This window comes from Mus musculus, chromosome 10, assembly GCF_000001635.26.
Source record: "Mus musculus strain C57BL/6J chromosome 10, GRCm38.p6 C57BL/6J".
In the NCBI taxonomy this organism is placed as follows: Eukaryota; Metazoa; Chordata; class Mammalia; order Rodentia; family Muridae; genus Mus; species Mus musculus.
The window spans coordinates 21,118,283-21,190,371 of NC_000076.6; the positions used below are offsets into that span (position 1 = coordinate 21,118,283).

The 72,089-nt window shown below is 43.2% G+C and overlaps 1 protein-coding gene and 2 long non-coding RNA genes across 4 annotated transcripts; 1 reads left to right on the plus strand and 2 right to left on the minus strand.

Moving 5' to 3' along the window:
* Window positions 1-6,647: 6,647 nt before the first annotated feature.
* Window positions 6,648-42,702, minus strand: Myb (myeloblastosis oncogene). Of its 2 annotated transcripts, NM_001198914.1 has the most exons (16): window positions 42,414-42,702; window positions 38,058-38,175; window positions 36,402-36,473; window positions 34,610-34,702; window positions 34,154-34,374; window positions 32,024-32,258; window positions 30,496-30,576; window positions 30,050-30,154; window positions 27,904-28,158; window positions 26,687-27,043; window positions 24,680-24,810; window positions 23,690-23,804; window positions 23,477-23,602; window positions 22,285-22,395; window positions 21,011-21,118; window positions 6,648-8,007 (listed from the first exon to the last, which is right to left on the minus strand). In NM_001198914.1, exons 1-16 carry the CDS (start codon window positions 42,434-42,436, stop codon window positions 7,891-7,893), a joined length of 2,268 nt encoding a protein of 755 aa, NP_001185843.1. In that variant the 5' UTR covers window positions 42,437-42,702; the 3' UTR covers window positions 6,648-7,890. The 2 variants fall into 2 exon arrangements, with proteins under 2 accessions (NP_001185843.1, NP_034978.3); NM_010848.3 differs by lacking the exon at window positions 26,687-27,043.
* A 15,197-nt stretch (window positions 42,703-57,899) lies between these two features.
* On the minus strand, window positions 57,900-67,644 carry Gm40608. Its single transcript, XR_871482.2, has 4 exons — window positions 67,583-67,644; window positions 59,595-59,865; window positions 59,332-59,427; window positions 57,900-58,823 (listed from the first exon to the last, which is right to left on the minus strand). It is a non-coding gene; the product is annotated as a predicted gene, 40608 (long non-coding RNA).
* Window positions 67,645-68,661: 1,017 nt separating this feature from the next.
* Gm33619 (predicted gene, 33619) lies at window positions 68,662-70,336 on the plus strand. Its single transcript, NR_152786.1, has 2 exons — window positions 68,662-68,858; window positions 69,936-70,336. It is a non-coding gene; the product is annotated as a predicted gene, 33619 (long non-coding RNA).
* The last annotated feature ends 1,753 nt before the right edge of the window (window positions 70,337-72,089 follow it).

A 72,089-nucleotide genomic window follows, 5' to 3' on the forward strand; every position in this document is an offset into this window, starting at 1 on the left:
GAAAAGTCAAATTCAAAGGAAGGATGCCAATAAAAGCATCAGCTACCCTCAGTTTCAAGATGACTTAGGCAGGATGGATGCAGGCATTGCCCATCCGCTCTTAGAAAGGATTGGCAAGAATGCAACTCCTGTCTGCTGGCCTAGAAAAGGTTCCTTTATTAATTAATGTTCCAACTCTGAGTCATGGTTTGAGCCCCGCCCTCTTTTTATTAAGAGGAAGAAAAAAGAAACTTCTGGGGCTTCCTTCTCAGTAGTGATAAAGATCAAATACCACCAAGGAGAGGAATCAAGGACTTACCAGATGTAGGATGACAGAAACCAGCCCTGTGACTCTGTCAGTGAGTCAGGTGTCCAGGATAAAAGTTGAAGTGCACTGTATAGGGATAGCAAGAGCAGGCAGTTCAAGCCCAGGGAGATGGAGGAGGAATGGACAAGACAGGAGTAGGTCCAAACGGAAGTAGGACCCTTAAAGACTGTAGTTCATCGGAGCGGGAACCCAGGAAGGCAAGGACAGGGATATAGAATAGGAGCCTGAAAGCAGGAAGTAAAGCAATGGCTATGGAGAGACACTGCTCACTGGCTTATTCATTGTGTCTGGCTGAGCCCAATTACTTATTCAACCCAGGACCACAGCTCAGGTAGGGCACTGCCCACGGTGGCCCAGCCCTCCCACATTAACCACTAATCAAAAAAGTGCACCACAGACTTGTCTGTAGTCCAGTCTGATGGAGGCAATTTCTCAGTTGATGTTCTTTCTCTCTCTCCATATCACTCTAGCTCATATCAAACTGACGAAATTAACCAGCACATGAGTCCAAATTGTTTACAGATGAGAAAATATAGATGCAGAGATATGAGGTGCTTATCCATAGGTGCACAATAAGGTAGAGGAGACGTTAGTCTATGGACTTTCCCTGTATTTACTGGGCACCTACCTGAGACTGGGTCAGACAGTAGAGACATAAGCTGGTTCCCCAGAAGAGCTCTCATATCTAACTCATGAGTCAGAATTTAGCACATGGCTCAGATGTGCCTGGACAGTCTTTACAGAACCCTTCTTTGTTTCCCTATGAATGTAAAGAAAGGAAGAGATCTTCTCTAGATTATCTGCTGGGATGATCCAAGTTCTTTTATTTTACAGTATTGACTATATGACTATGAGTTTATAACTGTTTCAGTGAAAGAAAAACCCGTTTACAGAGACTTCTAAAACATTAAAAGAGACATCTTAGATTTTCCTCACTTTAATTGAAAGTAGATTCTTCTCTCATACAGAATAGAGTGATGATCATTTCCCATCCCCCATCCTGCTCAGGCCCTCTGTCCCTCGGCTCCCGTCTGCATCCACTCCCCTCCTGTCTCTCAGGAGAAAAGAATAGGCTTCTAAGTGATGATGATAATAATAATATGACAAAATAAAACACAATAAGAAAGAACACCATCGCATTGATGTTGGACAAGATAAAATAACAGAAGGAAAAGAGCCGCAAGGGAAGGCACAAGAATCAGCGACCCATTTTTAACACAGACAGGAGTCCCATAAAAGTACAAAACTGAAAGCCGTTATATACACACAGAGGACGTGGTGCAGGCGTGTATAGGCACTGTGCTTGCTGCTAAGTCTCTGTGAGTTCATATGTGCTTTGTTCATGTAAACTTAAAGGTCCTTGTTTTCCTGGTGGCCCACCTCCTCTGTCTCTTACCCTCCTTCCTCTTCTGTGTGTGTGTGTGTGTGTGTGGGGGGGGTCCCTGAGCTCTGAGGGGAGAGATTTGATGGATGGAGACATCCCACTTGGAGCTGAGTGTTCTAAGGTCTTTCTGTGTGTAATGTCTGGCTGTGGGTCTCTGTATTTCTTTCCATCTGCTGTGGGAGGAAGCTTCTCTGATGGCTGAACAGAGCCACTGATCTATGACTATAGCAGAATATCATTAGGGGTCGTTTTATCACTATCTTTTATGCTTTCTTACTGTAGGTCTCTGGTCCATCTAACCTCTGGTTCTTGGTTACCTAAACAGTGACAGGTATGACTTAAAGAAACATAGTTACCAAAGTATAAGCCTATTTTTTTCCTTCATATGTTCGAGGGTATCCAAGAAAATGATCCTGCCTATAATTGTGAATGTTGTACACACTATACTTGTGTGTACTTATTATGTTTGTGAGCTGTATATACTCAGCTGAACTCGGCCTTGCATTGGAAGTGCTCAATAAAAAAAGAATTTTTGGAAAAAAATGAGTGGTAGGTTCTAACCCTACTAGCTGGATGAGTTGCTCCATCCATGGTCAGATATATTTAGTACTATTAGAAAGTGGGAAAACACTTATGTTTTTAAAGAGATCAGTCAAATGAAAACAACCCGTGACTCTGTCCTTACATATTCTCCAAACATAGTAGGTTCATCTTGGAGGGTGTTCTTGACCTAAAAATCTCGCAGCCCACACTGTGTGTTCCAATGGCTTTGGACTACTGAAGCATTCTTTGAGTTTTGTTTATCTCTGATCTGAGAAATTCTGTATGCTTTGTAACTATATACAGGATTAAATACTTCCTCCATTTGAACGGAAACCTAAAGCTCAGAGGTTTAGGCAAACAAAGGAGATCAGCAAGTTCATTGCAGCCTGGTTTAGAAATAAGAATCTCTCTGAACAACAGCTTTGCTTTGCTTTAATGTTGAATTCATCGATGTATATTCCCTTTTGATGGGACGCGGACAACAGAGCCATATGATAAGAGAGACCCAAGTGTATTGTGAATGAAATTATGCTTCCTGCAATTGTAAACACCAGACAAAAGACCTAATTACCAACACTAGTAACAAATTAAATCCTTAGAGTTAAGAAAACCCTGTAGCTGTGGGTTATGTTTTCTAAGGTTCTGTTGCAGACCAATGGACATTTTCAATAGAAACGGGTAAGGCTTGCGGAATGGTCAGATAGAAAGCTCAGGTTGCAAATTTGTTCACAAAACTGGGTCTTTGTAGTTCAATTCCCTCAGTCCTCCTGTGTTGGAGTCACTTGGTGGCTCTCAAACATGGGATGCAGAGTTTACACAGGACGCATTCCTGACTTAACTTCAATCTACCAGTGTTCTTAGCCTCTGTGTCCAATAAAACCCAAGACCCACTGATCATTGGTGTTCTAGTGTGAAGGGTAGACTACAATATAACACTACATTGAAATTTCTTCAGGAACAAATGCTGGAAAGATTCCTTAATCAGTGAATACAAAAATCCATCAAAATATCCATAAAGAACCAAGGATTAGACCACATAATGATTCAGTGGGAGGTTTAGCAGAGAAGGTCTGAGAAAGTAATGGTTGGAAAAGTCCCACTTCTAAAGGAGAAAAGTGTTCTGGGCAATCGTTTCTTCCTGAGTCAATTTCTACTTTATGGATTATAACACTTGAAATGATGTTTCATGAAGCACAGATCAAAGTTGAGTTGGTTTTTTTTTCCCCCCGAGTTAGATTTTCTAGGATTAAAATGCATGCTTCTGAAATTAGGCAGCAGGAAACATGCTATGAAAAATAAGTTAACTGGCATGGAATTTGGACTCTGATCATCTCTCCCTACTAATCTGAGGATTAATTTTATACTATATGTGAATAAAGAGTTTGAACAGGATTTCTATACATCAGATATAAATTAATCATTTTATTTCTCTACCTAAAAGCCTTTAATAACCCCCCATATCGCAAAGGACAAAGTCCAAACCTCAGTTCACAGCCTCCTATCTTGCCCCTCGCCTCTCACTTCTCACTGCTGGGAACCAGGTCACCTCCCTCCTTGACAGTAGATGCAGTAAGCACTTAGCCACCCTGCATCCCTGCTGATATCACCCCCCCCGGCAATGGATGAGAACGAGTGTGTGTAAGATACACTGCACTAGAAACCAAGAGGTTGAAGGGAAACTGTGCTGTCATTTGCATATATGTTACATAAGAAGAATTTATCTACTGTAGAATAACTGAGAATATTAGGAAGGAATATTTATATTTGAGTACATGTAACTTGCAAGCAGGGACATGAGCCTCAGAAATCTTTCATTCCTCATCACCGAATGGCACACACAGTTCTTGTTTGCACAGATGAACTAGCAAAGCATCTTACGGACAGGTGCCACAGAATCTTAAGAGAGACCCATGAATGGATTTCCTGTTTCACAACATCTTCATAATACCTATATTTGATATCCAATATAAGTAAAATGAACTTAGAGAGATGACATCAAACTTGTGTGAAGTCAACAACGATGGTAAAGTCTGAATTACAACCAAATTTTGTCAGACTTCAGATCAGATGAGGCAATGCAGGGGGCCCTAACACAGGACCCTGGTGATGCAGAAGTCCCTGCAGGACCTTATTCCTTGACAACACTCGCATCTACCAGTCCTATATGAGGTCAGAGGACAGATTGGTCCTCTCAGTGTCTCTCCTGTTCCTCACATGCCACTTTATAGTGACATTGGAATAGCTTCTCATTTAGGTAGTAAATATAGTACATCCATGTATTTGTACATGTGTCACAGAGAGTAGGGTCACTAAAACATGAAACAAAACCAACAACCAAAGTAAACTAGCAAGAGTTGGGTATACTGGCCCATGCCTATAATCCCAGCGCCTGGAAATTGGAAGTAAGAAGTTCAGGGATTCAAGACCATTCAAAGCTACATAACAACTTCAAGGCCAGCCTGGGTTACAGGTGACCCTGTTTCAAATAACCAAAACAACCAATCAACCACCCAACCACCTAACCAAATAACCACCCACCCAACCACCCACCCAACCAAATAACCATCCACCCATCCGCCCACCCAACCAACCAATTAACCAGCTATTCACCCACCCACCCAAACAACCAACCAAACAACCATTCACCCACCCACCCAATTAACCACCCACCCACCCACCAAACCACCCACCCACTTTACCTACCCACCCAATCAACAAAATAAACCAGGGCCTTCTGTCATGTGAAAACAGAAAACACAACAAAATCGTATCTTCTACGAAACAGGAAGTATGCTCTCGCCAGACTTTAAATCCACCTACTGAACTTGGACTTTCTAGCACCCAGAACTAGAGAACAATATACTTTAAAGCATTGTGTTATAAACCTATGACCACTGCCTTCCTGAAAGTCACTAGAAAAATCTGGGTAGTAAAACAGCCATTCCCAGTTGCCTGCCATATAACTATGATTTACATATAGGTAAGAGTTTATAGAGGGTCGAAGCCTCTATAAGAGGGATTCACATGCTCAGCTCTTGCCCTGCCACTGAACCACACACTTAGGCTCCTCGTTGCTAGTCACATTCATCATCTCTAATACTTTGACTCACTGAGATAGCTAACTGGTCATCAAGGCTCCATTTTCTGACAAAAGCTACTCATCAGTTATACTACTCAACACTCAGAAAATGTATTGCTCACCAGGATCAAGGATTATAAAATAGCTCTGAAGATTAGTCATTAGATCTATCATATCCTTGGCTTGATGAACACCAACTATGTTATGCTTATGAAAACTCAAAATTGGAGTTTGGATTTGAGTTGTGAGAATCAATCAGTATTTGTGCAAGGGATACTGAACACTGAATAGACCACATTGGAACACCTGTGTTTGTTACTTTTTTTCACTGTGATAAAATATAGAAGCAGCTTGTGGAAAGACAGATTCAGAGATGTCAGCCCATTACGATGGGAAAGTGGAGCAGTTTGCATCAGAGTGGCTGGGAAGCAGAAAGAGAAAGCCTTTGCATCACCAGGGCTCATCGCATCTCTCAGAGTCTCCTAATTTCCATGAGCATGACCTTTCAGTTCTCACAGCCTACCTATATGCGATTAAATTCTCGAGCCTCTGTGTGCATGGTGGAGGCGGGGCATATGCATGCCACATGTCCTCTATGGAGAACAACCTTGGCTATCAGTTCTCCCCTCAAACCTTGTCTTGAGACAGCATCTCTTAGCTCTCTGCCATTTCTTGTGTGGGTTTGCTGGGTGCATGCCAGCATCCGAGAATCTTCATCTTCAACTCCCGTTTTTTTGCCACAGGAATACTGGGACTATAGACGTGGACGCCTTGTCTGGTGGGACTATAGACATAGATGCCTTGTCTGGCTTTGTGGGGCTTCTGGAGATGGGGACTCAGGTTTATATTCTTTTTTGTTGTTTGTTTTTTCGAGACAGGGTTTCTCTGTGTAACCCTGGCTGTCCTGGAACTCACTCTGTAGACCAGGCTGGCCTCGAACTCAGAAATCCACCTGCCTCTGCCTCCCGAGTGCTGGGATTAAAGGCGTGTGCCACCACGCCCGGCTCAGGTTTATATTCTTGACAGAAGAACATTCCAGACTGAGCCATCTCCCTAACTCAGATACCAGCATTTACTTCTAGAGTGCATTGTTTCAATTAAAGAGCTTCAGTGCCCTGTTTGACACAGGCTGGAAGAGCCCTCCAACGGTCGTTGTGACGGTTCTGTGGACTTACCTTGGTTTGTCTTTTCGTTCCCTGAAGTGGCGATGACTCTCCATGTAAAAAGTTAGATGGCAAGCACATTTTTTTTTTTAAAGTGAAGATTATTTTGAGTTTGTCTCATCTCCTCGAATATGTAACCACCACCCCAAATCACAGAATCGAGAGACATCAGGAAGTATGTAAAATAAGAGGATAGCTTTATTTTGCTACAAGGCAGTAGATACACTGTCATTTCAGAATTCAAGGCCAGCATTCTTGCAAATGCTCTCAAGGCAGAAACTGGCTGTTGACTTCCATATTTGTCTTCCCTGAAGCCCAGGAACCACGAGGCAGTTCCGGCTCTGTACACTTAGAAACCTACAGAGAATGTTCTTCCAAGTCAGAAAAACGCCCAAACGGATGAACATTCAGGCTGAACTCAAAACAAAACATATGACATAAACAACACAAATCTCCCAAAAAAAGAAAAAGAAGTGCAATGCTTTTATAAATCGACAATAACAACAAAAAAAAAAAATCCTAAAAAACAAAAATGTACAACAAATGCAAAATTCTCCCAAATAAGTTTTCCAATTACAAAAGGAAAAGGTACATATATATAAAAATAAAAAAGTCTGGAATACTAGTGCATAGTCCGTTATCTAACACCGAGTCTCTTTCTCTTTTTTCCATCTAAGCTCTATTGCCCCCTGACACTAGCTAGCAGCATGACTACAGGCTAAAACCATAGCAGCGAACACATTTCTCCATTTGGCATTTACAAAATTAAATTACTGAATAAAAATATAATTTTTTCAATAAAACTATTTCATACAGTAATAACTTTTCAAGCAAGCTGACAACAAAATTCTCCTCATGAAATGGTTTAGTATAATAAAGATATTTCCAAGATTATTAGCCACAAATGAGCTCCTAGAGGGTTGCATTAAGTATTACTTGGGATTTAGCTAACATTCAAAATAATGCTTCTCCTGGTTTTTAAAAATCTCTCTGTGTATGTTTAGTGACTGAGATACATGGAATACTGGGATATTTCTTTGTGTAAATTTTTTTTTTAAATTCACCACAGTCAAAAATACTGATCTGTTGTATCCTCTAAAATACAAATAAATCATTTTATTTTTTTTAAAAAATCTGATTATGATATTAACAAATGGTCACAATTCATTACCTAATAATTTAGGTAAGACTGTTATTCATTATTATTATTTTTAAAAAAAAAAATCCTTTTTAGTTGTGTGAAATCAAGTGAGATCTCAAGCAACTAAAAATGCACTTGGTGCTGCTCTCAACTGTTGTACCACAACAAAATCAGGCTCTTCTCTCAGCCATGGAGCGCTCCACGCTGAGGAGCCATGTGTCGAAAGTCAACTTTTAAGTGTTCTGAAAACCATAATGCTTTTCTGGAAATGTCTCACATGACCAGAGTTCGAGCTGAGAACGCGTTCACGTATTTCCGAGCCGGACCGGAGGCCGTCATCTGGTCCTCTGTCTTCCCACAGGATGCTGGCTCCCAGGCACCACTGCATGGCTAATGAGGGAGGAGAAGGAGACATTAGGGTCAGGCCAGGAGGCCCAGGCTTCCCCACCCTAGCAGGGCAGCCAGGCGGGAAGCAGTCCATGCTAGCAAGCCTTTGTCTCTCAGAACTTTCGTAAGATGTAACATCTTGTTCTTGGAATGCCTTCTGCCTCGCAGGCAGTTTTCCAAGGTTGGAGACAGAATCTGGGCATCACTCTACAGATACCTGAGGCAGATAGATCCTAGGCCTTTACTCACTCCATGGACTTGACGAGCCCTTGAGCCAAGCAGCGTAATTTCTGTAATGTACCACTACCTGATAAAACCCACACAATTCATACAAATATCTAAAACACATACATCTATTTGCACACATGTACATTTCAAAGTTATCTTTATTAGTATGTCTATCAGTACAGCTTCTTTTTGCGGCGTTGAAGGTTAAACCCAGAGCCTCACACACTTTCTAGGCAAATGCTCTACCATTAAACTACAACCCAAACTCCTAGATTAGCTTAACCTTTTCCTCTCCTTTTAGACAGAGCCTTATGTATCTCAGACTGGTCTTGAACTCACTGTGTAGTTGAGCTGACTTCGAACGTCTAATGTCCTGCCTCAACTCCCCAAGTGCTGGGTCAGGGTTTAATGTATGGCAGAGAAGAAGTCTGCGGACTGAGCTATGTCTCCAGCCCCACGTTAGCGTAGTTTTAAGGGATACATTGGAAATCACAAGATAAAAGTAATGAAGAGCAACATACAGATACCCAGGACAGTACTGGGTCTTATGCACACAGTCACATGTACATAATGCAGACACACCACGAGGAAAGGTTCAGACACACCGTAGCTGGACAGGTAAATGAAGGGGTGAGGTTTAGAGAGAACTTGCCCAAGTGAGGCTATGGTGTACACACAATAGCTTGAACGGTGTTCTGCCCACTGTATCTCCTGGTTCCTGCTGTTTCTCCATGTCTACTCAAACTGGAATATGTACAGTTTATGTCCCACTTAATTCTCAGGATGGTTTACAGCGTTCATAGCACAAATACAACAGTGGTTCTAAAGTAGAGAAGTAGGACTGGAGAGATGGCTCAGTGCTTAAGAGCGCTGATTGGCTGCTCTTCCAGAGGACCCATGTTCAATTCCCAGCACCCACATGGCAACTCAAAACTGTCTGTAACTCCAGTTCCAGGAGATCTGACACCTTCACACAGAAAATACATGCAAGCAAAACACCAATGCACATAAAGTAGATAAATAAATTATTTTTTAAAGAACAAAAAGCAAGAACACTAGGAAGGGAATGTTGAGACTTAGTGAATTGAAGGCCAACATGGGCTACATAGCTTTGTCTCCAACATTGAAGCTTTTGCTCTCCAGAACCTCAAGCGTCTTTTGAGAGATAAAACACACATGTGCTTTTATACCCTGCAAAAAAAAAACCCCGGCGCGTGGCGGTTTGCAGTGCCACATGCAAGAGAACAGGACACAGGACGCTGAGAACGCTGTTTAAGAACGGCCGGAGGGAAAGGATAGTGAGGGTGGGGAGTTTCGGTTTGAACAGTGTTGGTGAGAAAGACTATGGAGAAACAAAGGATGTAGTGGTTGCAAGGCATCATGGAACGGCCCTTACACTGCACTGCTGTGATCCTGTCACACTTAAACTCTCACACAGAACACCCATGGTGTGGCCACCTCTGTAGCACCCCACATAGGTCACACAGCAGGAAGTTAACATAGAAGACAGCACATGAGCAACACACTCAAGACTAGATCACTAAGGAACGAGGGGACAGTAATCTGAATGAGGTGGGATTCAGCAGCCCATACCTCTAAGACCTCTTATGAGGAACGTAGCAGGGATGTGCATAGGAAATTCAGGGGTTTATCACCAGGACCTTCCAGTACAGACAGAACCATGGGGGTGGGGGTGGGGGTGGAGTGAGAAGAGGCATGCTTGTTGGTGAGTAACTATGGCAACCTTGAAGGAACACTGCTGGGCATGGTGCTGAGGTCCTGATCTCCCCGCCACCCCCCTCAGTGACTACACTAAAGTTCCAGTGACTTTCAGTTTGCAGCGCACTGTGTTCTGACTTCCCTGAGTCACAGCCTCTTAGCTTGCCTGGCTGCCTCTCAGTCACAGCCAAGTGCACAAGTGTGCTCGAAACAATCAGGTGCAGCTTGACATACTCCATAGCCACTGAATCGTCCTACAGCATTCCAAGGGACAGCATGTCACAGACAGGCTGCAACCAAGATGGCAGCCATCCCAGGTTGACTTCTGACACAAAGTCACATTTGATATTTTTCCTAACAATAAGCTTAGTTACAACATCCTTTGAAATGGTTCTAAACCAGCTGTTCTCAACTTGTGGATTGCAACTCCTTTGAGGGTGTGGGGGAGGGTTGAGGGAGTCACCTAAGACTATGGGAAAACACAGATTCATACTTTACAATTCAAAACAGTAGTAGTATTAAACGGTTGCAGATTAGGAAGACTGAGAAGTGCTGTAAAATGAGTATTTCCCTGGATCCAAATGCACAGACCGAACACACATGGCTCTGCGCAGGGTTTCAGTCCGCCCAGCGCCTCTGCTTGAGTGTTACTGCCTGCTAACTTGCAGGAGCGAAGGTTTTCCAGTGCAGCACAGAAATCAAACAGACACACTATATCACCTAAACTAATACAATTTAATTACTGAGTTAGGGCCTGTAATCCTTGCAGCAAAATATGACATATAATAATGAGCAGTTAAGAGACAACAAATCAGAGCCGGGCAGTAGTGGTGCACGCCTTTAATCCCAGCCCTCGGGAGGCAGAGGCAGGCGGATTTCTGAGTTCGAGGCCAGCCTGGTCTTCAGAGTGAGTTCCAGGACAGCCAGGGCTGCACAGAGAAACCCTGTCTCAAAAAAACCAAACCAAACCAAACAAAAAACGAGACAACAAATCAAATGGTGTATCCTCTACAGAGAAGCATATGTAGTGCTTAGAAACACTGACTAAGTGAGGAGGCTACTGTATAACTTAACCTAATGATACTGTGCATGTAGATTTAAAATTACACCATATATATACACATATATGTATATATATATATATATACATACACACACACACACACACACACATATATATATATGTATGTGTATTACCAAAAACATGTATCTTCAAAAGAATGGAGGAGGAAGAATGAAGGAAAAAACATATTGAAACAAAAAAGGCTTATTTCTATTTTTTTCTAAGAGCTTTTCCTACTAAAAAAAAGAAATTTTCTACTTGGCCTGATTTAATACAGAATAAAATTCCTGTATGCAAATTAAGTTTCTTAAGCTTCCACCACAATATAAGTTATGTTTGCTCCTGCTGATGGCCACACACTGAGCCGTCCTTTGCTGTATGGTATGTTAGATGACTCTTAACTGTCCATGCCTGTTCAGAGAATCATATCAACTTATCAATTTGAAAAGAATTGTGACTTTGATAAATCTCCAGGTTGATCATCCCTGGAGTGATATTTTGTCTTTCCTCCAGGACTAGATATTTAAGATAGAATCAATATATAAAGAATGTACTATATAGTTCTCATGAGTACTTTGTGGGGACTTTTCAAATAATCAGGTTCTCCTACAAAAGAGAATGTCTAAAGATCAAATTCACAATAATGAAAATACCCAGACTCCTCAGCACGTGTGCTAAGCCGGAGCCTAGCGCTAGGTCAGAGCCTCAGAGCCTAGGGCTAGGGAGAGGTCAGAACACGCAGTTCTTGGTGTGCACACGATAGGGTGCAGTAAGCTAGCGTGTGTGGAATCATTGTGGGCAGAAAGGCAGCTCGCATGAGCTAAGCAGCTTTGGGAGCTAGGAGGGCACACAGTAGGTACATCACAGAGAATGTAATAAGCTGAACAGAACACATACCAATGGCGAGAATGGAGAGCAAGGTCAGGTAGGCGGGCACTATGGTTCAAGCGAGGGGGATGGCCCGGGGAGTAAAGGGTTTACTCTTCAGTGAGGAAGAACCTGGGCTGGATTTCCAGAAACTGTGTTTTTTAAAAGGGGGGTGGGATTGGCACGGTAGTGTGCACTTGGAATCCTAGCACTAAGAAGGCAGGGGCAGGTGGATCCCTAGGGCTCACTAGCCAGCCAGCCTAGCCTACTTAGGTATTTGATGAGTTTCAGGGAGTGTCTCAAAAGAGATGGTAGGGTGGGATGGACAGACTCTGAGGAACACTATCCAAGGTTGTCCTCTGTCTGCAACATACCATCTGTGTGCTTCTCCCAAACACATACACAGAAAGAGGGAGGGAGAGAGGGAGGGAGGGAGGGAGGGAGGGGGAGAGAAGGAAAGAAGAGAAGAGGAAAAGAAGAGAAAGGAAAGAAAAGGAGGAGAGGAGAGGAGAGGAGAGGAGAGGAGAGGAGAGGAGAGGAGAGGAGAGGAGAGGAGAGGAGAGGAGAGGAGAGGAGAGGAGAGGAGAGAAGAGAAGAGAAGAGAAGAGAAGAGAAGAAGAGAAGAGAAAAAAAGACTGTCAAGGTCAGCTTCCTTTTTCCTTAGGATCTTGAACTGGGGACCCCACAGCAACTTCTCAAGAACATGATAGCTGTGACAAACCAGGATTAGGTGTCTTTCTGTTAAGGGCTATTTTTGAATGCTGTCACCTCAATTTCTGTGTGTTTCTGTTTTCAACTCCTGCATTTCTGTTTACTTTAAGAGAGCAGTTAGGCGCAGCAGCTTCTGCATGTGAATTCTTGCTGCTTCTAAACCCAGTGTTCTGTAGATGTCAGCCTGTCTGAATTCATTTAAATGTTAATAGAATCCTACCCTACATCCTCCTGTGGCGGCCAGGAGAGTCACCTTGCTTATCCTGTAATGCATCTTTCATTGCCGCTGGGCAGACGTGAGCTATAAACAGTCTGTCAAAACTTTAACTGGGATATCCTGTTAAAGCACTTTGAAAAAAAAACATCCAGACCCTTTGCAAAAGCCCAATAAATGAAAGGAGCCGAGACCACGCCCACAGGTGGTTTTCTGACAGAACTAGATTATTGCAACATTTCCCGTGGGCTCCCCTCATGCTGAATAACTGTATTATTACATTCATAAAGCCACACAGTATCTGCTGAGGTCAAGGCGCCTGGGAAATTCTATTTTACAATGTGAAGATGTAATAAGACAGCGAGATGAATCTAATATATATTTTATTATTTATTTAATATTTTATTATTATAACATATAATTACTATCTTATTGATATTTATATTACTTTTAAAAAAACTAATATATATGGATTGATAGTGTCTAAGGAATCCAGAGTAAGAATTCTCCGATTCTATTTAATTCATCCAAACAAAAATACTACTCATCTCATCCTTAATGAGATTCTGAAAGTCAGAATTCCTTCCCACAGGGACATCTGCGTAAAACGGCATTCATAAAGGATACCACAGAAAATCTTCATTGTATCAAGAGGTTGCTACAGTGAGATCAATGGGTAGCAAACTTCCTCACTAGTGAATACCTGTGGCAGCACAATGAAATACTTACAACTTCAGGGTTCCTAACTGAAGGGATGGACAATGTAGGTGGTGGCGGGATGCCCTCTACCCATTAGTGCAGGATGCCCCCTACCCATTAGTGCAGGATGCCCCCTACCCACTAGTGCAGGATGCTCCTTACCCATTAGTACAGGATGCCCCCCTACCCATTAGTATAGGATGCCCCCCTACTCATTAGTGCAGGATGCCCCCTACCCACTAGTGTAGGATGCCCCTTACTCATTACTGCAGGATGCCCCCTACCCATTAGTGCCTCTGTGTCCAGGCTGAATTAACAATGGGTAGAGCACAGGGATCTTTCGCAGATATGGGCTTTTATCCAGATGTCTCTAGAAGTGTTCATTCTAACATGTTTATAGACACCTCAATAACTTACATTCTATAGCTTGGGGTACCCAAGTTTTAGGAAGAACAGCTCCTTCCTCGGACATCCCCTAGTGCTTGATTATCAGTAGTCAGACAACTGTCAAGTCTCTCTGAAGCAATTTACCTTTTCTGACCTACCCAAGGCAACTTCTATCTCCACGTTTGTTTTAAATATCATCAAACAAAGTGTATGAAGAGTTACTGTCTTGGAACAACTTGGGCAGGGCAGACCGACTCAGCTCATCAGAGAAATTCCATCCCAGAGATACACACAGAAAGCTTACTTAATTTATATCACTAATTGAATGCTGGTCACTGAAACACTTCTGAGAGTGACATGGGTGGAAAAATAGTGACCAGAGAGAATAGCAACAATTGCGAAGACACCCTGGAGTTAAACCTGGCAGCACAGTAGACAGACAGACAGACACTCAGAATGCACTCTGTATCTGCGGCCATCTTCCTGCTACCCACACAACAGCAGGAAAGAAAAGAAACCCAGGCCGCCCGTCACCTGCTTCATCTCTGCTGTAGTAGGAGCCCTGACTACCTGATCTGCTCAGCTATTTCTTTTAGTGACCCACTGACCTGGTTCTGCAAGGTGGAATAGGAATTGTAGACGTTATTAACATAATACAAGAAGTCCTGGCAATAGGGAGACCTACTTACTTGCTCTTTAACTACTGTATTAAGATTTTTAAGCTATATTTAGATTTTTTCATTATATAACCAAGACTATGTTTAAAGTTACTATGTGGTTACAGGTGAACTCCTGATCTTCCAGAGGACTGGGATTATAGATTTACATTACTACACCTGGTGCTGGATTAAACCCAGGGCTTCATGCATGCTGGGCTAGCACTCTGCCAGCTCAGCTGCATTTCTTTGACAGGACAGAGGCTGCATGCAGTTTTTCTCTGATAATAAATATCATGGGAGCAGGCTGGCTTATGTGCTGCCATCTTGGAATCATCCGATCCATATGATCTTTACAGCAATCTTAAGAGACCAGGGAAGGACACATCACGGTCCTTAACTGTAGACAAGAGTAACTTAATTCATTTCATTTGCTCCATTTAATCAAGTCCTCCAAATAGGATGAGAAGGAGCCCAGAGCAGAGCCCAGGCTCTGATGCCCATGTGAGAACTCATGTCACTTCGGAGCAACATCAGTCACAAGGAAAGGGTGTTGTTGGAAAAGTATGAACACTTACAGACGAGTGAAATGCAGACAATTACCGGCTGAACTACACAGAACAGAGGAGGGAAGAGAGCCGCAATTTCTACTAACAGTCCTGTAAAATTCTGGAACTTCTGAGGATGGGCTGAAGTATTAAAGACTGAAGAAATGTTTTCAAACTCATTGGTTTTTTTGTTGTTGTTGTTGTTTTTTTTAAGAGTAAGGCTTTGACAAACCAAGTCAGGAAATTAAAATTTAAGGCTGTCATTCTGTGGTTACAAAACAATCCAGAGGAGAGTGCATGAGTAAAGAACGCATATAAACACAGTGCTTGCACTCATGTTTCAAACAGGACTAAAAAGGAATGATAAAAGAAAATGAAGCTCAGGCGGCTAAGAGCAAGAGCATGGGTTTGAATCTGGCAGTAGAAATGTTTATTAGCATAAAGCATGTTTCTTACCCTGTAAAGGAAACTGAGAGCACTCTCACCCCCGCCCCCCCCCCCCCCCCCCCCCGCTTTCTCTGGGTGTCTACCTCAGCTGTCAGGGTAAACAGGTGGGACACAGGCCTCTCACAGTAACTCTGACTTCCCTGCTCCATTCTGGGATGAATGCTCTCTCCACTTCTCCATTTGTGATCACTGCACACACGTCTAGACTCCAGCCTGCACCCCACTTCACCTAGGGAATAAGCTAGGTACTGATAACGACACAATGAAAAAGTCTCACACAGACTGAGCCACTCGAGAGGCCTCGATACCAATAGATAGAGAAAGAAACCCAACCATTATGTTTAAGCAGCTTCAACAAATTCCTTCTGAAAACAGGATAAGAAACCAATGCCACATGACTGTACACAGTAGCTCAAAGCCCTCTTATACTTCTGATTAACCAAACGAGTAAAATAGACATGTTTCCTTTGGTTAATAGAGAAAATTAAATTAAATACATTCTGGGAATAGAATATTAAGGAATGATTGTTAATAATGTATGATAATGGTGTGGCATTCTAGAGGAAAATGTCTATTTTTAGACTCTGGAAATACATTTGAATAAGATGTTATGCTGTCTGAGCCTACATTAAATGGTTCACAAAAAGTAGACAAATATGGCAAACTATTAACAGCTGTTGAGATCATTATAGTTTCTATATCTCCGTGTGTTTGAATTGTATAATAAAATATAATACTTCTAGTTTCTTGTATTTCACTTTTTCTCCAGCCCTCCCTCCCTCCCTCCCTCCCTCCCTCCCTCCCTTTCTCCCTCCCTTTCTCCCTCCCTCAGTCAGTGGTTCTGGGCTGGAGCCAGGGCCTTCCACATACTCAGCAATTGCTATATCATCATCTATACCTCCATTCCAGCTCCCTATATTTCTAACTTTAAGATGTCAGATGTTTTACATCTATGCATGTTTATTTAATTATAGTATACTCTCTAGAAACACAGGTATAACACACTCAGTACATGGACACTGGCATGATAATAACTGGTCTGTCTAAAGAGCTGTTGTTATGATCAAGCATGTGACTATTAAAACTGGTTTTAATTACATTTGCAATTTATTACACTAGAAAAGTGGCAAATATTTTGTATTTTATAAAACAGTCAACTTGTAAAATATTTGGGGAATAGTGCTTTGTTGTTTTAGGTAAAAGCTAGGCACAGTGAATTTCAATTTGCAATCCCAAAGCTCAGAAGGCCAAGGCAGAAGGATTGTCCCAAATTTGGGGATAGCTTGGGCTACACAATATAGTAAGAGCTCATTTCAAGAAAATAAAACCAAAATAACGAAAAACTATGCAGTGTCAAGAATATCCAAATGGTTTGGCTAAAGATCCATTGAAAATTTAATTTATCTTAAAAGTACAAATGAGAAAAGTTTTAGATTCTATGAAATGTTCTTTATTCAGTGAGAAGGCTGATAGTGACCGGCAACTTGACAAAATAGAGTCACTTCCAGGGGCAAGCCTTTGGGAGTATGTGTAAGGGATTATCGTGACTAGTTAATTGAACTGGGACTACATACTCTAAACACCGCAGTGCTGTTCTCTGCACTGGGGTCCTGGATTGCATAAAAAGGGGGAAGCAAACTGAACAGTAGTGTCGATTGCTCTGTGCTTCCTGCCTGGGGGAGATGTGACCGCTGCCTGCCTCAAGCTCCTGCCGCCATGATGGCTGGCACCCTCCAACGACGTACAAGCCAACACAAGCCCTTCCTTCCTTAATTTGCTTTTGTCAGATATTTATTTCATAGTAAAAGGGAAAGAAAGTATCCAAGTTAGACTATTTAATAAATGAACAGTATGCTCACCAATACCACATATGGAAGATCTGCCTAATCAGATCCAATTGAAGTATTGGTGGAAACACTAGAAATGGCATTATGCTTCAACAAACAAAGCTCCCAGTATAGGAAAAAACAGTGGATCTCCCTGTGCACCAGCCTCAGCATTTTGTAGTGCAGTTACCTGGGGCAAATGCAGTCAGAAGATGCAGAAATAAACAACTCATAGGATTAGGATGCTTTATATTACAGTTTATTATCATACTTCTGTATCTCATTACTGCCTAGTCTATAGATTACACTTTATGATAGATATGTAAAAGCATCATATATGTAATGTTTGATATCAGCCACAATTCAGGTACCACTGTGGGGAGGGGAAAAAAACTATACCCTCACAGGTAAGGAAGAATATAGCAAAATAGTGCTAGCCCATGTTCAGCTCTGAATAGTTAGGCCTAAACCACTGCATGGTAAAGCTGGAAACTGATAGGATCCCATTTTAGGTGCACAGTCATGAGTTTTCAATATATGAAATGATTACTGCCACCAAATACACTCACACGCTTACTCTGACGTTCTGAATGTTCTTTCTTTCTTCTTTACCTCTCTTCCTTCCTTTCTCGTCTTATTTTTAAAGACATGTTCTCACTATGTACCTGTGCTGGTATATAGAACTCTATGTACACCAGGCTGGCCTCAAACCCAGAAATCTGCCTGCCTCTGCTTCCAAAATGCTGAGATTAAAGACATGCAACCTCATGTCAGGCTACACTTTATACTTCAATAAACATAGGCTGAATATCGGGCTAGGTTATAAAATATGCATGAAACTTATGTAGCTTAACATACAAACAGCATTAGTCAAATTCTATGCTTTGGAAACCAAAGGGCCAATTAAAAAGCAAGGTGTTTCCTCTCCACCAAGGATCAGTACTGTATTAAATAGCTACCTTTGCTCTGACATCCTTTGAATCCCCTTCCTGTATCCCACTAGACCTGGGTGAAGTGTGGTTTCTTCTTTACCTTCCATATCTTTGAGGTATTCTGAGTTCTCTCTACATAGGGCAAGAGAAGGCTGACTGCCCTAAGAGCTGACTTGGTGTATTGGTCTTCCTCTTCCGTACTCCTGCCCACCCACCTTTCATCAGAGCAGTTCATGTACCTGAGGAAAGCTACAGGGACCCAATCCAACTGAGTTAAGAAATAACCATGCCTACAGTTCATCCAGTTGTCCTAAAAGGTGACAGCAAATACCAAGTTGACTTCTCCATGTCTTGTGACTGAAGCATGTGGTGTCTTCAGCAACAGAGTCTTAATACCATGAGCAATGGCAGTAGCCTGTATTGTTTCAGGGTTCCTAGGACACCTCTGACCAACAACTAGTGGAGAGGTACCCTGAACCTAGCACTGGGCTTTTTATTCTATAGCTTCTAAAATAAGCATACTCCCCTTTGTAGGATGAATTAAAGGATACATTATTATACAGTTTATAAAATAGTGGGATTCCAAGTGGCTTTTCCAAATATTCTCAGTGTTAGTTGTCTGTCTCCTAACCCATCCTCTAGTCTATCCTCTCATCCCCCACACTTAAGCCTCCCTTCCATTATTCCCCATTTTCTCCTCTTTGTTTAACCATTCCCCTCCTTAAGATCTTTTCTTCCCTTTCCCCACCAATGAACCCTTTCCAGATTCCTCGATTATACCGACCATCCAAATTAAACACACAAATACAAAGATTCAGCAATAAAATCTACATGGTATGTTTGCCTCTCTGGATTCATACTGACCAGGAAGAGTCCTCCATCCTTGCTAGTTTTCACAATACCAGAAGACATCATGCAAGGCTGCTGACAGGGCAGAGAGCTCCAATCAGTTTTACCCAGTTGTGAACACTGTGAACCTCAATAATGACCCCCGTGACAAGATATGCCCATGGCAGCAACGGTGGCACAAACGTCAGAGAGGCAACCAACCGTTTTCTTCTTAAACTTAAGACTTGCTTCATAGGAGTTAGCATATGCCTGCAAATTTGGCCAAGAACCCATGGCTAGGCAGTTCATAGGCCCCATATGTAAATCTACTACTGTTACTTTGCTAAATGGGAACAATACTAATCTATCTTCTAAATTCCTATCTCTTCACCTGTATATTAGTGAAGCTCTTAGACCTCATCAGATACTCTTCTCGGTTTACTGGATGATGGCTAAAGCAGAAACTCACTGCTGTAGTCAATAGGTTATTAAACATAGAGAACACGTGACTGAGAAGTCCTCAGCCACCATGTAATATCCATATCACAGCTCTCTCCAACACTTAGAAGAGGGATAGAAGGTTCTAAGGGTCAGAGACTGCGGAAGTATGAAGAAAATCAGTGTCTTCTGGGCATGACAGGACCACGGCATTCACAAACTCACAGAGCCTACACAAGACCAATCAACGATGATGTGGGAGGGGTTTATAAACCCTTACCCTCAACTGCAGACCTATGGACAGTTGGTGGCTTCTGGGGGAGGGTGAGTCAGTTTTCTTTAAGAGTGTGAGACTCCTGGCAGGCTGAGCTTACTACAGTGAGTTGCTTCGAGTATTATGGGTAGCACAAATTAGGTCAGTAGGTTATTGAACAAAACAACGACGAAGAAGACAAGAAGTAGGAGACCAGGGGTGTCCGAAGAGTTAAGGAAAGGACTTGGAGATGAATGTCATCAAAACACAATGCATGAAATCCTCAAAGAATTAACAAAGACATTTTAAATGATAGCAAATAATACAAGGTTAGACTTTAAGATTCTCACAACTTGGGGTAGACAGAATATCAGTGGCAAGACGGCCCTATAAACAGAGAGGCCAGCTCTCAAAGGCTACTATCTTTTACATTGCCTTTAAGCATACAGCATCAAATAGTACTTTTTACTTCTAGCCAGGCTATTCTCTGCTTGGTAGAGTTTCCCCCCTGAGTAACAATGGGGGAACAGAGGGAAGAGAAGTGCAGCTGGCCAGGTGCTACGCTATTTAATGTTGGGAACTGCTTCAACTAATTTGAGGGAACAAATTTGCATTCTTATTTACACTTGGCTCAGGATTAATTTGGAATTTGTTGTATTTCATCAATACACATCTACCTCAGAGTTGCAAGGGAAATCTCTTTTGATATTAAAACTTGACGGCAGATGGTCCACCAACACTGAGGGCTGCCCTTTTGTTCTGAGAGTCAAAGGCATTGCAATTATTTTCTAGCTAATTTCCCATTTTATTAGAAATTTAGTCTCTGAGGCCTTGGTTGCTTAATGATAAAGCATACATAATTACATTCTGAAAAAAAACTACACAGATACATATTTTAAAGATTGTTTAAAAGCAGAAGGAGATACTGTCACAGCCTAGGGCAACACATGATCTCAGTCTCAGTTACAGTTAAAAAAATGTTTCACTTCATCATGTTTGGGGGCCCCCGACTGAACAAGAATTTCCAGTGTCTCACATGATTAGTAACAAAACACCATAGGCTCACTTCTAGACATCAAGACATTGTCTTAAAGTATCATTCCTTTATGTATAAAACATTAAAAACAACGCAAAGTAACGGACTTTCAGTTAAAAAATTTTAAGACACCAAATATTAGAACAGTCATTACCTGCAAGGGACCCACCAGGGGCCTGTTCTTAGGTACGGTAAAGGCTTTGAGGACATTGTCTTCATCTTCTGATACAGGTGTCATTAAAACAGAGCTTGTAAGAATATTCTAAAGGGAAAGGAATCATTTAAGTGAGGCAGGATAATACAAGAGCGAATACAGACCTAACTCTAGAGAGATTACTGTGAAATGCCACACATTAGCAAGTATCCACCAGAAATTAACCTTCTCTGGGAGCTGAAAGGAGCCAACTCTACACAGGCCTCTCATCTCTCTGCTGCAAACATCACCAAAATGGTGAAAACACTGTAGGGCACCGCTTAATTCTAAGCATGTGGCATGTCCTAGCTATCTACTAAATGAATTTACCAATCCATTCTTCTAACTAAGAGATGTGCTAATGAGTCATCTTATGTTGTATATATCGGCACAGAAGTGTTTGACGTCTACAAATCTACGGCAACATCAACTACAAATGGTGAAAGCGTGGTATTTATGAGCTGACTTTCAAAGTTCTAATGCAGCAGCACTAAGTTAAGTATATAATATTGAGCAACCAAATCACTAAGTTACCCAACTTGCAGTTGCTTTAATGAAAGTGAAAATGTTACAATGTTATTTTGAGGACTACAGGAATTAATTCATCTAAAGTCCCTGAAATGATAATTAACAGTTAACACACTGAGTAAGTATTCACAATTTTCACTAGCTCTGGTTTTCCATAAGATGTAGGAGACGCTATCCACAGACTGTTAGACTGTGACAACCAGAGCAAGGTGACAGAGTTTCCACTTTGCATCCGGATTCACGGTCAAAACACTAAGACGGTGAAGTGCTGTTAACACAACATTTATACAATGTGAGAGTTGAGTTAATCTAAAGCTAATGTAAAGTATACAGGAGGACCCAATGAGTTATATGCAAATACCATGCCATTATAATTGTGGAACGTGAGAATCTGGCCTGTGGGCCATTCTCCTGTGGCTCCATAAGGACCCCTTGACTAGGCTCCTAGCATGCCAAATATTTGGTACACACCATGATTGACTCTATGCTAGATACCACATGGAACCACACAACATACTGCTTAACTAGGAGGAAACACAGCACTTAGAAGACAAATAATGCAAATGCAAAAAGAATCATGTGGCTGTGAATACTTAGGAAGCAGGTGCTCTAAGAGTGAGTGCTGAAGGCATGGGGTCCCACATGCCACACGCGGGACGCTGTGGCCACGTGATCACAGAAGAGTCCGAGATCCGCCTGATACTTACTGGGGCATCTGCCACAGGAGACGCCTGCGAGAACAGCTGGGTGCTCAGGCTGTTCTCTGCCCAGTGGTTTGAGCAGAAGAAGTTTCCCGATTTCTCAGTTGGCGACTCCACCTAAAAGCAAACAGGAAGTGCTGTGTATGGAAGAAAGACTTTCTGGAGACCTTTACTCTCAGGTGTAAATTGCTACCTATTCTTGCAAAAATAAAGTCGTCATGAAAGGAAGTTCACCCTCCTTGCAAGTGCCTCTCCCTAGTGAGTTAACACTGATTCTTGATGGCTAAAATTTCATTCTCTTGTGCTTGCAAACTCCTGTTCTCTAACGGGTCATACCACTCAGGGTAACTTGAATCTACATTCTCTGGGCATGGTCACTCTTATAATAAACTATTTCTTAGTCCTTAGAAAGACAACAGGAATGAATCTGGAATCTGTTTCTCTGTTGACTGCTTGTCTATCCATCCTCTTGCCCATTCACCTGCCTCCATCTTAGGCTTGAAAGCCATCTTAAAGTAAAGACCAATTAGATCCATTCCTGTTTATGATTAAACCTCTGTTTCTCAAGCATTGGGCTATGCCCCATCTGAAACCTCAATTACAAATGGCTCTGTACTGACTGTTCCAGGACATGGCAATGATGTCTGTGTTTCAAAGGTTGTTATGATCACCTTGTCATGACCACCTGTTAACTATGCTTTTGTTCTACGAGGTTGTTCCGAACAATTTGTGATGCTTATGTTTGGCTCCTGTAGCCCTGGCTTTTTGCCTACCAAAACCCCCATTTGGAAACCCTCTACTCCTGAACTACAAAAACCCTTATTTTCCCCATGTCCAATGCTAATCTCTTGCCTTACAGAGAAGTAGCCTGTGCACACAAAAAAGCTTGCTCTAATTAATGTGGTCATGATTTGGGTTGGGAGTCTTTCTCTTTGCATATGTGCGATTAATACTATGTTGTCAATAAATTTTGAAAGAAGAGTATAAGCCCGCTGCCCCCTCTTCCCTTTACCCCTCTCTAGCATCTTTTCTGCCTAAAGAAGTTGATGGAAGTCACTTTCCAAATGGGAGGTTGAAGTCCTCATTATGACAGTGCCTTTCAACTTGCTTGCACAAAAGTCTTGCATGACAAGTGTTACTGTTCCTTAGCAGTGATGTCAAACAGTTCAAAGTGCACAAAGCAGCGAGGGCGACCTACCTCCTGCTTGATTTTTTTCAGTAACGGTGGTCCACTCTCTTGAAACTCAGCCACAATTCCAGATTCATCCGATTCCTGCTTAATCACATCTTGTAGGTCCTCCACTGCATGGGAGGGGGTCTGAGGCTAAGGGAAGAGTGGATATTTCCAGATCAGAGGAAACTTGTCTACACTCCTAAGCCCACTAAATCTAAGGACCTTTCTTGAACTTACTAGCATCTTCAGGGGACCGTATTTAATTTCTTGAGCTGCAAGGGCATGTTTGAATGGTGTGGGAGTTCGAGGAGAGCTTTCGAGGATTGACCTTTTGATAGCTGGAGTTCTAAAGCTAAAGAAGAGAAGAAGCAGAGAATAAAAAGACATGTATCCCGTATGACGCCGTCAGCGTGGACACTAAGAGGCTGCAACGGACAAGGAAGGGCAATGCTGATTAGCCAAATGCATTCATTGAGGGATTGTAGATCTGAATTAAACCAGATTGCAGATCTACAAATACTTCAAACTATCGTGCCCTGAGACTAAGAGCTCTGAAGTAGTTCCCACCTTTTGAGAATGAGCCTGAGGCATAGGTAATGGCCTTGGATCTGTATAATGGTGACTAGCACCGTGATATCTGGGATCATTTGTAAACCAGTCTCACCTGCTCCCTCAAACGGGGCCAAAACACGCTATGTCTAAAACTTTGTTTTTATTTGGAAGTAATAAGAATGTATTTCTTTTCAATTACTTAATCACCCCTGGCTTTTGAAATACATATATACATACATACATGCATACATACATACATTTTCATTCCTGTGAGTATGCAAAAAGATCCTAATGTATTTGTTACAAAAAGAAAAAATAAGATTAAAAAATATAAACTATGAACCATTCTCAATTTTATTCTGAATGCTTCAGTCTCTTTTGTTTGTTTTTAGTAAGGATATTGAAAAACAGTGGAAAGAAAAACCTGGCCGGTGGGGGGTGGGGAATGGTACAGAAACTCCCTGTGCATGCACATAAGACATCAGAATGTACTACAGAAGGTAATTATTCTCTACTTTCTTCCCTGGTTGGTTGTAACTTACTTGGGATGTATCCATTATGAGAATGCATAGGATACATACAGTGAATGCATTATATACATACAAGGGGGGGTCAGACATTTTAATTAATATAAATAAATAAAATAAACATTTTTCTTATTGAACTAAGACTTACATGGAATTTTCCTTCTGGGTTTTCACAGTCTGGTCTCGACATGGTGTCAGTTTGTGACCAATGAGAGGAGTGGAGGGTAAGGTAGGTGCATCTAAGCCCGAGCTTTCATGGTTGCTGGAAGTGTTCAAGAACTAAACATGGAAGAAAGAAAGGAAGGGAGAGAAGAAAGGAAGGGAGGGAAGGAGGGAGGGAGGGGGGAGAGAGGGAGGAAGGAAGGGAGAGAGAGAGAGAGAGAGAGAGAGAGAGAGAGAAAGAAAGAAAAACTGATTAAATAATGAGTCTGTGATCATGCAGTTTGAAGCCAAACCCAGATGGCAGGCAAGTGTCCTCTACTGACTCACAACCCCAACTACGACAACGTTAACAATCTTTCAGTGTTGGCAAGGATATTGATTTATTCCACCTGATTAGGCAAGGTTCAGAGATTTATAAGAAAGAACATCTAAAGGGTCAAAGCTTCAAACCTTGCAAAATTCAAAGAAAATCTTCTCTGTAAATGACATTTGTCACTTAAGAGAATGATATGTGCTCTTGATCAACATTAAAAAGGTTATCTTCTTTTTCTTTCATATTTGGTTTTCTCAGTTTAATGGTCTAATAACTCAGACTGTTGTTGTGTAAGGTTTGCGTGATGTGGGAAATTATCCAGTAAGAAGGTTTGTCTCTCAGCATCCTGACGCTCCCAGGGTAACACAGGTTTGGGAAAGGCAATGGATCTTATCTCTTGGGTAGACTGATGAGCACACTCAACGCTCTCAGGGAAGCCAGGAGCAGTGGCTGCTGCCTGCAGTCAGTCACTCAGAAGCCAGGGCGCCTCTTGAACTCAGGAGCATAAGGCAAGCTGAGCAGAATAAAAGACTGTCTGCATTCTGAAAAATTAAAGAATAAAAAATCCAAACAAACGCCAAGCCTGAAGGACCCTCTGGTAAAGAAGCCGTTTAAAGCCCGAGTTAGCATTTCCCAAACGTTTATGTCTACCTAGATCATTTTCCCTGAGACATCTATCTTGCAGAAATGATTTCACAAAACACGGTTTAGGAAAATATGGGGGTGGGTGGGGGGTGGAGACCAATTGTTTTGGGGAATGGGGGGATCATTTGTCTATACTTAAAGTTCTTTTAAAAACAAGTCCAGAAATATGTATAGCTCAGTGGTAGGGCACTTCCCTAGCACACATGAGGCTCCAGGTTAGATTCTAAGAACCACAATACTACTACTACTACTACTACTACTACTACTACTACTATTACTACTACTACTAAAATGAAGTAAAGTAAAACAAAGTACCAAATCTTCAACGGATATAATTGGGAAAAAAATTTAAGGAGCCAAATTGTCTCTTAATTATAATTTGGAAAGCACGTGGCTCTGCTAAGCATTATAGTGTTATATACCTTAAGAACACTATATGAAGTAAGGGTATTCTTTGGAAAACGGTACCTTAGCAAAATCCCATAGCAGAATTTAAAAGACCCAGTGTTGAAAATGTTAAATTATTTTGCAGAAGCATCTCTTTTTCATCATCTCAGTAAACATCCTCACTTAGAAAAGGGGCATAGTGGTTCATTTTCTAGTTGTAATCCAAATGTTATGTAATCATAATTTGGTTCCCTCCTCCCCAGGGTCAGTAAATCACTTAGTAGTCAATGAACAAAGAGGCAGACATCGTGTTAAAATGTGAAGAGGCAAGGATGACAAGGGAGAAGAGGGGAGGGACGGAAAAAGGGAAATGTAGTGAAAAGGGAAATGGAAACACATCCCATGCAACTTTCTGTCCATTTTCCAAAACACCAAGACTTCGAGAGAAAGAGATGCGACAAAATCACCAGTGTGTCAGCCCAAATGCCAGGAAGCTAGCCACCTCTACCCCAGTGAGATTGAACGCGGAATTAAATCTGCCAGGACGGCAGTCATTAGTCATTTGTTCAAATTTAGATTAGTTTCTAATTATTAAGGCTCGGGTGTATGCTGAAAATTAGTAACAGCTGTGCAGAAATTGTGCTCTACCTGCGAGGGAGAGAAGGGTAGGCTTTTGACAGGGGAACGCTTGAGAGTTGAGCTGATGACGTCAGCAAAGAGGGAGGGGCTAGGCTCTCCAGCGGCTAGGGGGCTGGCCTGGCCCCGCCTTTTTCGTAGGACGACCAGCGGAACCTTGCTGTGCCTCGCTTGGGGTGAGTCTGGGCCGAGGGATGCCTCGCTCAGCACTCGCCTGGTCACCCTCAGGCTAGGCTCTCCTGCAGATCTAGTCCCATGGCCCTCTCTTTGCTGAAGCTGGAAGGCTTTGCCTGTGGGCTGCTGGCTAGGTGAAAAAGCTGCCGCTTCTTCAGAGAATTCAAAACTGCTGAGATCACACCACGAAGAATCCTGAAACAACGTGGGAGGCACAGAGCTTCTGAGATGGTATGCAAGTGACAGCGCCACCATCACCCAAACACAGCACTGAAAGAGCAATGGACGAAAACGCTGGGCCTGCCTGCCTGCCTGCCTGCTTTCTAGCTCAGGGATTACAGCGGTGCATGGGTTGTCTTGCACATCTGCTGTGGAGAGCTCAGGCACTCTCTTTTGCATGCAATTTAAAGCAAACAGAAAACATTTCTAGATGATACATTATGGCAATAGCTGGCCCTGTCCCGTGTGAAGGGAATAAGTGCTTTTTAACCAATTAGGAGACCAAGAAAATGAACTGAGTGACTGCTGAACTCAAATTTGTTTCACTCAAGATGGTTCAAGATGGTTTATTTTGGTGTTACTATGATTGTCAATCAATTTACAGTATGCTGTAGAGAGATCTATATGCCCCACCCTTGAACTGAAAGCTTAAGGTTACGAGGAAACGTAAGTCCAAATGTGCTGTCCCAAAACAGACAAAACAAAACAAAAAGCAAGCAAAACCAAAACAACAAAGAAATTTTCTAGAGAATCACAAAGAAGTAAGCAAAATATATAAGAAATTTGTTAAAATAGTTCAGACACAGCTCTCATTCTGAGCCCTTTGTGGTAAGTCAGAACTTCATTAATTCACACCTGGAAGGCAAACAATTTTGGGTGGGTAGCCTACAAAATCAAGACCACTGAGAGAAGTGGAATCGTAAAAGCTAAGTCTTTCACTTTACATGAATGTAGGACCAAACCGTATTTGCTATAGAAAATGGCAATGATTTATGCTATACCAATTCTCAATTCCTCTTCCAGAAACATCAACGTGCCTTAGCAATTCTACTTACAGAATCTATAAACTGGAGTGTTTCTGCAAATTCTAAGAGGTTCTTAACATTGTCCAGAATGGTGCCCTGGTGGACGATCATGCACCTTGCTGGTGAGGCACTTTCTTCAGGTAGGGAGCCGGGATCTGCAGGCAGAGATGGGGTGGCATGGTGTTCTCCCAAACAGGAAACAGGTGCACTATCCCCATGAGGTCTGGTCTGGTCCACAATGGAGGTGCTGTGCCACCCGGGGTAGCTGCAAGTGTGGTTCTGTGTCTGGGGAAGGGGGTGTGTAGAAATAAGGATGGAGAGAAGAAAGGAAGAAGAAACTTAGCAACTATGTTGCACAAGGTATCAGATGCTGTTGGAGGCAAGATAAAAAGTGGTTGCTTCATCCAAAACTCAAGCCTGCCAGACAGTTGTCAAGATGTTTCCTTTTTGACAGCTTTGCAATAGCTCTCCAATTTATACCTAGAGGATTGCTTCAGTTGCTAAGATTTTAGTCAAATGTTAAACCTTGGGACTGCTACAAAATACAAGTCTTAGATGTCTTAGAATTCCATTGGAGTTTAATTTAAAAACAGTTCCCCATTGCTATGACTTAAGAATGGTCCTATTTGCATGTTAAGCCCTTGAAAGCATTCAAGGGTTAGAATTGCTTCTATCTGTACATATCCTGTTGCTTCTATTCTTTTCTTTTTTTTTTTTTTTTTTTTTTTTTTTTTTTTTGGCTATAGGTTGCACTGATGCAAGCTAGAGCTGCAGAGTATATGTGGTTGGGAAAGTAGATCAAGTTAACAGAAGTCCCCTTACAGCATGTCCATGCAAGAGAAGAAATTGCAAAATAGTAACTAAAGTTCAAAAGTGGTTGAACTAGCACAAGTACATTATTTTATTATTTAATAACAACAACAAAGAACATTTCACCTGAAGAATCGCTAGTGGGTATCACCTTTCACATACTCACTTCTTGGCTAAACTACCAAAACTCCAAAGTTTGCTTTTTCCGTGAGCTGCCCATTCAAGGATTCAGAAACGGTCTATACAAGAGCTAGAGCTGGATCCTGTGTGTGTGTGTGTGTGTGTGTGTGTGTGTGTGTGCAATGTAGCATGTCTGAGACTCTAGGCTCAATTGTCAGTACAAAAAAAGAAGGGAAGGGGTTGTCTCAGTCTGAAAGGTGACTGCCATGCAATCGTAAGAACCTGGATTTGATCTCCAGGCACCCACAGCAGCTCCATTGTGTAACCCCAGCACTGGAGAGGGAGAGACAGGTAGACCCTCGAGCTCACTGGCCATTAAGCCTAGTCAAATGGGCAAACTCCAGCTTTCATGAGACCCTATTTCAAAATATAAGCTGGATGGCCAGCAAGATGACTAGGCAGTTAAAAAGGAGTTTGATCCCCAGAGCCCACGGTAGAAGGAAAGAACTGATTCTGGAACGGTGTCCTCTTACCTCCAAGAGTGCACACAAGCACATGTACACATGCATACACAATTACAACTAGTGTTTTTTTTTTCTTTGAGAGGAAAGAGTTTATTTCAACATATATCTTATAGTACCTTATGAGTGGTAGTCATACAACTACATTTTTTAATGTGGAAACCTATCAAAAAAGACACTTGGTGTCAACCTCTGGCCTGGACACATGTATGCACAGAAATCTGCACGCATATATACACATATCTATGGGAACATATATGTGTTTACACAAACACCTTATCACTACTGATCAGAGAGCTTTCATACATGCAAATAAAAGATAGCAAACATTTAAAGAGTGGCTTATGTATAGATCCCTTTTAAAAAACATGTATATAATAAATACACTTCAAATGGAATTTGAGATTGTAAGAAATGTAAATCCAGGTTAAAAGGATAACAGTAAAAGAATCAAACAAGCAGGCAAAGCTTTGTGCTTTGTTACAATGGAGATCCTGACAGTCACAAGTGGGTACTGTGGTCCTATTCTAAAACAGTGACTTCCAGTCACTCAATGCACATTCTGAGACTAACAGACTTTTATCAGTCATCAGTAGCAGTTTCTGTTGTTTGAGCATTGTTAGCGGACACACAGAACTTGGATGAGACAGTCTTTAGAAAAGGAGACAGAGGAGGAGAGAGAAGAGCACTGAGCGAAGCCACCCATCCCAAGGTAACAGTCTTACTGGTAATGCCTGCTGTCCCTTCAGCTCGTTCTCTGTTGACATCAGGAGCAACTCCAGCTCCTTTATTCGCTTTTCCTTCTCAGGGTCTTCGTCGTTATAGTGTCTCTAGAGTTTCAAGTGAAGCAGGGAGAGACAAGGTCTGAGGGAGAGGTACCTTACACAGCCCAGAGAACTTCCATGTGGAATCACCCCACAGAATTCACCACTATCTGCTCAAAGTGATACGGGACTTAAGGCAACAAGGGGTAAGGCAGAGGCTAGAGCACCTGCTCATGGATGCATCAGAAAATTCCAGAAGCCACCAAGGGTAAATAAAGGCTAGCCCAAAGTAGGTTGGCAATGCTGTTAGCTTTTCTATTACATGGTATGTGTGTGTGTAGAAAGAAAGTATTCTTTAAAAGCAGTGCCTTGCTCAGCTAAGGAGTTTGCCCGTCAGATGATCTCACCTGGATGGCTGCCGCAGCCGGCTGAGGGACGTTGACTATATTAACATGCAATGCGACAGGATAGGGAACGTGACTGGAGATCTAGACCAGGAAAAGAAAACAAAGACTAAGTCATTCCTACTTAACAAGTGCGCCAGGAGGATTCAGCTCTCTAAAATTTTGCTCTGTGACCAAGGGAGAAAGTACTTGGTTGATAAAATTCATGGAATGATTAAAATAAAACAAAAACAAAAACTTCTCTAACTTGAAAGTTAGCCAGATACTTAAAAATGGCTAACTAGTTCAAGAAACAGGGAGAGAGGCCCAAAGAGTCTGCCTATCCCAACAGAAAACATCCCTCAGTTGGAGAGAGGAACAACGGGAAAGTGTTCGTGGATGCGTGAAAAAAGTACACTAGGGGTACTTTTCTTAGAATAATGTTCCTTTTAATAAAAAGCACAGAAACTTTTATGATAATTCATTCACTGGAGACCTTTCTGGAAATTCTGTAGTCAAATCTAAGAAACAGATAGAGCCACGTGAGAACTACACATGCATATGTTTTACATAACATTTGCATATGGTCTTTGTGATTCTTGGGTGAGTTTTGTCATTTTTTAGCATCAGCTCGATGATAAGCATTTCTTGATATTCTCCTCTTTAGACTTTGTTCCCATGTACTGTAAGCGATTTCTTTCGCTAGATATGAATGTCTAGAAATGAGGAAGAAATGATACCAACCCAAGCGAGGATGAAGGAGCACATCACCAAATTAATATCACAGTACAGCCCTTGACTCTGAGTAAGAAAGTAAACATTTCCTGGATATATAAATCAATTCATTTTCTTCAGATCATTGCCAGAATTGAACTTATAATCTCCTTTCATGTTTCAGAGGTTAGCTATCTCCTCTTTATGACCTTAAATGTAATATTACATCAATTTTTCATTTTGGAAAAGAAAGCTAACAGACTATGCATCTATCTATGTTCACCTACTCTTAAGATTTAGCAATATACAAGTACATTTACATTAAAACACGATCTTTAAATCAGGTTTGGAGCAGAAAACTAGAATCAGACGACTTTGGTTCTATTCAGCACTACTTCAATGTGATGGACAAACTCCTTTTCATTCTTGTTTCCAGAAACGGAAGCCAAGTGTATCTTCTCCTACCTCACACAGTGGGTCTAGCTGAGGGCCATCTCCTACCTCACACAGTGGGTCTAGCTGAGGGCCATCTCCTACCTCACACAGTGGGTCTAGCTGAGGGCCATCTCCTACCTCACACAGTGGGTCTAGCTGAGGGCCATCTCCTACCTCACACAGTGGGTCTAGCTGAGGGCCATCTCCTACCTCACACAGTGGGTCTAGCTGAGGGCCATCTCCTACCTCACACAGTGGGTCTAGCTGAGGGCCATCGACACATCTCCATCTGTGACCATGCTTGTACAACATCTATGCAAAGCACACAACTGTAAAGTATTTTTATGACCCCAGGTGATATAACCACCTCTCTTCTCCCTCTACATTCTCGGGAGTGGCTTACGTTTTGTGCTTCGGCGATGTGGTAATAGGGATATTCGCTGTTGACGGAGGACTGGCCACTTGGAGAGAGCTGAGATGGAGGTGAGGCATGCCCAAACCCCATCAAATGATTGTTCTTCTGGAAGCTCGTGGCCACTGGCGTCTGGCTGGCTTTGGAAGGCTCCTGCAGGTAGCCTTCCTGTTCCACCTTGCGACGCATGGTGGAATTCCAGTGGTTCTTGATAGCATTATCAGTCCTGTGTAGAAATGTACCATATACAAACTTTATAAAACTTTTAACTCAGATTACAGTCAATCAACAGAAAACTGTTTCTTAAAAAACAAACAAAAAATACTTTAATTTCTGTGGTTCCACTTTTATTTTCTCATTTTAATTGCTGTGGTTCCACTAACTTTTCTTTCCCTCTTTTAAATTGTCTTCATCTTTTCTACCTTGTCGCCTAACTGAAAAGCCACTCTTCTCTTGCTCACCTGATTTGGGATGTATCAAGTTTCCTGCAAAATTTATTTTAGCATTTTGATTTCTTGATAAAGGCGTAGGTCCTCAGAATTCACGTGCCACTGGACTTTAATAGAACTTAGAGTCCCCACTGTTATAAAGCCCTTCCATTGTGGCTTAGCGGCGGGGGGTGGGGGTGTGGGGGTGGGGGGGGGTGGGGGGGGTGTTGATACACCAACAGAAGGGGCGTGGCCAAGCTTGGGAACAGCAGTGACAAAGCCTCAGTACCCACTTTTTACCTCTCATAACTCTATGCACAAAGTGTGAGTCAAAAGACCCTCTTACCCTTTGGAAGCCATGCCGGACAAAGGGGATGTGTGTGATGGGTTACAGTATTCTCCATCCTCAGCAATACCCCAACCAAGAGACACTAGCCCCAGTATACTCTCTCTCCTTTGTGGGGAGCAGGGGCTGTTTTCCTAAGACTGGGTAATAGTAGTCTAGCTGGCCTTGCATTCCAGATCTTTCTACCTCCACTTCTTGAATGCTGGGATTACAGGCATGTGCTACCACATTCAACCCCCTAGTATAGTTTCAAACTGCAAGGTGCTTTTACTAAACTCTTCCCATTTTCAGGAAGTTTCTTAGCTAAAAAAATAAAAAAGAAAAAGAAAAGGAAAAGAAAGAAAAATTAAGTAAAAACATTTTTACTATTTCCATGGGGGTGGGGAAATGTGTGTTTTTAAAAAAGAGGAAGTTCAGTTGCCCCTTTAGTCTTTAGAAAAGTCAACAGTATATCCTCTGAGGCCACATGGGAGGAAAGGCCTCCTTTGACCAGATCCATGGCTTCTTAAAGTTCTCAAGGCATGAGGGAGCTACCCCATTGATGCAAGACTAGGAAATACTAGATAAGCCATCCTGAAACAATCCTTTCCCCACTTTGGGGTCAAAAAGCTCAAGAATAAGAATACTTTTAATATTGTTTATTTTAAAATTTACAGTGAAAGTATTTCTCAAAATAGCTAAAAAAAAAATCAATGTATATATGTGTAGACAGTGGGTCAAAGGTGAGTTTCCATAATTATCCTATACAAAGGCGTCATTTCCCCTCCTTGTTTGGTAAAAATAAGACATAACACTGAGATTAGTTAAAAAACCTGAAGTTGTCGTGACAACTCTAGACATACAGGCTTTTTTTAGTCTCAGAAAAACAAAACCAAAAAAACACCCAGTAATCAAATGGGAAATGAGGTGAATGCAGGTGTTAGGAAAACGGAAATTGCTAAAGTGGAGGAGTGACCAGTAATGGCTGAACTGGCTGGATGGCCTCAGCCCGAGAGCAATCTGTGTCTGCACTCCCTTCTTAGGCAGGTAGGTGCTTTAGCTTACAGAATACCTGACATTCATTTCACTTGATCCTAACGTTAACTCATGGAAATCAGCTATTTCACAAATGGAGGAGCAACAGTGGAGGAAAGCCGAAAGGTTTGGCTGGGGCTCACCACCCAGGTGTCACTAGCCTTGTCCAACGGAACAAACTCCAAGCTCTTGCCCGCTCCTAAAAGTTGGTGTTTCTGGTTTATCTGACAAAATGCTTATAATTGCTCGAATGTAATTCATTCACACACAGAGAATGTTTAGCGACCATCCCTTGGTTCTTCCCAATCAATATATTTGTTGCCCAAGTCTTACCGTCCGGGCAGCAGCTTTGCGATCTCTGCCCATCTGTTCCCCAGACGCTTGTGTGCCTGGTAAATGATTCTGTCCTCCTCTTCTGTCCAGGAGGTTTTCTTAACTTCTGGATTCAAATGGTTGTGCCACCTCTCCCGACACTGCTTTCCAATTCTCCCTTTTAAGTGCTTGGCAATAACAGACCAACGCTTCGGACCATATTTCTGGACAAGCTCTATGACCTTCAGATGAACAGAAAAATAATCTGTGTTTTAATGTTACGGAAAGAGTCAGCGTCATCAAGCCTCAATGTTACAAGATCTTCAGATCTTGAAATAATCTGCTTTCATCCACTGGACATGCAGGAGCCAGCCCTTTACTTCCTGTTTGAAGATTTAAATTGCTTCCTTGGGGTGAGAAACCTGTTTTAGCAATATTCTTAACTGCAAGTCACACATCTATGGGGACAGAACTTACTCTCTGATCTTCTTCTTTGGTCCAGGGACCTTTGATGAGTTCAGGGTTCAGCACTTTCTGCCACCGGTGTTGGCACTGCACATCTGTCCGGTTCTAGACAAAGTACACAGCGTTGGGATGATAAGGCGTGAAGAACACATGAAGGCTTTGTTCAATAGGGATCACATGTGGATGATACATAGTGAAAACATCTAAGAACATTTAGAAGCCTGTACAGAGAGCCCACCTATCCATCCCACACTGCTCACGGACTAGAGAATGTATCCAAGTTGCATCTAAGATTGGAGCCTGAAGGTAATGGTCTGCCATGTGCATAGAAGGAACATCACAGTACACACATAGATGCCAACGTGACTTATCGTTAACCTCAGTCTGTGGTTTGTACCTCTGTGGCTGAAGATGCGTTAGTGATCCCACATGGCCACGCCTCAATAAAAATCCATCCTAAGGAACTGAAGTGCCTCCCATTCAACCTCTCTGTGTGTTCAGGACCACAGACACTTGTATTAGACTGAATGAAAACAATAAAACTTTCTCACTTTCTTAGACATAATCTTAGAAGAAGAAAGATGGACATGTAACTGATTACACCAAAGGCTGACTTTATCTGTAAGATGAGACCTAAGCCACGTGCTGTTGGGGTGAGGAGAAAAGGACTCTTAAAGAAGAGGTTCTGCTTCCTTCAGAGGCATTCGAGAGCTCATGATCCGGCCTTTGGAGGGTGCTCAGTACTTTTAACTGGAGAAGCAAGAGAGAACATGCTGGGGGTGGGGGGTGGGGGTGAAATCAGCAGGAAGAAAAGCCCAGAGGAGAAAAAGCAGAAATGAACACAGCCAAACCTGCTTGTGGGGAGGAAGCAGGAAACAGAGCGGGTAGAGGAGGGAGAGGGCAGTGGGACTGTAAGTTGAGACCAGATAGGAGAGAAACTGGATGCCAGGTCAAGGTAGCCCACTTGCCATGTGAGAACCTATGTCACCACTGCTGGGGGTTTGTTTGCTTATTTGTTGATTTTATTGGTGCAGGAGACCAAACCTAGGGACTCAGACACCCTAGGCAAGCAGAGTAGTTAGGAGTAGTTGCCGTTTAGGAGGCTCCCTCAGCTAGCAGTGTTTGGAACTGGTGGTAAGCTCAAAGAATACACGTGGTGAAGCCAAGATGGTGAAGCCAAGAAGGAAGCCACTATGATAGAGAGGGCAGGGCAGCTGCCCTGTGACCAGACCATAGGAAAGAAGTGGAAGAGAAGGACTGTAAAGAAATTCTGCGCTCCCGACTCATCATTGAGATGGACCTGGGAGGCTATAAGACAAAAGACGCTCTAGATTTTTAAACCCACACACCAAAAATGTGGCTGTTGATGAGAATAGGAGAATTTAGAAGCTAACTTGGAGGGAATACCAAGTTTAAAATTTTATCCTGGAACAACCCATCAGAATGTTAACTTACACTATCAGGGTATTTTAAAACAAAACAAGAAGCAATTGTTGAAAAAAAAAATCAAAATCTCTGGATAGTAACTCTAGAAACCTCAATTATATGTTGTGTAGTCAGATATAAAAATTACGGATGGCTCTCTTCCTCTTAACTCTATATGAGCAAATACATAGTATTTTAGTAAACTATCCAATAATTTCTTAAATCCAGATGAGATTTTTCCATTCGAAAGAGAGAAAGGGAGGGAGGGAGGGAGGGAGGGAGGGAGGGAGGGAGGGAGGGAGGGAGGAAGGAAGGAAGGAAGGAAGGAAGGAAGGAAGGAAGGAAGGAAGGAAGGAGAAAGAGTGAGTATCTAACTTACGGGCAGATAATTGGCAATGACTTTCCAGTCGTCTGTTCCGTTCTGTTCCACCAGCTTCTTCAGCTTCTCATCCTAAGGTGTGTAAAGACAATCCTAGGCATCACTTGTTTACTGAACAGCTCTGTCTAAGTTTAATGAAAAAAGGAACCAACCTCATGATCGGGGGTGGGGGGGAGCTTTCAAAACCACTCAAATAAAGCCAATATTAATGTAATATACTGGTCTGGGCATACATTTACTCACAGGCACACTAAAGCTTTTACTTTGACACAGCTGTTGAGTAGTTATATAAACAGATTTCTATTGTCATCTATAAGATAGGAATGGTAGTATCAACATTGTTATCTGGAGATTACACAATACCATTATGTAAAGCAGTGAAGCCGGGCATGTGTTAGTGTTTAATAGATGGTAACTGTTAACACTCTTACTAAATGGGGGAAAATGAATTCCAACGTTAAACTTAGTCACCGTTCAACCCTGAGAAAGATAAGACCATGGATGAGACAGCTTCCCATTGGTTCAACCTTCTCCATATGCAAAGAAGAAGATATTTGACACATTTGACTTGAAGGTGTACTTCATGCAGTAAAGCCATTAAGGATCTGCATCAATATGTTCAGAGTTTATGGATGAGAACACAGAAGACACTAGCTAGACATTCCCAAGCTGGCTCCATCAGCACATACGCTCATCTACATGCTAGCTCATGCACACCTTTGTAAACACAGTCTTCATAGGTTTCTGCATTCACACATAATGACAAAACAGACAGAGTCTGGGAATCCATGGTTAACAACAGAAGTTCACACTCCAAGGGAGCATCCACGGGCCTGAGCAGGACAGACAGACAGAACGTGCATTCCCTAAGTGCCTCCCTGGGAGTGCTTCCACCTGTTCTCAGGAGCTTTGATTTTAGCATGCAATCAAGGTCACAGTTCAGTAGAGAAGGAAGAAACCTTTCTTCATACTTTGATGATTTTTGCTCTAGAAAGAAGTGGGCATATCTTCTCCTATTACTGGATCTCTTCAGAATAATCTTTCACATACATAGGTCATGTGACTATCATGTGTAACGAATGTTCACTGAGCATATTACAACACAATAAATTCTACGGCTACTTTAGCTTAGAAAATAGCAAAGCATCACTTTAGCCAGAGAACATTCATTACTATCCTACATTTTAGCAAGTAATTTTGAGTTTGAGGAACACAAAGATGAAGAGATACTTTAGTCCTAACCCTCAAGGAATTGGCAGTGTGTTGGGAAAGACAAATATGTAACAACACCAATAAAGCCAAGCATGTGCCCAGGGGGGTTGGGACCACGGGAGGGTGCATCCAGCCTTAAAGATGGTGGCCAGTAACAGTTTCACAGAAAAGGCAATGTGTAGGGAATGGTGAGGTTCCAGAATGAGAACCAGACAGGCAAAGTGGAAAGGAAAAAGGAGAAAGCATTTAAGGAACAATAAACAGGTTGGGAACAGAAAGCAGAATAAACACTGGGAGAGAAGAACACGAGCATTCTGTACAGCATGCCAAGATAACCTCTTCAAGAGTCTTCAGAAGGGCACATGTAGCTTAGCCGAGATTTCAGTTTTCACCAATCACAGACTCTACAGAGTTTCCCTACGTTTTGATAAAATGACTAGTTACCTCTTCCCTTGTCCACCTAGTTTTCCCCAAGTGACGCTTTCCAGATTTGGGCAGCAGCCCATCGTAGTCATGGTCACACATCTCAATGTCTTCATCATCTTCATCGCTACTGTAGATGCTGCAGAAATAAGAATGGACACACATGGGCCAAAGGCAGAGGATCTAAACTATTGGATTATGAAACTCAGACAGAAACGCTTCAGCAAGCTTGTTAAAAGTCTACAGAAACAAAACCTTGCACAGTTGCGCAATGAGGTTTTCTGCATTCTGGTGCTGTAGTGTTTGTAAACTGGTTTTGCTGTTACTAGTATCCACAGAGACACCAAGAGCCCTGGCATTTTTCTATTGCTCTGCATGTTTGAACCTGTTACTGTTAGATCAGTGACAAGTTACACATCTGGCAAACTCCCAACCAATTGATGCTTGAGTTTAAAAGTCAATGTTAAGGACAATGAGAAGAACAAGAGCCCATGTCCTTGCTATAAATACACACTCCAACTCTGGCATATAGCAAATAGCAAATCATTTAAATAGTTTCTGAACACAACAGACCAATCAAGTGTGTCTCAAGAGTACTGGTAGTCTGATAAAATAAAAAAACCAAGACAGAATACATTCCAAAGTATAGTTGTGATCACCTCTTAAAGACCATGGCACTAGGGGAAAAAAAAATCAGGAAGATTTTCAAGACCTGGTAAAGGAGACATCCCTCAAACTGTTTTGTGATTAACATAAATTGCAAATCATTCAAACGCCGCCCGCCCGTGTCTACTCTACCTAAGCTGTGCTTGTGTTTACAGTGCTGTCTCCTGAGTAACTAAGCACATGGCCAGGGCACTGGCTATTCAGACTCCTACTTACTCTTGTTTTCTCTGTCTCTGAGTGCATGGAGTCTAAAATACCTTACAATGTATCTAATTAAAAACCAAGGGGTTCCCCCAGATGAAATCTACAGGTTAAAAAAAAAAAGACTGTTTTCAAAACAGCCTTTTCTTTTACCGGGTTGAGTAACAGTGTGAATTTTGATGGCAGCTGAAGGAACTCCAAACTCATCAATCATATACAGAACAGAGTAATTCTGCAGTTTAGTTTTTGTTATCACTCTATAAGACTTAAAATGTGAAGAATTTTACACTTAACAACTCCACTTAACAAACTCACTGTTGTAAAACTGAAAAACCTATCGAACCAGCAAGATGATATAAGACAACATCATAATGAAAATTATTTTTAAAAGGCAAACTTACATTCATAATAGGATTTGTCTTTCCAGACGAACTCACTAAATGTATATTTCTAGCCCCCTAAAAGTTAAGCCAAAGTGTTTACCAAACATTGGGATTTTCATCATCTAAAATATTATTCTGAGCCTCAAACTGATGGCTCAGGCTTCATGGTGACAGGATGTGATCTAACGTTAAAATAACACCACCAAAAAGAAAAAAAAATCCCAGGAAACTTTATTCATGATCTGCAATATATTTTTCCACTTAGTGTAAATCCTTTCAACCAAAAGCAGTTTTATTTCCAACAGTAAACAGGAGGCGGCAAATAACTTCTGTGCAGTAATAATTACGATTTTCTCCTTAATATAAAACATGGTGTTGTGAAGGGAAAAAGAGTTATGAGGCCGGAACTGCAAACCAGCCTCTTTGGGTGACAATTCCCTTTTGTTAAGGAACTTGGAAAGCTCTCAGGATGAAACATCCCTTTGTGAAGTATCAGGGATACCAAGAAAGCCAACGGGACCTGAGAGTGGAGCCACCGATTTAACTCTCATTAGATTCGCCTGTTAGGCTTGTCCAGATCTGGAGGTGTCACTTTCAGCATTGTGGACATTTTCCAAGCAAATTTTCCTCTGGTCAAAACTTAATCTAAAAACAAGCATCACCCTCAGTCGCCCACAGGGGGCAGTCAATAGTCAGGTGAGGGAGAACTGGGATCACACAGGACCAGGGGGTCTAGGAGCAAAGTTCTAACAGCCCTAGTTGTCCACGCACCTAGTCGTTTGATTTGGACAAACCCCCCTCCCTCTCGTGGATCCCATCTTACACACTAGGGAGGGGATTCTATGTTTAAGGTACTTTCCAGAGGCATGCCTCTACTGTCTTCTGTGCCTCTTAAAAAGCAAGCCCTGGGCAGATGTGCAAAGCCAAAGTCTTGGGGTGAAATGTGGCGTGTGACTCTTGCAGATCTTGAAAGGCTGTGAGAGGGAGCTGGGCGAGTCCAGGATTCTGTCAGCTTTGACAAGGGGCTTGCCTCTGAGCTCTGCATGCCATTTCCTTGCTCTAAAATGACCTGGTCGCCTCGGTAGCATGATTAATTTCGACAAAGGACCCGAAATAACTTTTCCTTTATCTGCTCCGACAAGATCTCAGACCCAACAGTCAAAGGACTTTCAAAGGCTGATTTCAAGCTAGATGCTCTCGACTGCTCCACCTGCGAGAGCCGGTGTGGTTACAAGAGTACAACTATGAATGTTACATTCTATCAAGGAAACAAACCGTGCAAAGAAACGAAAAAGAACACTGGGGGGTTGGGAAGAGGGAGGGGGACCGGAGGAAGTGCCTGTGGCCGCTACGTGATTCTAGAAAAGGGGTTCAGAGTCATTTCGCTGACCTGGTTAATAATCCCTGCCGAGTTGACGCTAGCCCTGCAAGAAACGGCTCCGAGCCCGCAGCCGGGTTTCTCTTCCCCCTGAGTCAAGTTCAAGGCTCCCGCCCCTCCCTGCCGCCTCCGCTCCGGGCTACCTGCGAGCCCCAGGGAACCTGCGCGGCCACGCCCCGACTGAACCTTGGGGCGGCCAGCTTGGGCCGCACCTCCTGGGAGCACCCCTTCCTAACTCCCTCCTCCTGCTGCAGGTTTCAGCTTTCTGCAGAACAGGTGACCTGGGTGCGGGCGGTTTAGGTCCCAAAAGCGAAAGGCGAAACCTCTTAAAGGGTGGCACTTAGGCTGGCGCGGCAGGCCCGGGGCCAGGCACTGGGAGCCAAGATTCAAGGTCTCCCCAATTCACCCCCTTCTTGTTCCGATGCCCAGCGGTTGCCGCTCCCCGCCTGGCCCATCCCGAGGGTGCGCGGCAGGGCCCACGCCCACGCTCCTGCAACTTCCCAGAGCCCGCGCCCTGCATGGCCAGGTCCTGATGGCTCCCCCCCCCCCCCAAAAAAAAAGAAAGAAAGAAAGAAAGAAAGAAAGAAAGAAAGAAAGAAAGAAAGGAAAGAAAGAGAGAGAACAGATTGTTTAGCGAAAATCAAACCACGAGTGGAAAGGCGGGCGCGGATAGACTGTGTCTCCGCGGACTCCCCCCCCCCCCCCCGAATCTTCCTTAGGGTCGGTCGGTCGGTGGCTTTGCCAGAGGCGGGCCACCAAAAGCAGCTGGAGCAGAGTGCTGGGAGCAGCGGCGACCTCAGCTGCTTCCACGTGTGCGCGGCCCAGGAGAAGAGCGGCGACATCGCCCGGGGTGCACTGCAGCTGCCTTGGGTGCCGCCTGCCTCCAGCACTTTGCGCCGAGTGGCGACCGCCACCGAGCTAAGCCCCGCATCTGTTGCTCTCTGGGAGCCCCGGCGTGTCCTCGGGAAACCCCGAGTCGGGCCGGACTTGAGCGCCAGCAACTGACAGTTCCGAGAGGATCCCTCTTCCCGAAGGTGGGGCCAAAATGGAAAGAGAGTGCACGCATCATCTCGGCCGGTGCGGTGACATGTGCGACGCGGGCGCGTGCAGTGTTTGCAAAAGCTTCTTCCATAACAAGTACAAGAATCTTCAAACGGCTGGGTTTAAAACAATCTGCAAACCCATTTTGTCCCCCTAAAATCTTTGCAGCTGCCTGCCTGTCAGCTGACACCTCTCTCGCCTCCATAATGAATGAATGAAATTTAAATGAACTACCTGCAGCTACTAAACAACCCGGCCTTTCCCTATATCTGCCATATGCTCTTCAAGTGCAAACACACCTCAATGCATGCAGCAATTAGGCTGCGACTCCCTCGCCGACACTCGGGGCATCAAGCCAAACACCTGGTGGGCTCCTCGGGTCTGATGGAACCGTTCAGTCCTCGGCTGAAGAGTGCCGAGCCCCCCCCCCACCCCACCCCCCAAAGAGAAACGAATCCCCGAGCAACTTGCAAAAAGAAAAAGAAAAAAGAAAGAAAAAGGGAAATAAAATAAAAAAGAGCCTCAGGGCATGCTTCCCACTATACCCGTGCGCTTCTCGCAGAGTTTTCCATTCATCCTTCTCCCGAGTGTCTTCTGCCACTGGCTGACAGCCCCGCAAACCAACAGGGAAGGCATTCCCACCTGCTCCGGGATGCCTGGATCCCCGCGCGCCCTAGCCCGAGGCCGCCCTCTCAGCCTCCCCATTACCTGTGTCGGGGTCTCCGGGCCATGGCGAGGCGGGCCGGGGCTCCGCCAAGAGCCCCGGGGACCGCACCGGTTGCCGCCTCCCGCTGCCCTCCGCCTTGCCTGCGTCCTCCCCCGGCTGCGCAGCGGCGCTCCGCACCGCCGGGGCGAAGTTTCTCCGGAGAAAGGGGAGGAGAAGGAGGTCACCGAGGAGGAGGAGGAGAAGGAGGAGAAGGAGGAGGAGGAAACAGGTTGATATTAAAGTGTAACTCTGTAAACAGATGCCATCAAACAAAGAGGTTTGGACACTCCCCCTCCCGCCAAATCTGGCGCCCCTGCAGTGCGCACGCGCCCTGCCCGCCGCCTCCGCGGTCGCCCGAGCTGCAGCCCGCCTGGCCGCCGCTCCCATTCGCCTCTCGCGCCGCGGAGCTGCTCCTGGCGCGCAGCGCGGCCGGGACGGCGGGCGGGCGGGGAGCCCGGGCTGGGGAGGGGCGGCCGGGGCCGCGGTGGCGCCTTTTCCTGCGCAAACCCCGCTCCGTGGCCGGGTGGCGCCGGCTCACACCGGGTCCCGCTGTTACCGCTTTCGGGGCTACGCGGTCGCTCCTCTCCGTAGGCTCCGGGGCTCCCGAGCCCGAATCAGCAGCGCTTCCATTCAAGGGCACCTCGATGGGGTTGGGTGACACACTTCTGCCTTCAGGGTTTCAACTGCGCCCCGACTTCAACACACCCGGGAGCAGAGAGTGTGAGGGATGATCGGTTGAATAGAGTGAGCGTACTTCCCCAACCCCCAACGATTTTTGACTAGGTCCAGTTTTTCATGTTTTAATTTTAAAGGGACATCTTTAATTCACTGGTAAGCGACAAAGGATACTTAAATACAGTCAGCCCTGTGGCTACAGCCTTTGACAGATCGAGCCCCGGGCTCATTTTTCAATCTCCTCCCAGATCCTGCAGCCCACACACCACCGGCTTTTTGTCATAAGCCCTTCCTCCCTCACTTAGACACACGCCGGGCCCACCCACCCTAGGAGGTGCCTACCACGCACTTCTGCCTCTGCAGAGTGCGCTCGGGTCCTGGGTCCTGCGTCAAACACTTGCTGGACAAACCTACTGGATCCCAAACAAACAACCCCTAGCAGTTCTCAGGAACTTGTGCACTCCTGATTCATTTTTTTTTTAAACCAAACCCATACCACTGGTTCTCAACCTGTGGGTCCCGACCCACTTGGGATTGCTCGACTGTTATCTTGTACGTTTGATATATATCTGATCTCTACATTATGATTCATAAGTAGCAAGATTACAGTTATAAAATACTGATGAAAATAATTTTATGTTTGGGGCCACCACATGAGAAACTTGTATTAAAGGGTCGCAGCTGAGACCCTTTAAAGGAAGGCTGAGAACCATTGAGCTAAACAGTAAGGACCCTGTTGGGTGTAATTTGAAGAGTTTACCAGCCACAAGTCAGCGAAGGTATCCCTGTAACTTTAACTACAGGTTCCCAAAGGAGCGATGTGCAAAGTGCTGAATTTATAAGGATTGGTGATTGGGGGATTTCAGGGGACTTTCAGTGTTACTTCTGTTTATAAATCAGTACCCTTGGGGATTTTTCTTTTCATTCTCAATACACACCAATTTATTTTGCCTTTAATCTTTTAGGAGTTCAAGACTTGTGCTGACTGGGTGTGTGAGTGTCCCAAGTGCTTTAGGGGTTCAAACATAGCTCAGAAAGCTTTTTTTTTCTTACTAAAAAAGCATGTTCTTACTGAAATGAGTCATAATTTTATTAAATTGTTGAAGCAAGCTGAGTTTCAAGACTTTATCTGGTGTTTGAAACGATGCTTCTTAAAATTAGCTATATCGTTTAATCTTTATGAAGACATTTCAGAGCATGCTCCTAAGGGTTTACAACAGTTTCTTTAAAATAAGAAGAAAGCAGAAAGTTACTGTGACACACTGCTGCATGGTTACAAGTCTCTTGCAACTTAATACACATTTGAAGCCAATACTTATGTGTAGAGTCTGTAATGAACTTTCTGTGCACTAACAATAAGTACTTACCAAGTCTATGACAAACATCTAGGAAGGACTCACCTCTCAAGGGACAGCAGTCTGTCTGGGTGTTACTCTGTGCATCTAAATGGAAGGGTTTCCATTCCTGAGCCTCTTGAATCCTTGCTAAGATGATTGATCTCACAGCCTCCTTCACAGAGTTCTGAAGAGGTACAGTTATGTTTTATGATTCTTAAAAAAGAAAAGGAAGAACTTTTAAGTAGAAAAACACTTATCATTTCTTTAGTGGTTTTGTACATTGGTATGTACATGGCTTGGGAATTCATAATATTCTTATTTCTCCAAGTTATTTTGCTATACAGTCTTATATTCCCCCCTCGTATGTGTCAAAGTAATAAGTGTGGAGGACAGACATAATCTAATTTAAAAAAAAAAGTACAGCCCAGTCATTTTACTATCATTTGTGGTCTATTGCTAGCTTAAGCTACGGAAGAAAATAATTGTGTCACTATCAAAATTTCTGTCTGGGTGAAAACATATTTCTAAAGATATTTCAGAATGCATATTGTAGCTGTGTTCATACATTTCTCCTTCCACTCATAAGTTTGGCAAATGCATCTTAGATGACAACTCTATGTTTTATGTCACTCTCAGATTTTTGTTTGTTTGTTTTTCAAGACAGAGTTTCTCTGTGTAGCCCTGGCTGTCCTGGAACTCGCTCTGTAGACCAGGCTGGCCTGGAACTCAGAAATCCGCCTGCCTCTGCCTCCCGAGTGCTGGGATTAAAGGTGTGAGCCACCACTGCCCGGCTCACTCTCAGTTTTTATTTACTTATGTTTATAATTTCCTAAGTCAGGTATTTTCTCTGTGGCAGGATGCAATAGATGCAACTTTGGGTTGTAATGCACTGCACAGGGAAGAGAATGCTTCTGTAAAGGACGAGATCTTAAAAAGAAGTGTTTTATGGTTTGATGGCTATACTGTATATTTCTCCCTTATTCTGCTGTCTCCTCTTTCTCTCTAAGCTCTAATAATGTGCAACAAACAAAAACCTTAAACAAACAAACAAACAAACAAACACCCTGAATGTTTGCTGTCCACCTGCAGGCCATGCTGATCCGAAGTCCTGAATGTGCGTCAGAATCACCGAATCCACCCAGGAGAAATTCACGGCTTCCACTGCAGTGGGTTTGGGATGATACCAGATAATTCACATTTTTAACAAGTGTCCAATGCTGTCCCTGGGAGAAATCTCGGGACCACTTATGATGATCTTGGCTGTTTCCACAGGCTCATTTCTTCTTTGTTGGATTTCTTCCAGAGCCTTCCATGTTTCCTGGGCCCAGTGGTCCTGCTATCCACAGCTCAAAGTTATTGTCTTCATAGTAAAGTTAGTGTCAGCGACCAAGAAGGCTGCAACAACCTGTTTGCCTTCCCACCATGGTGAACTTCAGCTTCTTATCTGAAACACAGAGGAAAAGGAGTCTCTGGTCCCCTGCAAGCTGTTGTGCTTTTCCCTCACACGGGCAGGTCTCAGAATCGGTTTTACTTTCCTCTTGACACTGGAGGAAGGCTAAAGGAAGAAATGCCCAGAAAAGACCCGAGTCCCTGGTGCTTTGCTTCCGATCTTTAATAACTCCAATCAGCATCTCAAAGACGCACGTTATCAATGTTAGTTATAGCCCTGGGTTCAGGGGTTCCATGTCTCTACCACCCACATTTCCCACCCCCTCAACCCAATTTGGCTCACAGCATTAAAAGAGAAATAATTACAGTAAATACCAAATGGTTAAAGTACAGACAATTCTTGGTCCTGTCAGTTAATGAAGAACAGCTGTGGCATATATAATTGAAATCCATAGGTTTGAGATAAACCTCATGTTGATTCCCAGCAAACCTTTTAATCTTAACAATGAAGGGGGCCCAACGGTAGCAAGGTATGGAACCTCCAGAGATGGTGGTGGTCAAGCGCATTGTTATCCTTCAATTACAGAAATAGACACATCGTGGTTGTCCCTCCTGTCTCAGTGGACTGACTGTTCTCCTTCGGACCAGCTAACTGGCCTCTTTCAGGCTCCTTCCACTGAGATCTATCTGACAAATGTGTTAAATCAATATTCCAAATGCACTGTTCTAATAATATAGCTTGTCCATTCAGAACACACACACACACACACACACACACACACAGAGTCACAAGGGAGGGAGGGAGGAAAAGAGGGAGGGGGAGGAAGAGAGAGAGAGGAAGAGAGGGAGTCTTTGGGGTTCTCAGTCAAGCTAACTGGACAACTCCATGCTCTGTAAGCTTGGAGCCTGCCCTGTGGTTCATGATTAAATTCTTCTGTCTAAATCACTCTCCCTTCTTCTGGCTCCTAGAAAGACTCAAATCTTTGATTCAAGACTCCTTTCAAGCATTAATAATAAAAAAAAAAATATGTGCGGCCGGGCAGTGATGGCGACACCTTTAATCCCAGCACTTGGGAGGCAGAGGCAGGTGAATTTCTGAGTTTGAGGCCAGCCTGGTCTACAGAGTGAGTTCCAGGACAGCCAGGGCTATACAGAGAAACCCTGTCTCGAAAAACGAAACAAAACAAACAAACAAAAACAAAAAACACAAACAATAAAAAATGTGTATTGCTTGTTATGGGACATATAAATCAATGGAATTAGAGAATGTGGCATACATAGAGCCTTTAAGAGTTGGAAGCTCACTGAATTGGACACTGGACATCAAGAGAAATGGCGACATTAGAAGAGACTTGTGTGCTTGGAGTGTCAAAGAGGGAAGCATTTTAGATTTCAGTCTGTGGAGTTTGCGGTTTGTCCAGCAGGCAGGAGAGACTCAAGGGCTGTGCTGGAGAGGACGAACCAGGACAGAGCTGTGCTTGAGCTCTGTCTCAGCAGGGAGCTGTCAGAAGCAATCACTTAAGAAGGTAAATTGTAAGTCTGGAGTGCATCTCCATGAAAGCTGCTTGTCCAGCATGTGGCAGGCCCTAGGCAGAAGCCTACACAGAAAGAAATCAGCTAAAGATCTTAGAAGTAAACTTATGTTAAAATAACACTCAACACCGCCCCCCATCTGCAAGTTTGTTACATTTTCTTCTGATACATTTCTATGATGGCAATACTACATAGCATGTTGTCTCTTTCTCATGTTGTATTTAGCATACTGTCTTAGCTTGAAGTTGACTATGGCTTACTCACACTGCAGGAGGTAATAGCACACTCTACAGGTAGGGCTGCTTCCTGTGGAAAAGCGATCATTTGTTAAATAAGCCCTTCACTCAGGAATGCTGGTTCTAGGAGAAACAGTTAAACACATTAAATTGACTTTTAAAGAGAAAGAGCTACACATAGGAACAACAACATGAAGGCAAACGGCACTTGGGGCTTAGTGAATAACAGAAGTCAGAAGCTTCCTGTGTCACGTTCAACCTATGTAAAGGCAGAGTGGAATTTCTCGGGTTTTATATTCTATGCCTTCAGGCTTGGAGGATGTAGTTGTGTGGAGTTAAATGAGAACGGTCCCCCATAGACTCCTATATTTGAGTACTTGGCCTCTAGTTAGTGTTACTATTTGTGGAGACTTAGAAGTGGCCTGCTGGAAGCTCGCCCCCAGCTTTGCCTTACTCCCAGTGTGCTCCCTCCATCTGTATCTGCATTGAGGGCCTTGCCTTCCTCGCAGTTGCTCTGCCCATTTGTGCCCGCAGTTGAGGGTGGGATTTCTCAGGCTTCTAGCTCAAGCCGCCATGCCTGTTGTTTGCTACCACATTTTCCCACCATGATGGAGTCTTATCACTCTGGAGGTGGAAGTCAATTCCTCTTCCATAAGTCACTTTTGGTCATGCTGTCCTATCTCTGTATCAGCAAGCTGACAAGTTATACAATAGTGAAAGTGTCTCTAGTCTTTCCCATTCTCCCTGTGAAATACACAGGCCTTTCTCGAACCATTGTGTACCTGACCGTGTCCCCATACCTCCTATCACTGATAGACACATGTAGAGTATGTACTCAACAGTACACTCTGTGCCAGCCATGAACTTTTGAAGAGAAAGAAGCAAGCCTTTTGTTATATGATTCACGCACATACACACATGCACATGTACACATATGCATACATACATGCACACACACATGTTATCATACACATGCACAAACGCATGCATACACACATGCACATGCACACACAGACACATGTGCATGCACACACATACATGCACACCCACAGACACATGCACATGCATACACACATGTGCATGTGAACACATACATGTGCACACACACACACACACACACATGCACACACACAACCTCTTTCCATCCCTGAACTGCCTCACAGCCTCCAAATTACTCCCCACTCTATGGCCTCTCTCTCCGCCATCCAGTCCACATCCCACCACTTGATGAATCTCATTATAAGCACTTTCAGTAACTTAGTCATCTGGGTAAAGACCTATAACTGGCTGCCTAATGTTGACAAGATAAGATCTGAACTCCTTAACTTGGCATTCCCTGTCTCGAGTTTGCTTGGCCTCCGTGCCTACACAACCTTACCCCCAGGGGTGATGGTATGTAATTATTGGGATGGCTCATGCACCGGCCTATCAAATGGGGCTTAGCCATGGACAGCCTGCAAAGCTTCTCTGGGGACACTGGCAAAGTGCCATTTTGCCTCACAACCAACTTACCTCGCAACCTGAACTCCTCCCAAATGTGTCTGCAGCCCCCTATCAAAACAAAACAAAATCCTTGGCACTCTGAGGCCTTGGGCTTACAGCATGCCTCCAGCTGGAAATGCCTGCCCCCTCCCCTCCTCTCTGCTTATGTAAGTGCTAGCCATCTAAGACCTAGGCAACTCAGAGGAGGCTCTGTGTCGGCAGGGGACTCCACAATGGCAGCTGGAGGCCAAAGCAGGAAGCCAGGTGATCAGATCTTCAAATAGAATTGGTGTAAGACTACAAACTCTCCCAGCCCACCATAGCAGGGGTACTTCCTCCACAAGTCTATACCTCCTAAAGTTTCCATATCCTTTCCAAACAATGCCACCAACTGGGGACAAAGTGTTCAAACACCTGGGCCTGTGGAGGACATTTCAAGCCACCACATTCCCTGAAGTTCAGGGTTCCTCCTGAAATTTTCCTGGAATTCTGGAATCCACAGTTGAGTCTTGAATTTGAGCACTGGACTAATCCTATCTTTTCGGTATTCCTGCTCCCTTTGAGACAGTGTCTATGTAGCCCAGGCTGGCTTCAATTACTCTGTGAAGCCAAAGATGACCTTGGATTTCTAATCTCCCGGCCCCTACCTCCTAAGTGTTCAGATGCAGACAAGCCTTACCGTGCCTGGTTTATGCTGTTCTGGGGATGCAGCCACGGCTCTGTGCATGCTGGGAAAGCACTCTACTACCTACGTCACATCCGCAGCCTTCTTACCTCCTTGGGAGTCTATTTATTTACTCCTCTACTTATTTTTATAAATGTTCTTTGTCAACATCCTCAGGAGTCATACTATAAGCTGGGTGGCAGGAATTATCCTACATTAATCTTTTTACACACTTAGTTGCTAGAATGTGAGCATAGAAATGTTTGTTGAGCTGTTGACAGTTGATTGGGAACTAGTTGGGGCTGCTTATGTATTAGTTTATTTTAACCATACTTCTTTAAAGGATTTTACTGCATTTTTTAGCTTTTAATGTTTTACATTTTTTTAAGATTTTATTTTTTATTTCTATTTTATTTTATTTTATTTTATTTTATTTTATTTTATTTTATTTTATTTTATGTGTGTTAATGGTTTGCCTGAATGTGTGTATGTGTATCACATCTATGTCTGGTGCCTGTGGAGGTCCGAAGAGGGTATCAGACTCCCTGGAACTAAAGTTATGAATTATTGAGCCTGGGTCCTCTGCAAGAGCAACAAGTGTTTTTGGCTTCTGAGTCAACTCTCCAGACTCTCGTTTTTACTATGTTTTTTTTTTTTTTTTTTTTAGATTTTGCATATGCATGCGTGTCTATGTGGGAGTGTGTGTAACTGAGTGCAGTTGCCCGTGGCGGACAGAAGATGGCGTTGGATACCTTGGAGCTGGAGTTACAGGCAGCTGTGAAGCAGTTGACAGAGGTGCTGGGAACGGGACTCTGGTTCTGCACAGCTCTGTTTAAAACATGACAACGCCTTACTTTTGGGTGTTACACTTTGCAACAGGTTCGGATCTATATTATCTCATCTAATTCGGCAGGCCCCACCTCTCCCATCTGATCCTTTTCCCCTCTGGTTTGCTTTGGTGTTTGTAGTTAAACTCAGGGCATTCTACATTCCAGGTTAAAGCTCTACTGCTGAGCTACAGCCTAGTGCACCGTTGCAGTTACTACCTTTCTGTTTCATACATTATTACTGAAGTTGAGAAAGACGAGGTGGTTTTCTTGATTGCCCAGATGACTAAGGCTGAGCTAACGTGTAAGTCACGGCTTTTTACTTTTTATCCTCAATCCTTAGCTCCATTCACTGCCCCATGAGAGCGTCCACCACGTTTATTTTCTTGTCTATGCAGTCTTGCAATTTTTCTCAAACTGCAGGACGCACCGACAGCTTGCTGCTCTCCTCGGCTGAAGGTGGCGAGGCTTGGAGGGTACACAGCACCATGCCGGTCTAAGTGTCTCTGCTTTGCTTCCAAGCTGACTATGGAGCTCTGCCCTTTTGGCCATGGGGCTCAGAAAGGGTTTTCTTTTAAGCATATTGTTAGTCCTATTCTGTTTCTGAACTCTCATCCACCTCCTTCTCTATGCTACACATTGATCTCTGTGGTTTATTATAACACTTCTTTATGTAATGTTGAGTTTACTGTGATCTAAGCTCAAGGGGCTGTCCGCTTGAAGCTCATTATGAAAATTGATATGGGACCTCAATTCTATTCCATTCATCTACCTGCCTATCACTGCACCGATACCATGCAGTTTTTATAACTATTGCTCTGTAGTACCCCAGAAGTTCTCTTATTGTTGAGAAAAGTTTTCTATATCCTGGGTTTTTTGTTATTCCAAATGAATTTGAGAATTGCTCTTTCTAACCCTATGAAGAATTGAGTTGGAGTTTTGATGGGGATTGCATTGAATCTGTAGATTACTTTCGGCAAGATGGCCACTTTTACTATATTGATCCTGCCAATCCATGAGCATGGGAGTTCTTTCCACCTTCTGAGATCTTCAATTTCTTTATTCAGAGACTTGAAGTTCTTGTCATACAGATCTTTCATTTGTTTGGTTAGAGTCACATCAAGATATTTTATATTGTTTGTGAGTATTGTGAAGGGTGTTGTTTCCCTAATTTCTTTCTCAGCCCATTTATCCTTTGAATATAGGAAGGCTACTGATTTGTTTGAGTTAATTTTATATCCAGCCACTTTGCTGAAATTGTTTACAGCTGTAGGAGTTCTCTGGTGGAATTTTTGGGGTCACTTAAGTATTCTATCATATCATCTGCAAATAGTGATATTTTGACTTTTCCCTTTCCAATTTGTATCCTTTTGACCTCCTGTTGTTGTCTAATTGCTCTAGCTAGAACTTCAAGTACTATATTGAATAGATGGGGAGAGAGTGGGAAGCCTTATCTAGTTCCTGATTTTAATGGGATTGCTTCCAGCTTTTCTCCATTTAGTTTGATGTTGGCTACTGGTTTGCTGTATATTACTTCTACTCAGCTATTTAAAACAATGACTTCATGAAATTCTCAGGCAAATGGATGGATCTAGAAAATATCATCCTGAGTGAGGTAACTCAGTCACAAAAGACCACGCATGGAATGTACTCAGTGATAAGTGGATATTAGGCAAAGAACGTGGAATACCTATGATACAACTATCAGACCACATAAAGCTCAAGAGGAAGGAAGACCAAAGAATGGATGCTCAGTCCTACTTAGAAGGGGGAACATAAAATAATCAAGGGAAGTAGAGGGTGGGAGGGACTTAGAAGGGAGAGAAGAGGGAGGAGGGGGGAAAGAGGAGCAGAATCAGGTATGGGAGGAGATGGAGAAGATGTACAGAGGGTCAGGAAATTGAACAGAGGTGTGCAGCAATGGGGGATGGGGAACTGAGGGAAGCAACCAGAAAGTCCCAGATGCCAGGAAAGCAAGAGCCTCCCAGGACCCCACAGGGATGACATTAGCTGAAATACCCCACAAAGGGGAGGGAGAACCTGTCGAGACCATATCTAGAGGTTAGGTATGCCCCCCCCAATTGAGAAATGGGGCCACCCACCCATCTTCAAATTTTTAACCCAGAATTGCTCCTGTCTAAAGGAAATATGGAGACAAAGAGCAGAACAGAGACTGAAGGAAAGGCCATCCAGAGACTGACCCACCTGGGGATCCATCCCATATACAGTCACCAAACCCAGACACTATTGTTGATGCCAAGAAGTGCTTGCTGACAAGAGCCTGATATAGCTGTCTACTGAGTGACTCTGCCAGATCCTGACCAATACAGATGCGGATGCTCGAAGTCAACCATCGGACTGAGCACAGGGACCCCAATGGAGGAGTTAGGGGAAGAACTGAAGGAGTTGAAGGGGCCTTATCTGGCATTAATGGGAGGAAAGGCCCTTGGTCCTGTGAAGGTTTGATGCCCCAGTGTAGAGGAATGCTAGGGCAGTGAGGCTGGAATGGTAGGTGGGTGGAGGAGCACCCTCATAGAAGCAGGGTAAGGGGGGATGGGATAGGGAGTTTGCAGAGGGGAAATGGGGAAAGGGGATAACATTCGAAATGTAAATAAATAAACTTTTAAAAAAAGAAAAAGAAAATTGATATGGGAATAAATGCTTGATTCCAACAACTGAAGAAAGATTTTTTAGTTGTTCTAAAAAACTCTTTAGCAATCTTGAGTGCTTTCTAATTACTGGTTTGTCCTAACCGCTGTGGGCTCTACTGCTGTTCCTCCTCCTCCTCATTCAGAGTCTTAGAAACACGATGTTTTTAACTCAAACAGTTCAAGAAGAAAGGAAGTTATTATGTATACTTTGGACCCTTCACATTAAGTAAATGACATAATTTAAATGTGAGTCCTGTTAGAACAAGGTACACCATCATCCTGAACTTAAATTTATTAGTAGGAACATAAAAATCTGTGAACATGTAAGGCCAATACCACAACATTGTGATGTGTGTAGATGCTACAAGTGGCTTACTTCTAAGTAATAGAAGTGATACAAATTTAATAAAAATAGCCAGCTTGTGAAAATTGTTTCCAAAATTATCTTGTTTAGTAAATACTTATGTGTAAGAATTTATGTTAAGCAAGCATTTTTCTTTTGTAAGTAAAATAGCCTTTAAAGAAACTATCAAAGCTCTTACAATCCACTGCTTGAAAACTTAAGAGAAAATTCTAAAGTACTAGCTCTCAGGAGAGGGAAAGATAAACTGACTCTATTTTAGCTCAGCCTGACAGACACTTTGCCACAGAAAGGCAACATTTTGTTTGATGACTTTTCCTAAGGCAAGATGGGAGGTGGAGACAGGAGAACTCCCATCAGCTCCCAGTCAACTGGCCTGGCATATGTAGCAGTGAACAGCAAAGAGAGACACTCTGTTTCAAATAAGGTGGAAGGTACAGACCAACCCGGAGGGAGGTCCAACCTTCACACATGTGCTTTGTTACACATGCACTCACACACGGCAACACACGTAGATGCACGCTTGAATAAAAATGGGAAAATTGTTTGGTATTTTCTTTTATTTCAAATAACAGAGACTTAATGATATCCCCCTGAGCATTAGAGAATAATATATACACAAAATTTTTAAAAAGAAAAAGACAATGACTTTTAGGTTACATCATTGCTGCCTCCCTCCACCCCCACCGTGAAGCCCAGGCTGACTACAAACTCGCCATACTGTGCCTCAGTCTGCCTAGACCTGAGATTACAGATGTGCACCACCATAGCATGCTGCATTCTTTTTAATTAACAATTTGACATATAGGAAGTAGGCGTTGCTAAGGTTAAATAAAAGGATGGGGAGAACTCTTACTGTCATGTACTTAAAAGATACCTTTCAAGGTGTAAAGATAGGAATTCGTATGCTGACAGTGTTGGTTAGGATTCTCAAAGCAGTAAATAGGCTTTTGCCAAAAAAAAAAAAAAAAAAAAAAAAAAAAAAAAAAAAAAAAAAAATCCAGACATGAGAACAGAATTTGTGTGTGCAGAAACTGGTAGCTTGAATTTTGCATCATGTTATTGCTTCCTTGGTCATTTTTCAGGCTAAAGGAGCTCTTGTATAGATGACTCATTGAGCAGATCTTGCCAAGTAAAGTTTTGAAATGACAGCAGGCTGGCTCGTAGATACTCTCTGCCCAGTGGCAGTACCACCCCTTTCGGTTGTAGTCAAGCAGGAACTTGGAGCCACCCTAAACTCTCCCTGCCCCAAGATTCAATCAAGGATGAGGTCCTGTTATGTTTACTCCTTTAAACTTTATCTAGTGTCCCTCTTTTTTTGTCTCCAATACCAACTCCTCCATACTACACTCTTACCTCCTGCCTGATGCTGGCCCTCTCACAAAACGTTCTCTTGACCATTGACACACAGAAAGGGTTTAAGCAGTTCCTGTCATAATACCCAGGTTTCTTAGAACCTTGCTTGCAGAGAGGCTCTTGACCAGAACATCAAGTTCATCTGGGAACTTTCCAAACTCACAAACCTCTTCTGTTACCTCTGCTGAAGTCTTCTTCGCCTTGGCTATCAGCCTCTATAGGGCTGTAAAGATGAAAGAGCTTACCTGTTTTCTTTACATCCAAGATTCTTCAAAATCTCACATCATGCCTGCACAAGTACCAAACCAACACTAAGAACCCTCCCCCCACCCCCCATCCCATAAAGCTCTGTACCCTCGGCACGTGTTTATGTTTATGTTGTATTTGTTGGTTTGTTTGTCTGAAATAGATCTGGCTTTGTAGCCCAGCTTGGCCCCTGACATTGAACTCAGCTCCCAATCTCTCTGCTTCAGGTTCCTGGGTGCTGTGTTAGAGGCATGCCTTGCCATGCCCTGCTCTCCTTGCTCATCTGGGTTCCTATCATCTTTAGTGACTAATGTCTGCTTATTGCACTGGCCTCAACTAGAGGCCTGCTGCTCAAAATTCCTTCTTTGAAGACAAAGTACATTCTTTAGTGACTGGCAGAATACCAGCTTCATGTCCAATGTGTCCTTGACACCTCTCTCTCTCTCTCTCTCTCTCTCTCTCTCTCTCTCTCTCTCTCTCTCCCTCTCTCTCTCTCTCTCTCTCAAGAGTGGCTGGACTAAAATTATAACATGATGTGTGTGGGACTGGACCGGTTCACCCCTCCTTAGGCAACTAGGCCCACAAACATGCATAATAGTCAACATCCAGAAGTCTCATTCAGTAGATGTCACTAACATCTGGTGATATGTATTACCAATAGAACTAGGTGACAATGATGGGGAGGGGGCTTATAGAGGAACACTGTACTTGACTGTATGCACCTACTGAATGTAGGGTTCTGTTAACCCTTGTGCAACAAGTCACATGAACTTTATAAACATTCCCCAAATGTTAGAGGCAGTCAGTTTCCAGAACTGAAATCAACTTTTCCCACTTATCCCACTCTGCTCCCCTCCCCCTTTTCCCACCCTCTCCCAAGCCCTACATTCTTGCCTTCTGTTTGGTTGAGTCAAAGAAGAGCACCTCTGCCAGATACAAGTGATGGAGACTCTGGATCAATCCCTGGATGCTGCAAATCTCCCAGTGTGCTCCAGTTCATTAAACTTTAGAATTTTGCTAAATCATTTAACATCTTGGGACAGTGACAGAAGGTGGTATAAGGGTAGGAGGTGGGTGTCTGATTTCAATTCGGAACACCCCCAAACAAACTGCAGTCTGCTCAGTGTTTGAGTATCTTGTCTTCATCCATACACTAGAGATGGTGCCCATGAGCAGAACCACACAGAACAAAAGGAAAAGTCTAGTAGATGATGTGAGTCAAAGTGTTTTGGAGACTGGATAAGCTACACGGACATAAATATGGCTACAAACTAATAGATTGAAATACTAGAGTAAAAGTTATTCCTTATTAAGCATTTGTGGAGTGTCAACCACTTCGAACTAACACTAATCCTTAAGGCATACTTGTCTGATAAGGTAAATACAATGATTCTGTTTAGTTAGTTGTGTTAGATCACACCTGTAGTTTCAGGACTCAGCATGAAGTACTCCAGAGTCTGAGGCAGGACTGAGGTCTACACCAGCCTGGGCTAAACAATAAGACCCTGTGAAAGAGAGAAAGAGAGAGGAAGGGGGAGGGGGAAAGGGGGAGAGGGGAGAGGGGGAGGGGAGGAAGGGAACGAGAGGGGTGGAGGAAATACAGGTAAGGCTGCACTGACAATATTAGTAACTTCAAGAATTCATGTTATGACATTATAGTAGGAAAGAAATGTCATTGTCTTCTATTTTTTTCTTTTGAGATTCAGAAAATAATGTTCAATACTTAGAGTTGACACAGTGCTGTGATGGCTATGTTTACATAAAACATTTTATCACTTCTTTGGAGAGGAATAGCAAATATTCACTCAGGACTTGTCATGTGGTAGACACCAATGAAGAGATGGAGCCAGAAATGAGTGGGCAACTCTCTGGCTGAAGATGTCTAGTCAGGAAGACCAGCCTGGGGGGTGGTTCTCAAGCACAGAGGCCCATGAGAGGTGAGGTCATATTTATCTCTATAGCAACCAGATTAGATGCTGGGGGTGACTTGTTCTTTAGAAGCCATTCTGCAGCGTGCTAGCTAATTCTTGTCAATTCGACACAAGCTCATGTCATTAGGAGAAAGGCATCCTTAACTGAATGATTGCTGCCACCAGAATGGCCTATAAGCAAGTCGGTGGGGGCCACTTTCTCCATTAATGATTGATATGGGAGGGCCATGACCCCCATGGCCAGTGCCAGCTCTAGGTAGGTAGCCCTTGGTGAAGAGAAAGCCACGGGAGCGAACTGTGGGTAGAGAGCCATTGAGCAGTGTTCCACTATGGCGTCTGCTTCAGTGCCTGTCTCTGGGCTCCTGCCTTACTTTCCTGCTCTGACTTCCCTCATGATGGACTTTAAGCTGTGAGATGAAGTAAACCCCCCCCCCCACCTCCCCAGGTTGCTTTGGCCATGGTCTTTATCATAGTATCAGAAAGCAAATTAAGACTAACAGCCCAAACAGAGATGCTGTTTCTGTCGATCTGACAATAACTGTAAAGGACAGACAGAATATTCTTCCTATGACTGCTTTTTAAATTAACATATCAGCCTATTTATTATTAACAGTATGTGTCCATCTGTTGTCTTTTTACTTCTCTTCTTGAATCAGGGCCCCAGTTTAGAGCCCAGGCTGTCTGAGAGCTGGTTGTGTTGGGTCAAGTTTGCAGTGATCCTCCTGCCTCAGCCTCCCTAGTGCTGAGACTACAAGCATGCACTACCTACATATAAGGTCAATGTCTGAGCTTTTACTCATGTTTGAATTGGGAATTTGGTTGAGAAGAGGCCCAAATTAGACTGACATGAAAAAAATGTATCAAGTATAGTATATACGCCTAAGCAACTATATCCCAGACATTTAGCAAGACTAGGAAGGAACCCAAAATAAACCCATGTTTTCATCTTTGCTCTGACTGTAGGAAATACTGTACTGTGAACATCGTAAAATGTTTCAAAACATATACCCGTTAGATACCACTGAAGTCTTTAAAATTACAATATCAGATTCTTATTTTCTTTATCATAAACAGCTATGATAAGTCTATTTGAGCCACTGTGTGTTTAAGTGAGGTGAGTTAACTCATTGGTGCTCATCAGGACCTCTGTCACACGGTCTCTGGGGATGGACTCCAGAGCCAGGCATGCATGTGACCTTAAAGGTCTGTGTACTCTGATGACCTGGAAATTTGCTTCAGTGATAACTTCCTTAGAAAAATCCAGGCCCAGGACACTGTTCAGGAAGCAGTAATCACGTGGTTTCTCCATCTCTGTAGAGGTTGAAGAAAAAGCTTAATTTTTGATGGTGGCTTCAAACAGCCCAAGTGAGGATTTCCAAAAGAGATCACGGGTTGTTTTCTTCCATCGAGAGCCTCGAGCACATCGGGAAAACTAAGTCCGTCTCAGAGCTGGGCGACAGTGTGTCCCTGGTGAAGGGCCTGTTTAGTGAGTTCCGGCTGGAAGCTGTTACAAGCTGCTTGTCTCAGGGAACAAGGGAGGCCTCCCCTAGTTTCTCTCTTCGCTTTACAGCATCCTCTGCTTCGGCTGGGCTTAGGGAGAGGCTGTTTTCTGTGTAACCTTTCACTTTGAGAAGACAGATTGTTTTTGGAGGGAATTTAATGATGAATTCAAGATAGAAGTTGGCAATCTATGCCTGGTAATGGGTCTTCTAGGGTGTCTCACTCTGCCAAACAAGCAGGGGAATTCAGATAGATGAGGTTACTGAAGGAGTCTTTGGAAAACAGTTCGTGCGTGCGTGTGTGTGTGCATGCATGTGTGTGTGTGTGTGTGTGTGCACGTGCACACCCACAACACACCCACACTTACATACAGTTTATACACACTCACACACACACCAACACACACCAACCTATACATACACACACCAACACACACATACACATGCATACACACACATACACACACATGTACACACAAACATACACACTGCACACACATTGGAACACACACATACACACACACCAAAACACACATACATGCAATATACATACACATAGATGCCTACACACACAAGCACACATAAACACACACATACATACACATGCACACACATACATGCACACACTCTATCATGTGTTCTGAGGATAACAAGTGAAGGAAGGGTGGGAAAATGGATCCGTCAGCCCCTGCAGCTTTAATCCTATAAGTCGGTCTACCTGAATGGCACTCACTTCAAACGATCGCCTGCATTCAGACTTGCACTCTGGAGGCTGAGTCAGGAGGTTTAGTTCCAGCAGTTCCGTCTGGGCTACAAGGCGAGAGAGACCCTGTATAAAAACAAACAAAAACAACAGAAAACAGAGGAAGAAAGAAAGTTCTTGCTTAATTTACAGTTTGTCCCAGAGTTTCTGATTCAGACACTTAGCACCCAGTAACAATTAGTGTGTTTTGGTGGTAATCTTACCAGGAGACATTAGGGAAAGCTTGGACTTACGTGAAACACAATAAGCACTTGCGGGTTGATTCCATTGTTTCTATTTTCACGGTGGCCACGGGTTTGTGAAGTCTTTGGTGGAGTGAGAAGCTGTGATCCTGTTGTTACGCACCATTTTTACATGTGATTAGACAGAGAATTAAACACGGGTTTAATTGTGCTTCATGAACTGAAGATAAAAGGTAGGCCTTCTAATCCAAACGTTGTTAAATAACTACAGAGTCCATAAATAAATCCGATGCATCAGACATTAAAGCCGATTATCTGTTCCCTTAAAAAGTAAAAAAACATATATAAGATATACAATCATATATTTTATGATTTAAAAAAACCAGAATCATATTTGTTTCTTCTAGATTCAGAAAGGTCTATTTCAAAGAATTTACTTTTAAAGTGTTGATGTTGGTTTCCAGAAAGAAAAAAAAAAAAAGATAGAAACGTGCAGGTTTTGTATAAGAACAGTTAACCTTTCCACTCCCAGAAATACAGACTCAACTAAAGAGAATCAGACTTCTAGTCATAAGCCCTTCCTTTCTGCACTTGAAGAACTGAAAGGTTTCTCTGTTCTTTTCTGAAGGAGGGGGTTTCCTGTGTGTCTCACGCTCTGGGGATCCCCTCCTTCCACTCCCCGCGTGCAGTGGCCGTCTTTCTTCCCATGGAGCATCTTTGAATCAATAAGGGCTCTCTCTGTGACTCTCCGAAGAGCCACGCACATTTTTCTTAACCGAATCAGACCACGGGTTGGTTTCTCATGTCTGGCCGGGTGGAGGGCAGGTATGGAGTGCAGCCCCTCAGGAAGCTAGCCTGAAGGAACGTGGCGCTGCCTTTGGGCGTGTCTGGAGTTCTCTCTTTAGTAATTTACCTCCACAAAATACAGTTGGTGTACACTTTCCTACTTTTTCACCTTGTGTCTTTTGAGGAGCAGTCCTTTGTGTCTATGATGTTTAGTTACAGGTATTGGGGCGTTGATGTACTCATAACCCTTAAGGGGAAAAAGCTTGCTTGGTAGGAGAGGAGAACCTAGGTGCCTTGTCTGTGTCAAAGGCTGACACCTCTTCTGCGGGGTTTTCCCCTGCCTAGGCCTCGGCTGAGAGTGGTCCAGGAGGAGGAAGAGGGAGGGGCTTCCTGAGGCCCACGCCTGCAATGCCAGGAATGACCAATAGGGAGGAAAGCGCACTTGACCATTTTCTATCCCCTTAATTCACAGTAAAAGAGCCACACTCACTACCAATGTTTCAAACCATTAAGGGTTAAAGATAAATGTATTTTTTTTCTTTTACGCAGAGATTCTGAACTTTAAAAACAAAAATCACAAATAGTGTTTTTAAATGGATTGTTAATGCTGGGTATTTTATTGTCGTTCAATAAAGACCTCTGTGTCTCCATAACACAGACTAATGACACCTCCAGACATATTTACAGTAATTTTCCCAGCTGATAGAGTTTAATTAATGATATAAGGACATAATTACATGTTTCAGTGATCTCTCACATATTTACAGGAACTGCTATAACTAGCTTAATTAGAGTAATTATGTAAATAGCTGATAATGCACAACAAATTACAGAAAAAATATCTCCTAGAGTCTGGTGTGTATTGGTGCCTAAGCAAGCGTCTACAAGGCAGACATTTACGTCTGAGGGCTCAGCATAGAGACATATGGCCTCTACATTTTATCCCCCCCTAAGCAAGGCAAAGTATAACTGTTGGAGATCTGACAGCTGTTCTCTTCCTTCCCCAAGTTCCTCAGCAGAATGGAGTTCTGTCGTTCATTTTGTCTCACCACTGGCTGGAGTTTCATGATGAGTTTTGTGTCGTGACAGGCAGTGTCATCCCTAGCTGGGAACTGGAGAGGGCACATGGGCTTGGGGAACCTCAAGTGTCTCTTTCCTTTCCTTTCTCCTCTGGTCTTCATCTGGCATCGCTGGTTCTGTTGCTGTCATGCACAGGATGCTTCTCTGGACCAGGCAGTCTCCCATTGCTCTTTAGAGCCAACGTGTAGAGCCTGCGACTGACATTCCACTGTGCAGTTCTAACTCTGGCTGTTGGCCACTTAGGTCCCTCCAAAGCTGTTATTCCCCAGGAGGAAGCGATCACCTCCATTTAAAGTGAGCAACTCTACTATGTATCAGCCGCTCCGTGTCTCCGTGGACTGACTTCAGGCGTGCTCTCTATACTCTGGAGGATAACTGGAGCTCAGCCATCACACTCTTCTTAAAGACCTCAGTAAGTCACTGGAGAGATGGCTCAGTGGTTAAGAGCATTGCCTGCTTTTCCAGAGGTCCTGAGTTCAATTCCCAGGAACTACATGGTGGCTCACAACCATCGGTAATGGGATCTGATGCCCTTTTCTGGTGTGTCTGAAGACAGCTACAGTGTACTCATATATACAAAATAAATTTTAAAAAGTCTAAAAAAAAAGGCCTAAGAAAATATAAATGGGCTAAAAGAAATACTGTTGGAAGAATATGGAGTCAAATTTTAATTTAATTTAGTTTAATTATAGTTCTCTTAAATTAATGACTCCCATAGGCTTGTATACCTATCCTATATCTACCTTTCCACAACCTCTTCAGTCTGCCAGACTCTTGACTGCCCCATGGATGTATCCTTAAGTGTACGTGGTCACGTCTTCTTTAGACATCAACTTCTACTGGACATGCCCATCTAAACCCCCTGTTAAGTATGGCTCCTGCTTCAAGCCTTTAACTAATTTTACCTTCCAAGATTTAGACAAGGTCAGGATGTCCAAGGCGATGCAATATCATCTACACGACAGTGTCATCTGCAAATGTGCTGGGCTACATTCACAGCTATTCTGGGACACATGCGGTCAGTGGGTTGTACAGACCTGCACTATGCTGTCATTCACTGTCATCTACCTCCTCTCCCAGATGGATGGGAATCTTCTGTAGACAGGTCCCCAGCCCGTGCCTGTGCATGCGTGTGTGTGTGTGTGTGTGTGTGTGTGTGTGTGTGTGTGTGTGTGTGTGCGAGCGCGCGCGCACAGACCAGAGAACAAACTTGGGTGTTTTGCTCAGAATTTTGTTTCTGATACAAGGTCTCTCCTTTGACCTAGAACTCTCTGATTATGCTAGGCTGGCTGGCCAGAGAGTCCCTGCAATCTGCCTGGGTCAGTCTGTCCAGTACTGTGCCTGGCTTTTCCATATGGGTTCTGTGGATCAGTGTCAGGTCCTTATGAGCATGATGACAAGCACTCTACTGACTGCACTCTCTGAAGGTGCAGTCTGGTGTTTCTGTATTCCCTATCTCATGCAGGATTCTTTCTGTGCTTACTAGATTTATTTACATCACCTTGACACAAGATAGATTCATCTGAAAGGAGGGAACCTCGATTCAGAGAATATCTCCCTAAGATCACGCTGTAACTGAGCCTGTAAGGCATTTTCCCAATCAGTGATTGGGGGGAGAAAGCCACCACTGTGAGTGGTGCCACCCCTGGGCTGGTGGTCCTGGGTGCTGTAAGAAAGCAAGCTGAGAAAGCCACAAGGAGCAAGCCCATAAGCAGTACCCCTCTATGATCTCTGCATCAGCTCCTGCCTCCATGTTCCCACCTGGCTGAAGTTCTTGCCTTGGCTTCCCTAAATGGATATGCGAGCCATGTAAACCTTGTCTTCCCTAAGTTGATTTTGGCCATGGTGTTTCATCACAGCGATAGCAACCCTAACTAAGATATTTATCACACATTCAGTAATTTGTCACTCATGGGTTTAAGTTTATTTAATCAGGATCTCTGCATATGCATGGTCACCAACTAATAACACCTTTGCAAGGCTTTTAACTGTTACAGGGCATCTCATTCCTTCCCCAGCCACTAAAATCTGTGTCACGCCCATGGGAAGTTCAATAAACTTCTTTTAGGGAGCTTACAGATTACAGTGAACACAGGCAGGTAAGTAAATAATCACTGACCCTCGTCACATATGTAATGAGGGAGGGATGCGGGAGTTACAGAAGTGGCACATGGTGGGTAATGTTTAAATTGTAGAATAAACAGTGCTACCTGGGAAATGGGCAGAGGGGAGGTGAGATGGGAGAGTATCAGGCCATTTCTAGATTGATGACTTTGAAAACATCACCTGTCATGGTTTGAATGTGCTTGGCCCAGGGAATGACATTATTTTGAGGTATGGTCTTGTTGGAATAGGTGTGTCTCTGTGGGCCTGGGCTTTAAGACCCTCACCGTAGCTGCCTGGAAGACGGTATTCTGTTAGCAGCCTCCAGATGAAGATGTAGAACTCTCAGCATTTCCTGCACTATACCTGCTTGGATGCTGCCATGTTCCTGCCTTGATGATAATGGACTGAACCTCTGAACCTGTAAGCCAGACCCAATTAAATGTTGTCCTTTATAAGACTTGTCTTGGTCATGGTGTCTATTCACAGCAGTAAACCCTAACTAAGACGTCATCAATGACACCAATCCAGGGGGAGAAGAGGTTCTGAACTATGTAGAAATAGTTTGGAGAAAAGAAGTAATGTTTGGACAAGTGTGGTTTTTGAGATAACAGTAAGAAGAGGTTGGCAGTGCGTTGATTTCCTGGAATGGAATAACTCCAAGCAATGGGAAAGGGGGAGTGTCCATAGACACCAGGACACTCATACAGAGTGGTTACTTTTCTGAGAGAATATGAAGAATGAGCAAATGAGAGAAAAGTCTGAGGTGAGAAGGGAAAAGGCAGCAGGGAACAGAATAAGGTAGGAAAGCCCAGAGCTCCGGGTTCCCCAGACCATGAGCTATGACAACATAGAATGGAATGTTAAGATCCACCACATAAGCCGGGAGAAGATTCCGACAGACACAGATGAAGGCCATCGTGAACATGGCACTTTATTTGCACTGGAAGTTGGATAAAGTGTATTTTTTTCTAGTGGCTGAAGAACCTGTCCAGTGGTGAGAAAGACTCTGCTGGGTCCTTCCCTAAGTCTGATCTAGATGTCCATTCCACCATGGCATGAGAGTCTCTTTCTTGTAGACGTAGCATTTTCTGCATGTTTACGTCTCTGAGGCTGAATCTCCTGTCTGGATTTGTCGTTAACTTCCAGGTTCACATAGGTAAATGCTAGATGCCCAGTGTGTCTGTCTAATCTGGCTCGAAATTTCCGTCTATTTCCTTTCTTGGAAAAATTCTTCCAGTTCGAAACCTTTGTGGTTACCCTCGGCTTCCTTCTTCACCACCAAAGCATGTTGGCTCCACCTTTAAAAGTCACTCAGAATGTGACACCTCAGTACTCCATTGCTGCCACTCTGTCCAGCCTTAGCATCTCTACCTGAAATGACACACTGCTTTCTGACTGGCTTCAGTCTAGTCTTGTTTTGTTTTGTTTTTTAAATATACCATTTATTTATTTATTTATTTATTTATTTATTTATTTATTTATTTATTTAATGTGCATTGGTGTTTTGTGTGCATGCATACCTGTGTGAGGGTGTCGGATCCCAGAGTTAGAGACAGTTATGAGCTGCTATGTGGGTGCTGGGAATCCAGCCTGGATCCCCTGCAAGAGCAACCAGTGCTGTCAACCACTGGCTTGCTCTCCATCCCTCCATCTCTCCAGCCCTAGTCTATTCTTCCATAAGGACACTTAATCTTTTGACTCCCTATTGTTTTTTTTTTTCTAGGCTTTCCCTAACCCTGTGACCTCCAGTGTGGTCTTGGAAAATGCTGAGCTTGCTTACCCAAGGTCTCTCTGCACTTGCTTGTTCTGCTTGCTTATCCCTTCTTCTATGCACACAGCTTGCTCCTCTACTTCCTGTCATCTACATTTAAGCTTCTCTTTTCAGTGAGAACTTCCTGGGCACCAGACCATGTCATCTCCCTAAGCCCCATTCCCAATGCCCCTTTCTCACCTGCTTTTCTTTTCAGGACGTAACCACTTTCTAATGTGCAGTAGAGCCATTTTTTTTATTTTTACAGTTATTTATGTGTCTACTTAAATATAAGCTCTATACTTGCTGCATATCCATGAGCCCCACTAGCCAATGGTTCAGATCCAAATGGGTTACAAGCAATATGAAAAAGCTCAAGCACTAAATGAAGCCTTGATGATAAACTAAGCACCGCATTCAGAACAAGCTAAACGATGTGTCGAGCTGTAGTTGACACAGTGATATTTAGGTGGTTCATTTCAGTGGCAGGTGATGGGCAAGAGTTCACGCTAACTAATTTATTGAAAAGGAGAGTTTAGTATTCTCAAGAGTTAGAGGACACGGGGCTGGAGAGAAAGCTCATCTGGCAAGGCGCTGCCCTGGCAAGCACAAGGACCTGAGTTCAAGCCCCCAGACCTATGTGAAAAAGTTAGACGTAATGACATGCCATTGTAATACCAGCACATATTCCAACTTGGTAAGTTCCAGGCCAGAGACTCTGTCAAATAGAAAGGTAGATCATACCTAAGGAACGTCAATCAATGTTGTCCTGTGCTCACCCACACACACACCTTCACCCTCATGAGTACACAGACACACAAACACTTAGATGCACACTAGTTAAAGGTTAAGCTTAGGCATATTGGGACATGCCTGTAATTCAACACTTAAGATGTAGAGTCAGAAAGATAAAGAGTTTGAGGTTACCCTAAGCTGTACAGTGAGTTAGAGGCCACTCTGAGTTTTAGGAGACGTGGTCTCAAACATGACAAAGCAAAAAGAGTCAATGGTTATGTTATGTCAAAGAATTGGAGACTAGAAGCTTGCAATTCATGTCAAATTGTCTTAACTTTCTTTTTGAAATTTTAGACAGTTTTCCCAAAGAAGAAACTTAGCTCTGTAGAACCAGAAACATAGCCAAGAAGACATTTATGTGTATGCATGCACACATGCACACATACATGTAAACATGCACATGAACATACGCACACAAACACACACACATATCCATGCACGTGTACACACACGTACACACACGCATGACCACAAACACACAGAGGGAGGGAAGAAAGGGCTGTGAAATTTCTGTTTCTGGGTTATTTAAGTGAAACAAGGCATCTAGCATTAGAAGCTGGTGACAGGAAGGGATTTGACTACGGTCATCCATGTTCAGGATGATAACACAGAGACTTACTTTCTTCCCCCCCAGAAGATATTTCCCTCGTCCACTTCACATTTCACGTGTGTGTACGTGTGTGTACACGTGCATGGATATGTGTGTGTGTTTGTGTGCGTATGTTCATGTGCGTGTTTACATGTATGTGTGCATGTGTGCATGCATACACATAAATGTCTTCTTGGCTATGTTTCTGGTTCTACAGAGCTAAGTTTCTTCTTTGGGAAAACTGTCTAAAAAGCCCCTATTTGCCTAGAGAGGTCTGGGGCTTGGGACTGCGGAACATGGGCTGATGCAGGGGCCTTCTAACGGCACAAACTGAAGTCGGAGACATTGAACACGGCTTAAAGAGGCTGTTATTTCATCATGAGTTTTGTAACTCTGTAGAAGATACTTGAGGAAATTAGTATCTTATACATAGATGGTTATGTTTTATTTCTTCAGCAAGGGTTTTGTAAGAGGGCTAGAAGCAGTTTTATAAAAATTAGGAGCTTGCCATTAACTTGATGTTGTACTAGACAAACAGAAGGCTTCTTACAGTCATTCAAAAGACCCTCCCACATAAAACTGTCACCTCCCAGCCGCTCTGTTTTCTTTTAAGAGGCCACACTTTGTCTTTCTAGGTCAATTTCTACACTTTTTTCCCCTTTCTAAGCAGATAATGGAAAAGAAGTAGGAGTAAGTGCCAACTTACTACCAAGAGGGCAACATAGAGATCAATTTGATAAATTTGAATGTGAGTGTGCATTTGTCACAGGACTTCTGTTGGAGGCTAGAGTGGTTGCTCTGGGCTATTCAGGAGAGCACTCATCTCTGAAAGCAGTAACAGCAGCAACAGACACTCCTTTCTACATCCCAGACTCTTATTCATAAGCACTGGCACTGGCATGGTCGCTACAGTTGTGTAAATAGTTTTCCTACCTTTTATGTCTTTCATCCAGTTAGCAGCTGCTTGCTTCTTTCTCCATATTTTTGTAGCTTCCTAGAATTAACTCACACCACAAACATTAGAAACAAGTACAGTGACAGCAGAGAGATACACAATTGACCTCTCATTTACTTAGAAGCCAAACATCTTAAATGGTATTGATTCAATATTTTTTCCCTCATCTATTCTTTGGTAAAGGCTTTAAAAAGAGAGAGTTGCTTTCTGCATGACCCACATCTGCTTGTTTGAAACCCTTAAGATACAGATGAGTAAGTTTACACATACTTCCTGAAACTGTCTTTCTTTAATTGTAAGAGCAACGTGACTGCATATGGATATGTTTCCAGTTAGAGAATATAAACACAATACTCTTCTATGTTTCCTTCACAGTTTCCCCCAATTCATTGTAATCTTTTTCTTTCCTCCTCTTCCTCCTCGTCCTCCTTCTTTCCCTCCTCCATACATCTGCATTCGATGGCATATATAATTTATGTCCGGATTTCTACATTTGTTGTTAAGGAAGGATTCTATGTGTCCTTTTATGCCTACCCCATTTTTCCCTGCCCTACGTCCATCCACTTAATACAACTGATGCCGAACTCCGAAGAAACATCACTCTCCCTCCGTGTTATGGGAATCAGTCCATTTTCTCTATCTTATATTATGATTCTCTTGAATATTTATTCATTCTTCAGCATGTACTAAATAATGGTGGGATCAAGGTAAGTGTATGGGTCTTAAGTTCAAGGAGTCAGGAGCCAGGACTGAGGGGGCTGAAGACTGTATTAAAATATGTGTGATGAGCGTCATCCATAGTGATGTGTATGAGAGAATAACAATAACGAGAACAAAAGAAGGGTCTTGCCTTAGAGAAGGAGTTGGAGCTACTATCTCAAAGAAACTCAGAAGACCCTTTGCCAGTGAGGAGCTAGCCTGAGGGAACAGTATGGTGTGCAAGTGTCCCTGCGGGACAAGTCATACACAGAACAGGCATGACCAGGCAGGAAGTGACACAAACAAAAGGGGTGGGTACTTTGGAGAACAAAGAACCCAAGCCTTCTGTAAAGCAGACACCATTGCTTATCTGCCACTGGAAGGTGTCGTGCACATAGGCTGGCTGATGTTGGCAAATCTTCCATTTTCAGCAAGAGTATAAAAATCCTGTAAAATGCCTTAAAATCTTCAGGCACTCAAGGATCCAAATAAAGCGCCTACAGGCTGGCTGGACCTACTGAGCTCCGGCCTTCGTGGTCAGTCTCAGCCTCAGAGGTTAGTTCTGAGTTTTCAGATAAGCATGCTCTGAGGAGAATTGGCAGGAAATCGTAGAGGACAGAGTTGGGGAGGTGACCCCAGAGGTGCTTTATGACAGCCATACTATCTCTATGTTGACAGTTTACATTTCAATCTAGAAGTAATTAAAAGTGTTATTTAAAATAACCTAATCATGGTAATGGGATTTATCTTAACTTCTAAAAAACATGGATAGTAATTACATTTTTATTTAAAAAATTTAAATATACATTTCTATTCACAGAGGCAGTGGGCACAGGAGTATCTCTGGTGTGTGTGTGTGTGTGTGTGTGTGTGTGTGTGTGTAGCTACAGTGTGTATGAAGTGTTCAAGAATGTATTGAGCCATAGGATGACTTTCTTAGTCAGCATCACACGGGAATCCACATATTGTTGTCTAAATGGGGTTAATCAGCCAGCAGCCAGAACTTCCCACTAATAGAAGGTCTCTAAATGTGTCCTGTTCTGAGCACAAAATAAAGGTTGGCCTTGGCAAAACAGAAGGGAGACACACACACACACACACACACACACACACACACACACACAGAGAGAGAGAGAGAGAGAGAGGGGGGGGGTGCACTAGAGGAGCTACCACACATTTAGTGATGCAGCTCATACCTGCTGTTGTGCACAAAGCCCTGGATACTGTCCCAGCTCTGTATACCCAACTCAGAACAGAATTTGACCCTCACAGGTAAAATCAATGCATTAGAAAACAGCTTTACCTTTAGTATGTAAACAGAGTCAGAGTTGGGGTGACTCCATGTCAGGGGAGTGTGGTTAAGCTGTAGCCCAGTGCCTACCCATGATCATGACTACTGATACTACTTGGGCCATGGCTGTCTACCTTAGGTCACCCCTACCACTCCCTTCCCTCTACTCAATGAGGTCTGGTAATGAGGGGGTGGAAAGGAAAACCATCATTACTTTCCACCACAGCCTCTGGGCAGGTGCTAGGCACTGTCATAGCTGCACATAGCAATTCTGAGCCTAAGGGCAAACTCAGCATGTTTTTAGGATATTAATCCTAAACTTGATTTTTCCTGATTTACAGCCCTGTGCATGGAGGAACCTACATTTTCCTGATGATGAATCAAATAGGGTCTGAAATTTTAGTGGCACAGGTCTTAAAAATGTCACCTCAAACTTCTATGAAGCCAGAAGAAATGAAATAGAAAAAGCCACCTAAAAAGCAGAAATCTGGATTGTGAGTGCTGAGACAAATTTCACAGCATTGACATAAATTTCACAGGATATGCTTGGATACATCTTCTTCTCCATCCTGCACATAGTCTCTTTGTGAAGAGGAGTTGGATCTTGTCGGTGTGTGCTAAGATCTTCATGAGAAACTATTGCTAACTTACTTTTTTTGGTTAAAAAAATACAAAATAATTACACAACTTCTCTATACTCTTTCAATGATAACAAATTCCTCATATTAAAAGACTGACTCTATATCAGGTAGTCTTTATTTAGACTTTACTTTCATTAGTTCCCAGGTGGGGGGATACTCACTTGATAGCTCTAAAACACAGGTGATGGAGATGCTAGCTGCCTTAAGCACACATGATGAAACGGGAACTCCCTGGCTTCTTGGGACTTCTGTGTGATGCACACCGGTGGCCAGAGAAAGGCATGCCCATGCCGCCACCCAGATGTCCACATGAACCCAGATCTTCCATTTCCACTTTCACCCGAAAACTGGGGTGCGGGAAAGATCCACAATTAGGGGGACTTTGCCACTCAGCTTTTTTGGTTTGCCAAGTTCCTGGTTTTAACTTTCACTACTTTCATTATTTCTATCAAAGGCTCTGTCCTGACATCCCGGTCACAGATTCCATTCCTCCTGGCGTGGTTTTAAACTGCTTGTTTCTCCATCTCTTCAGTTATTCTCTGATACTCGGAATTTTTGCTATTTTTATCAGCTCGTTCTGCCTGCCTCCCCTTGAGCTCGCTCCATACTTACAGGGAAGCTGGGCTTCTTCCATTTCCAGCACCAGGACCGGCTTTCCCTTTCTTGCTGAGAGAGGTGAGCCATCTACTGCCACCTTTTGGTATGACATTTGAACCTGGAAAATTCTAGTGTCAGAGTAAAACCAAGTTCACAAAAATGATCCTGAAATGCTGTTATACGCATTTACAAATTAAGGAAAAATGATTTTTGAACGCTGGGGTTTTCCATTGTTTTCGTTGTACAAGCAACGCCGTGTTTACCACGCATGCTCAGTGGGCAGGAGGCAGAAAGGGACCCTGATGTGGTGCTCAGAGCTCTGAGCAGAGACAAGCAACAGGATCCAAGCTCTCGGACACACTAGATCAAGGGAGCTCTTAAGAAACATGAAAGTGCTGCCCCTGCCCCTAAGAAATTCCAATTAAATGAAGCCTAAGTATTATTTCTCTTTTCAAAATTCCCCAGGCGATTCAAATATATTAGAGTTGAAAATGGCAAGCTTGCTGAGGCGTCTTGGTTCTTGTATCGTCTCTTTTCCCACTTACTTAGCGAAGAGATGGCACCTTTGGGTTTCTTACAAAGAAAATGCTCGTGGAATATGATCAAATCCCATCATCAGCCACTCAGAACTAAAAAATTCCTCCTTGACTTTGTGAATTCGTCAATAAATTTGTAGGATGAGCCAGAGAGACCTAACTTCATTCAGAGGTCTGCTTTCTCTTTCTTGACTCTGACAGCTTCCGCTACTGTGTGACACGATGTCAGTAACGGCAGGTACCTCCCAGGAGCTGGCAAGCATCAAGTGCCTGGTCCGAGCACTTAGCCCCAAGCCTGGCGCCAGTGACAGCCAAGATAGTCTCAGAGAGGACTGAGCTATCACGGAGGCAGGGAACTGCACGAAGTCTCAACTACAGTGAACAGTGTGAAATCAGTCTCCAAAGGTGTCTTTTAAAGTTCATTCAAGTCTGGCTTTAACTTAGTAATACATTCGTTCATAAATTTATATTAAACTTTACTTGACTTGTGATGCATAGCTAAGCAGTTTAACCAAATTTAGCTTCAATTTTACTGCCAAACTATGCTTCTACAACTATGACTAGGCCAGAGCACAACTCACATGACCAGAGAAGACTAAACTAAAGTCTCTCTCTCCTCTTAGATGCCTGAGCTGTATGCTAATGACAGTGGGCCAGTATGCTGATCAAGAGATGCATAGTGCTGTATTTTTTCTTTAAAAAAGAAATCACTCTCTAACAA

Bases quoted from the DNA above. Each gene is read 5' to 3' on its own strand.
- Myb (NM_001198914.1), bottom strand. From the start codon at position 42,436: ATGGCCCGGAGACCCCGACACAG. The intron at 34,703-36,401 runs GTAAGTTAGATA...TACTTTGTCTAG, and splicing joins TCATTGCCAATTATCTGCCC to AACCGGACAGATGTGCAGTG. The intron at 24,811-26,686 runs GTAGAGCACAAT...TTCCATGTTTAG, and splicing joins TACCCTTCTCTCCCTCGCAG to TTCTTGAACACTTCCAGCAA.